At 39.9% G+C, this 72,089-nt stretch overlaps 1 protein-coding gene and 1 pseudogene across 2 annotated transcripts; one reads left to right on the top strand and one right to left on the bottom strand.

The window, feature by feature from the left end:
• Positions 1–948: 948 nt before the first annotated feature.
• Positions 949–8,293, top strand: LOC101112627 (olfactory receptor 2K2). 2 transcript variants are annotated; one of them, XM_042242725.1, is made up of 2 exons: positions 955–1,862; positions 8,001–8,293. In XM_042242725.1, the coding sequence occupies exons 1-2, from the start codon at positions 955–957 to the stop codon at positions 8,029–8,031; spliced, it is 939 nt and encodes a 312-aa protein (XP_042098659.1). In that variant the 3' UTR covers positions 8,032–8,293. The 2 variants fall into 2 exon arrangements, with proteins under 2 accessions (XP_004004065.3, XP_042098659.1); XM_004004016.5 differs by lacking the exon at positions 8,001–8,293 and having other exon boundaries at positions 949–1,887.
• A 16,159-nt stretch (positions 8,294–24,452) lies between these two features.
• LOC114113456 (U2 spliceosomal RNA) lies at positions 24,453–24,556 on the bottom strand (annotated as a pseudogene).
• Positions 24,557–72,089: the final 47,533 nt, after the last annotated feature.

A 72,089-nucleotide genomic window follows, 5' to 3' on the forward strand; every position in this document is an offset into this window, starting at 1 on the left:
GATATCATACAGTATTTGTCTTTGACTGATTTTGCCAAGCACAATATCCTCCCAAGTTTATCTGTCTTGTTGCAAAGAGATTTTAAGATAAGTTTTAAAGGGAGTTTCATTTCTACATTTCCTGAATCTTCATGAGTTTTAGTGTATAACAGGGTATAGTGTATTGCCTGGGTATAATTTTTAGAACTATTTACATACTCACAAAGATATGGGTCCCTATAATGAATAAAACTTTATAGTGGGTGTAACAATTTTTAAATGAGGTGAGTTATTTTGCATGACTTATAAACTGGGTCTTGCGTAGAACCAGAATGGGTATCTGCAACACTACAAACAATGTCACCATTTTTGAAACAGGTGTATGGACCTCCAAGCTGTTAGCTGGAAGATCATTTTGACCCAGAACTTCATAGGTGTTAGTTTAAAATTCAAAAAAAAAAAATTTTTTTTCACTTGCTTGTTCCTTCCAAGAATTCTCCTTTTCTTCCAGTGAAGATCATTACTGGTTTTTATTTTTACAGATGTGCTTTCTTTTCCTCATTTATTTGACTGACTTTTCTAATTAGTGCTCAATAATATATACATTATTCTTTCATATTTTTCATTACTGAGTACTTTCAACTGTTTACTGAAAGCCTGCTGTGTGCCAAGCAAAGGATTACAAGCTGAGACTCACATATTACATTTGTTTATTCTTGTTTTCAGATTCACTCTTCTCTAAATTTTGTTTTGAAAGAATCAACTTTTTATGTAGATCTAACCTGTTTCCCCTCCTCTTTGATCAATAGATACATTGTCCTGTGACTTCTTGTGGTAAAATTGTGTTTTTAATAGTGAAAATAAGTGCAAAAGTGTTTTCGTAAGTCAATGAACATTATACTTGATCCATCCATTTTTGTCCTCAGATAAAGTGAATAGAATCATATTAGAATAACTACAGGTAAAAGGAAGCAAATGCAAGGCGAAAATCTCACCAGCTGGAGTTTCTTTTTCCTGGAAGGTTTTTCTAGATACCCAAAGTTAGAGATTGTTCTCTTCATCTTCAGCCTTTTAATGTATCTGATAACCCTCTTGGGCAACAGCACTCTTATTTTAATCACTGTCGTAGACGCACGCCTTCAGACTCCCATGTACTTGTTCCTTGGAAATCTCTCTTTCATGGATATTTGTTACACATCTGCTTCGATTCCTACTTTGCTGGTGAACTTGCTGTCATCCAAGAAAACCATCATCTTTTCTGGGTGTGCTGTACAGATGTATCTGTCCCTTTCCATGGGCTCCACGGAGTGTGTGCTCCTGGCTGTGATGGCATATGACCGTTATGTGGCCATTTGCAGGCCGCTGAGATACCCCATCATCATGAACAGACAGGTCTGTGTGCAGATGGCCACCATCTCCTGGGTGACGGGCTCTCTGACAGCCCTGCTGGAAACCAGCTTCGCTCTACGGATACCCCGCTGTGGGAATCTCATTGACCACTTCACTTGTGAAATTCTGGCAGTGCTGAAGCTAGCTTGCACACGATCTCTGCTCATGGACACAGTCATGCTGGTCATCAGTGTGCTCCTCCTGCCTGTTCCAATGCTCTTAATTTGCATCTCTTATGTCTTCATCCTTTCCACTATTCTGAGAATCAGCTCAGCAGAGGGCAGAAACAAAGCCTTTTCTACTTGTGGTGCCCACTTGACTGTGGTGATCTTGTATTACGGGGCTGCCCTCTCCATGTACCTAAAGCCTTCTTCATCAGGCTCACAAGAAATAGATAAAATCATCTCGTTGCTTTATGGAGTGCTTACCCCTATGCTGAATCCCATAATTTACAGTTTAAGAAACAAAGAAGTCAAAGATGCGGTGAAAAAAGTGCTGGGCAAAATGTACTTGCAATAAACACAGGAACATCTCTGACTGTGTGTCCGTGATTTTTTCCAGGGGTGTGTCCTTGGCAGAACTCACCAGAAAAATTCAAGACAGTATACTCACGCTCAGTAAACTAACTTGTGCTTGACCTTTGTAATTTTACAGTTGTGAAATAGGTCTATATAGACTGATTGCCTATGGACGATAGTAGGTTCCAATTTGCACTTAGTTGTAATTTCTGTCTTTTCTGTCTTATGGTGGTGAGAAGTTTGGGGCTATAGAGTCATCACACGTTTGTTCCAAAAGGAAACTTGGATGAATTTAGCCTGTAAACTCTGGTGCCAGAAGAAACTTGTCTATCATCTCTGCCCTAAATCCTTTCCAGAGTGAAGTGGGAGCATAAAGAAAGACACAATGGCCTTGGTTACTTAAGCAATAAAACAGAATCTTTGGAAAATTAAAATACTTGGCTCATCATCACACAGTTGTAAAATTGGAACTGTAACCCTCATCCTTTGGGTTTCTTTGCCAGAGCTTGTTCTACATGCTGAGTGGCTTACTACCCTTCCTCATTGAAAACTCCTCATTAAAACTCTTGACTTCTTGAGTAAGGTTGTAATGCCTGCTTGATTTGCTCACTTGCTAACTTTGCTTTTTCAAGCACCTAGATACTTGGATAACTTGTATGTGTTTCTATGTCAATATACCACCAGTACTACTAATTAGACCTTTTTTGTATGTCTTTGTCTTTCTTTCTTCATTGGATGATTGACTTCACAAAGTCATGGATTCCTATTATTTTGTATCTTTTATGTTTACATAAGTCAGTAAACTAATAAATTTATCATCTTTGAATTAGTCACTGTATTTGAGAAGTAAATACCACTTGTGAAAATTATGAAGAAGAAACAGCATGGGCAGTGAGGTCTGTTGCTTTATAAACCATCTTAAAGTGATATTTGATAGTAGAATTTTATTAAAGTAGCAGAGCTGGATTTTAGAATGAATTTTCTGTCTCCTGGAGTTAGCTGTAATATGTGTGATACCAAATATAAACAGGAAGAACTGGAGTTATAGAAGAAGCTTTAAATCTTTACTGCAGAGAGTGAACTATGAGAATTTGAAGACATAGACACTGAATACCCTTAGTAATTAGTATATCAGCTTTGACAAAGGGAACTGAGCTAGTTGGCATGAGTCACTGAAGCAGGTTATAAATGACCCTTATGTCAGAAGAGGACTCAGGATGGAACCTAGGCGGATATCTCCCTAGTAGCTCTTGGCTAAGAGATTAGGAGTTACAGTATTACAGCCATATGTTACCTAAAGTTGCTGTGAAAAACAGGAAGTCAATATAAATATAAATGTGTTTCATGTATTACAGGCGGTACTAAAGGAAATTATTGGCAATTGGTACATTCTGTCATTTGGATTAGATTCCATGAGACATTAAACTCTGTTTCAATTACAATCCTTAATTTTATGGAGTCTCGGGTGAGGGATTCTTGTCAGGTATTAAAAAGAGGAATATATTTGACAAGAAGGTAAAACCACCTCTGACAGTCAGTTCCTGAAAGATTGGTAAGATGACCAGATTTATGCTTAAAAAAAAAATATTGAATCATGTCACTTCCCATTTAAACCCCTTATTGGCTTTTTATTACCCTAAAGCTTGAAGTCCTTAAGATGACATGCATGAGCTTTCAAAATCTGATTACCTACCATTTATATTCTTTGCTTTGGGAAACTCAGATTCCCTTTCATTCTACAGAAGTGTTGTGCTGTGTCTTTTTATTGAAAGCATTCATCAAAATTTGTAATCTGATAATAATTTGTGGGTTTGCTTGTTTAATATTTCTCTCACTAGTCTGTAGGTTCTTTGAGGCAGGGACCGTATCAATTTCATTTACCACTGGAGACCCAGAGCTTAGTGCAAAGTCTGGCACAGGAAAGGCATTCGGTGCATACTTTTGTGAAGCATCAAGTGCTCAGAGAACATCTGTTGAATATAAATATGCATATAATAAACTTTTGATGGCTATTCAATTAAGTACTTGACCATTCCTGTAGTGAGAGAGATGAGGATGTCAAAGGTGGCTTCTGGGTGTCAAAGAAGCCTGATATGTCATTAACTGACATGGGGAATACTTGACCAAGTTTAGGGGTTGAAGGGAAACCATGAGTTATAATTTAGACATGTGGAATCTGTCATGATTTTGAAATGTGTAAGAGATGTCAGTTGGATATGCTGGTTTGGAATTAATGAGAAAGATCAGCCTGGAGATACAAACTTGTGACATATTTGCATATATATATTTAATAATTTAAGTATTGAAAATGGTTAACATTAACTAGGGAGAGAGTATACACAGTGCGCGAAACACTGAATATTCATTGGGAGGACTGATGCTGAAGCTCCGGTACTTTAGCCACCTGATGTGAAGTGCCGACTGATTGGAAGAGACCCTGATGCTGGGAAAGGTTGAGGGCAAGAGGGGAAGGGGGCAACAGAGGATGAGATGATTGACACATCATTGACGCAGTGGACATGAGTTTGAGCAAACTCTGGGAGATAATGCAGGACAGGGAAGCCTGGTGTGCTGCAGTCCACGGGGTCACAAAGAGTCAGACACAACTTAGCGACTGAACAACAACAAACAGTGTGAAAACTGCCTAAGTGAAACTAGGAGAACACTAGTATTTAAAGCCCATCAAATAGGAAAAGCCAACAAAGCGGCATTGAAAAAGAGCAACTTCTAAAGCAGGGAGAGAGCAAAAGCCAGAAGACACATTCTAGTTTTGATCAAGATTAAGTAAGCCCTCTCCACCCTGCTTTCCTGCCAAATGTAATTAAAAACTTCAGATAGAAATGCATGGGGCAGTCATCTGAGGGCTCTGAAAAATAAATGGTATCATGCATACCTGAGAAGGAAACTGGAATGCAAGGTACCAACAAACTCACAGTGAATTTTTTTTTTTCCTTTTTTTCTCCACCGTTCAGCATCTCTTGGTCTAGACTCAAGGGCAGCCTGAAGCCCAAACCTACACACTGGGTTCAGAGAGAAAGATAGCATGAGCTCCAAGGGAAGCTCCCTTTTGGTGGTCTGAAATGAGAAATGGGGAGCAAAGGAAATTTACTAATTAAAAAAAAACTTATCTCTTGCCCAAACTCCCAGGCAATCCTGTGGTGATAGCGGCAGCACCAACAGTGGTGGCTGGGCAGGGTCCCAAAACCCTTAGGGAAGAGACCCTTCTTCTTGGTTTAGAGGAACCGTGGTCCCATGAGCTTGGGAATAGTCCCCATTGCCTTTTTCTCTATCGTGTCCTGTTTGGTACTTGAGGCAGAGACTTCCGGCCTACAACACTGTGGGAAAATACATTTCTGTTATTTCAGCCATCCAGTTCAGTTCAGTTCAGTTCAGTCACTCAGTTCGTGTCCGACTCTTTGCGACCCCATGAATCGCAGCACGCCAGGCCTCCCTGTCCATCACCATCTCCCAGAGTTCACTCAGACTCACGTCCATTGAGTCCATGATGCCATCCAGCCATCTCATCCTCGGTCGTCCCCTTCTCCTGCCCCCAATCCCTCCCAGCATCAGGGTCTTTTCCAATGAGTCAACTCTTCGCATCAGGTGGCCAGAGTACTGGAGTTTCAGCTTTAGCATCATTCCTTCCAAAGAAATCCCAGGGTTGATCTCCTTCAGAATGGACTGGTCGGATCTCCTTGCAGTCCAAGGGACTCTCAAGAGTCTTCTCCAACACCACAGTTCAAAAGCATCAGTTCTTCAGCCATCCGGTCTGTGGTTTCTGTTATGGCCGCCTGAGCACTCTAATGCATGGGCCTTGCTTCCATCTCCAAAGCCAGCAAGATGAGTCGAGTCTCTCTAATACTGCATCATTCCGACCCTGCTTGTGTCATCTCATCTCTCTTCATTTCCTCCTTCCACTTTTAAGGACCTGTGTGATTTCAGTTGGGCCTAGACAGATAATCTCTTTAGGGTAAGCTGATTACAACCTAATTCCGTCTGCAACCTTAATCTCCTTTGCCATCTAATCTAACATATGCTCTGTTTCTGCATCCTAATCGGATATAGACCTCTTTGGGACCATTATTTTTCCTACTACATCGTGATTTCAAAATGGCTGTACCAAGAAATGGAAACACTTTCAGATTCTTGGACATTCATGCAGAACTTCCCCCAATTGCTAAAGACCTAGAACAACACTGCAATATAGATGTCAGTGAGTCTGCATATGAGTCTCAGGTGATTGAGATTCACTTCAAAGTTCACATTTGGAGACTCTGAAAGCACCCCATGGTTTTTTCCTCGGTTTGCATGTAGTATTTGGAATAGATACTATCAGCAAGTGGCACATCCCCACACTGGCCCTGTGGGTTATGGAATAAGGAGCATTGTAGCAGGAAAATATAAACTGAGGCCCCGGAACTTCTCTTTTTCCCACCAAATAAATACACTAAAGACCATATTGCGTTCTTGGTGAAATCATAGAAACTAAAGGCATAGCATAAAAGAGAAGAAAATAGTACTATTTGCATGGCTGCATCTGGAGATATCATGCTAATTGAAGTCAGAAAGAGAAAGACGAATACCATATGATCTCACTTATATGTGGAATTGAAAATATGACACAAATGAACATATCTATGAAACCCAGACAGAATCCTGGACACAGAGAATAGACTTCTGTTTGCCACGGGTGAGGGGTGGGAAAAGGATGGATTGGGAGCGTGGGGTTAGCAGATGCAAGATAGTATAGATAGAATGGATAAGCAACAAGGTCCTACTGTATAGCATAAGGAACTATGTTCAAAATCCTGTGTTAGACATAATGGAAAAGAATATAATTATAATTGAGCCACTTTTCTGTACAGCAGTAACATTGTAAATCAACTATACTTCAATTTAAGGATAAAGAAATAAAAAGAAATCTTGGAAGATTCAAGGAACAGTGATTTGATTGTTAAAATATGCTTACATAGAATTTATCATCTTAACCATTTTTGAGCATACAGTACCATAGTGTTAAGTATATTCATGCTGTTGTATAGCACATCTCCAGAGTTTTTCATTTGCAAAACTGAAACTCCGCACACATTGAAAAACAACTCTCTGTTCCTCCTCCTCATGGCAACCATGATTCTACTTTCTGTTTCTATGAATTTGACTAGATGCTTCATAAAAGTGGAATCAGACAGCATTTGTAATGTTGTGACTGGCTTATTTCACATAGTACAATGTCCTGAAGTTTCATTCATGTTGTAGCATGTGACAGAATTTCTTTTTTTAATGAGGTTGACTATTCCAGGATATGCATATACCACATATATATGATGGTATATGCATATATCCATCCTTCCACTGGTGGACATTTGTGTTGCTTCCACCTCTCGGCTATTGTGAATAATGGGGCAGTGAACATGGGTGTGCAGATATCTCTCTGAGATCCTGCTTTCAATTATTCTGTATGTATATGCACAAGTGAGATTGCGGGGTCATACAGTAGTTCTGTGCTGTGCTTATTTGCTCAGTCATGGCTGACTCTTCGTGACCCCATGGACTGTAGCCTGCCAGGTTCCTCCATCCATTGGGATTCTCCAGGCAAGAATGCTGGACTGGGTGGCCATGCCCTCCTCCAGGGGACCTTCCCAACCCAGGGACTGAACCCAGGTCTCCTGCATTGCAGGCAGATTCTTTACCATCTGAGCCAGCAGGAAAGCCTAAGAATACTGGAGTGGTAGCCTATCCCTTTTCCAGGGGACCTTCCTGACCCAGGAATTGAACCTAGGTGTCCTGCATTGCAGGCAACATTTTTTCCAGCTGAGCCACCAGGGAAGCCGCTTACAGTAGTTCTAATTTTCGTTTTTTGAGGAACTTCCATAGTAGTTGTTATGTTTCCTGTAACAGCTGCACCATTTGATATTCCCACCAACCGAGCACAGGGATCAATTTCCCACATCCTCGCCAACACTATGTATTTTTTGTTTTGGTTTTTCTTGTATTGGCCATCCTGATAGGGGTGAAGTGATATCTCATTGTGGCTTTGACTTGCGCTGATCTAATGATTAGTAACGTTGATCATTTTCCACAAACTTTTTGGACATTTGTGTATATTTTTTACAGAAATGTCTATTCAAGTCTTTGCTCATTTTAATTATTTTATTGTCTCAATTATGTCCTCAATTAACTGATAAATTCTTCAGTATGGGTTACTTTGCTCTTTTTTTTTTTTTCATTAAGTGTTTTTGTAGAGTAGTTTTAGGTTCGTAGCAAAATTTAGAAGTTACAGAGATTTCCCATATAATCCCTGCTCTTGCCCCCTTAGCCTGCACCATTATCAACATTCCCATCAGAGTGGTGCGTTTATTGATGAACCTACACTGACACATCATAGTCACCTCAAATCCATAGTTTAAATTAAGGTTCACTCTTGGTGGTGGGTGTTCTGTGGGTTTGTACAAATGTATAGTGATCTGTATCCATCATTATGGCATCAAACTGAAACTTTATGGGATTTGTAATTTATAAAATGGAGTAAATTTCTTAAACTTGAGTAATACTTTCCTTAGACATTTTATGAGTACTTTGAATCACCCCCTCCTCTCTACTCATAAGTAAGATCATTTCACTTTGAAGACACTTCAGATCCCCCTTAGGAAACTTTCTGAGAAAAGTAAAGTTCTCTTCCTAATAAGTCTCAGTTGAATTTTCCCAAGTACGCTGCAAACCTATTGCCCACTCGTGGGACTAAGTCCCACACTGTCTTATTTAACCTGTATGCACCTCCAGGGAAGCAGGGCCGCAAGGGTTCTAAACTGTAATGAAGCTAGTGAAACACTGGGCAGTGAGAACTGGTCTGTGACTTGTACTTGTCTAGTGGGAATAGTGTCATAATGAAGAAGTGTTGCAGAAAAAGAGAAGCATTATAACTGTCTTGATTGGAAAATGCTCTAGAGCTATTTGGAGAGCTAAGTAGTTGTTCCTCCCAAGGGGCCATGGGCAGATCTTCTCAGAGGGGTAGTGGAGCATCTGGAAATGAGAGAAGGACTAGGCAGAGTGGTGTGCATGCATTTTCCTGTTTCCTGAGCAAAGAAGTACCTCCCCAGGATGATTCTTCCCTCCTCATGTTTCCTTTCTGCAAATGGGCCTTCAGATTAACCTATGCAGCATTTCCCCCCACAGACATATTTTGCTTTACTGTGCTTCACTTTATTGCATGTTGCAGGTAGTGGGTTTTGTTTTAAAACCGAAGGTTTGTGGAAAGCCTGTGTTGAGCAAGTCTATGGATGTCATTTTTTTCCAGCAGTGTTTGCTCACTTCATGTCTCTGTGTCACAATTTGGTAATTCATGTAACGAACTTTTGCATTACCATTAGATTACTATGGCGATGTCTGATCTTTGATATTACTATTGTACATTGTTTGGGGCACCATGAACTAGTGCCCATATGAAATGATGGGCTGAATCCATAAATGTTGTGTGTGGTTTGACTGCTCCACCAACCACTGTTACCCCATCTTTCCCCTTCTTCTTGGATCTCCCTAGTCCCTGAGACGTAACAATATTGAAATTAGGCCAATTAAAACTCTACAGTGACTTCTAAGTGTTCAAGTGAAAGGAATATTCAAGCATTTCTCACTGTAAGTCAAAAGCTAGAAATGATCAAACTTACTGAGAAAGGCATGCCAAAAGCTGAGGCAGGCTGAAAGCTACGTCTCGTGCTAGTTAGCCAAGTTGTGAATGCAAAGGATAAGTCCTTGGAGGATGTGAAACGTGCTACCATAGCGAGCACATGAATCATAAGAAAGGGAAACAGTCTTGTTGCTGAAATGGAGAAAGTTTTAGCAGTCTAGATAGAAGATCAAACCAGCGACAATACTCCCTTACCTAAGCGAGAGAAAGGCCCTAACTTTCTTCAATTCTGTGAAGGCTGAGAGAGGTGGGGAAGCTGCGGAAGAAAAGTTAGGAAAGCTAGCAGAAAAGAAGCTAGCAGAGGTTGGTTCCTGAGGTTTAAGGAAAGAACTTGTCTTCATAGCATGAAAGTACACGGTGAAGCAGCAAGTGCTGACGTAGAATTTGCAGTAAGTTATCCAGAAGATCTAGCTAAGATAATTAACGAAGATGGATCAACAACAGCTTTTCAGTGTAGGTGAAATAGCCTCCTATTGGAAGAAGATAGCATCTAGGATTTACATAGCTAGAGAGGAGAAGTCAATGCCTGTTTTCAAAACTTCAGTACACAGACTGGCTGTCTTGTTAGGGTCTAATGTAGCTGGTGGCTTAAGGCTGAAGCCAATGCTCATTGACCCTTCTAAAAATCCTAAGGACCTGAAGAATCGTACTGCTTCTAGTCTGCCTGTGCTCTAGAAGTGGAACAACATAGCCTGGATGATAGTACATCTGTTTACTACGTGGTACTGAATATTTGAAGCCCACTGTTGAGACCTACTGCTTAGGAAAAAAGATGACTTTCAAAATACTAATGCTCATTTGACAGTGCACCCAGTCACCTAAGAGTTCTGATGGAGATGTACAATACAATTCATGTTGTTTTCATGCCTGCTAACACAACATCCTTTCTGCAGCCCATGGATCAAGGAGTAATTTTGACTTTCAAGTCTTATTATGTGAGAAATACAACGCATAAGGCTATAACTGCTGTACACAGTGATTCCTCTGATGGATCTGGGCAAAGTCAATTGAAAACCTTCTGCAAAGGATTCACTATTTTAGATGCCATTAAGAAAACTTGCGATTCACAGAGAGAGGTCAAAATGTCAACATGAACAGGACTTTAGAAAAAGTTGATCCGGCCCTCAAGGATGACTTTGAGGGGTTCAAGACTTTAGTAGAAGTAACTGCAGATGGGTGTAAATAGTAAAGAAAGAACTAGAAGGAGAGGTGGACCCTGAAGATGTGGCTGAATTGCTGTAGCAGCATGATGAAACTTTAATGGATGAGGACTTTCTTCTTCTGGATGAGCAAAGAAAGAGATTTTTTGAGATGGAATCTATTTCTGGTAAAGATGCTGCGAAGGTTATTGGAATTATCACAAAGGATTTAGACTGTTAAATAAACAGTTGATAAAGCAGGGTTGAAAGGGAATTGACTCTAATTTTGAAAAATGTTCTACTTTGTGTAAAATGTTATCTAACAGCATTGCATGCTACAGAGAAATCGTTTGTCAAAAAGTTAGTTGATGCAGCAAACTTTATTGTTTTATTTTAAGAAATTGCCAAAGCCCACCCAACATTCAGGAACCACCACCCTGATTAGTCAGCAACCATTAACATTTGAGGCAAGATCCTTCACCAGAAAAGAGATTATAACTTGCTGAGGCTCAGATGATGGTTAGTTTTTTTTTTTTTTTTTTTAGCAATTATGTATTTTTAAATTAAGGTATGTCAACTAAAGAAAAATGAGCATCCTTAAAGTTGTGAGTTAAGATTTATTAGGAAGCCTTACTTAGGATTTACTGAGCCTTACTGAGGATTGGGTTTCCCTGATAGTTCAGTTGGTAAAGAATCCACCTGCAATGCAGGAAACCCCAGTTCAATTCCTGGGTTGGGAAGATCCAGTGGAGAAGGAATAGGCTACCCACTCCAGTGTTCTTGGGCTGCCCTTATGGTTCAGCTGGTAAAGAATCCACCTGCAGTGTGGGAGACCTGGGTTCAATCCCTGGGTTGGGAAGATTCCCTGGAGAAGGGAAAGGCTACTCACTCCAGTATTCTGGCCTGGAGAATTCCATGGACTGTATAATCCATGGAGTCGCAAAGAGTCAGACATGACTGAATGACTTTCACTTCACTTCACTTCACTGAGGACTACTAGCCCCGGAGAAAGCCTGTCAGCTCTGAGGAGCTACTCGGTAAGGAAGGAGCCAGGACATACAGGAGAAAATGCTGAAAAACCAACAAAACCTGAACAAACCCATGTAGCTGAACATCAAAAGATTACTGCTAATAAAAAACAGACCTCTCAAGTTAATGATTTTAATGCTTTTCTGTGTGTGGAAGATGGAAGAGTCTGGATTACGGAGATGATTCCTTAGATAGGCATCTTCTCTATCTTGGGCTAGGATCCAGAGCACAGAAAATGTTTCCTGTTCTTCTCCATCTTGAATTCCCCTCAGAGTTCTCTGTGGTGGGGGGTGTGTATGTGAAGGGATGTCTTCAGTGGCTGATGGCTTGATGGTGGGCTGCATTTATTGTTTACTGGAATGTCAGGTCCATTTGGTTTCCCCTGGTATGTACATGTTTTATTAGCCATTATATTGCACACTTAATAGACTATATAGTAGAGCATAAACATAACTTTTATATTCACCTTGAAACAAAAAAAATCACGTGACTACCTTCATGTCAAGGTTGGCTTTATTGTGTTGGCCTGGAACCTAAGCCACAATATCTTGGAGGTTTGCCTGCATCTTTATCATCTTAACCCATTATAGGAAGAAGGTCCTTTAATATTGTATTAATAGTGGCATACAGCCCAGAACAGATCAAGGGCTAGTCCTCTCCTACTGCATATGGGTCAGAGCTATGTCCACAATGCCTGTTAATTTTAGATGGAATGTACCACCTACTTTAGCAATTATTCTGAGCAACCGTGGTCCAGGGATGGCTACTTCCAGTATCAGGTTGCCTACCAGCTGTGCTTCAACAAGAAGTTTAGTAGCTCATCAAAATTCTTCAAAAATTTCCTTCTAGCATTTGTTGTTTTTCAGCCACAGGCAAAAGTTAGCACCGGATGGATGGAATTTACATCTGGAAAATGGCATTCCAACTCTAAAGAGACATTGATAAACAAGGGCTGGCTCATATTTATGCAAATATTTCTTAAGCGTATCCTCAAAAAATTATTTTACTTTCTGTTGTATTGCACAGTGAATAAATATATTCTTGTAAAAACCATTAAAAGTGAAATGCTTTAGCAGAATTCCCCTTTAAGTACTTTCACACTGGTCCTAGTCACCCACCTGACTTAATTCCTCTAATCAGACCTTTATGCAGTACTTAGTTCTTGAACTTTCTGCTGCTTGAGAATCACCTGGAGGGCAAGTAGCTTGATTCTACAGCCCCTACCCAGAAATTCTGGTTCAGTAAGTTTAGGGTGGAAAGTGAGGATGTGCTTTTCTAATGAGATCTCAGATAATCAGTTCAGTTCAGTTCAGTTCAGTTACGCAGTCGTGTCTGACTCTTTGCTCTTTGTGCCTGACCTGTGGACTGCAGCATGCCGTGCTTCCCTGCCCATCACCAACTCCTGGAACTTGCTCAAATTTATGTCCATCAAGTCGGTGATGCCATCCAACCATCTCATCTTATCCTCCCCTTCTCCTCCTGCTTTCAACATTTCCCAGCATCAGGGTCTTTTCCAATGAGTCAATATCTCAGATAATGCTGATTCACAAACCAAATTTTGGATAATGTTACTATTGGCATATGGTATATGGCTCAGATGGTAAAGAATCTGCCTGCAATGCAGAAGACCTGGGTTCTATCCCTGGGTTGGGAAGATCCCCTGGAGGAGGGCATGGCAACCCACTCCAGTATTCTTGCCTGGAAAATCCCCATGGATAGATGAGCCTGGGGGGCTACATTCCATGGGGTCGCAAAGAGTTGGGCATGACTGAGCAACTAAGCACATACAGAAATATTTAGTACAACTTTGTATATACAGTTTTGTGCAAATGTTTTACTGTTTGCATTATTGTATAATTTGCTTTTAAAATTAATAATGTGTATTGGAAATAGCATCATGGAAGTGCATAAAGATTTGCTGTATTTTTTCAAGTTTTTGCAGAATATTGCATATTTTCTTCTAATTTAATGGCTACTTATAGTTTATTTGAATTACTTTTCTTGCACAATAATTTGTGTTCCTTGAAGCTAATACTTGCCTTTTTTAATGCTTATTTTTAATGTTATTTTTAATTAACTCAAACCCAAACACCAGAGAGTGTATATTTTCTCTCAATATGTTCACATACATGGTTGTATTAATTTTGAAGAAATCTTTCCTCAGATATACTTCTAACTTGCTAAGTCTTTACTGACTACTCTTTAGACTTGGTGTAGAACTGTGATTTGAGGGGTCTCTTCTGTTAGCCCAAGGTTTGCTTTTGCCTCTGACTTGGGTTGCATTCCCTGGTTCCTGACTTGACATCTTCCTCCTTCCCTGGTGGTTCAGAGGTTAAAGCGTCTGCCTGCAATGCGGGAGACCTGGGTTCAATCCCTGGGTCAGGAAGATCCCCTGGAGAAGGAAATGGCAACCCACTCCAGTATTCTTGCCTGGAGAATCCCATGGACGGAGGAGCCTGGTGGGCTATACAGTCCACGGGGTCGCAAAGACACGACTGAGCGACTTCACTTTCTTTCTTTTTCTTTCCTTCTTGGCTTACTGCCTTTCTTGTTTAAAAATTTACTTATTTATTTTAAATGGGGGACAGTCACTCCACAACACTGTGGTGGCCCCTGCCACACGTCAACACGGATCAGCCACAGGCGCACACGCAGCCCACCCCCAATCCTGAACTGCCCTCCCACCTCCCCTCCCCACCCCATCCCTCTGGGTTGTCCCTGACCACTGGCTTTGAGTGCCCTGCTTCATGCATTGAACTTGCACTGGTCATCTATCTTACATACGGTAACGGGCATGTTTCAGTGCTTTTCTCTCATATCATCCCACCCTTGCCTTCTCCCACAGAGCCCAGGAGTCTGTTCTTGACATCTGTGTCTCTTCTGCTGCCTTGCATATAGGATTGTTTTTACCATCTTTATAAATTCCATATATATATATGCATTAATATACTGTATTGGTGTTTCTCTTTCTGACTCACTTTACTCTGTATAATAGGCTCCACCATGCTTCAGTAGCTTTCCAGGAAAAGGTGCATGAGTGCTATTCTTTTTTTTTTTTTTTTTGAGACTTTGAATGTCTGGACATATCTCTTCCTTTGAAGATTTGTCTTGTTATAGAATTCTAGATGTTTTGAAATTTCTTGATGATATGCCTTGTGATGGACTGTCTTCACCCATTGTGCTAGGTACTATTTGGAAAATTTTAATATTAGAACTCACATTCTGGGACAGTAAACAAAATGCTTTGATGATTTACTTCCCTTTACTTTCTCTGTCTTTTTTTTTGGGGAACTTTTATCATTATATTGGAACTTCTGGATTGTTGCTCTTAATTTTCTAATCTTTTATCTCTTTTTGTGTTTTTGGTTTATCCTCTGGGAGATCTTTTAAATTCTATCTTCCAACTTTTCTGTGTAATTTTTCCTGGCTTTGGTCATATTTTAAATTTTCAAGAACTGTTTTTATTCTTTGCATGTTCTTTATATGCCACAACTTCTTTCTCTATTCATCGGTCAGTGGACACTCAGGTTGCTTCCATCTCTTGGTTATTATAAACACTGCCATGAACTAGGGCTGCAGATGTCTCTTTGACATAATGTTTTTGTTTCTTCTGGAATATTCCCAGAATTGGAATTGCTGGACCATATGGTAGTTAAATTTTTATTAAGAAACCTCTAAACTGTTTTCCATAATGACGGCACCAATTTACATCCTACCAACAGTACGCAAGGGTTCCCTTTTCTATACAACCTCACCAGCACTTATCTCTTGTCATTTTGATGATAGCTGCTGTTAACAGATGTGAGGTGATATCTCAGTGTGGCTTTGATTTGCATTTCCCTGATGATTAGTGATGAGCACTTTTCGTCTACCATTAGGCCATTAGTATGCTTTCTTTGGAAGAATGTCTATTCAGATATTCTGGCCCATTTTAAAAATTGATTTTAGTTCTTTTTTTCTTTTGCTATTGAGTTGTGTGAATACCTTATGTATTTTGGAAATAAACGTCTTATCAGATGATTTTCAGACATTTTTCTCCCATTCTATATGTTGCCTTTTCATTTTGTTAGTGATTTCCTTTGTTGTGCAAAAGTTCTTTATATTAGATTTTAACTTCTATGTTTCAAACCTATTCAGTTAAATCCACAAAAAATCATGACTATTGTGTCTTCCTGATGTATAACAATGTGCTCACATAGTTACTAACATATAATAATCCTCTTGGTTCTCTTGGTAAGTTTCATCTTGTATTCAATTTGATATTAATATTGTGGTGTTGGAGAAGACTCTTGAGTCCCTTGGACTGCAAGGAGATACAACCAGTCCATCCTAAAGGAGATCAGTCCTGGGTGTTCATTGGAAGGACTGATGCTAAAGCTGAAATTCCAATACTTTGGCCACTTCATGCGAAGAGTTGACTCATTGGAAAAGACCCTGATGCTGGGAGGGATTGGGGGCAGGAGGAGAAGGGGATGACAGAAGATGAGATGGCTGGATGGCATCACCAACTGAATGGACATAAGTTTGAGTGAACACCAGGAGTTGGTGATGGAGAGGGAGGCCTGGTGTGCTGCAGTTCATGGGGTCGCAAAGAGTTGGACACGACTGAGCGACTGAACTGAACTGAACTGAATATTGTTACAGCTTATTTTCCTTTGGCTATTTTTGATATATTTTTTAAAAAATTGAAGTGTAGTTGATTTATAACACTGTTAGTTTCAGTTCTACACCAAAGTGAGATGTATCTTTTCTCATACCTTTATTTCAACATTGTCTTGTTATTTTAAGCCTGTCTTTTAAAAATAGCAAGAGTTTATTTTTACACCCCCTCAGTCAGTGAGTCTGTCTTCTAATATAAATTTTACCTATTCATGTTGATGTTTTTAGGCTTGTTTCTATGCCTGGTGGGCTGCCGTCTATGGGTCGCACAGAGTCAGCCACGACTGAAGTGACTTAGCAGCGTAGCAGTTACTCTTATTTATTTGCTCAGTCTTTCTTCTCCCCTTTTTTCATTTATCTCCCCACACCCCTCTATTCATTTTTAAGTTTTCTCTTTTTCCTGCTAATATATTAATATTAGAAGAAATAATGCCATACACATAATTAAACTTACATTTTCTAGCTATCAATTAATATGTATATCATTTGGCCATTGCTATAATGATGTTTTGTAATGAACTATCTCACAAATAAACCCAAATAATAGCAATTATTTTTAACCATATATGCAGCTGTGCAACTGAACTGAGACTCAGTTGATGTAGACTGGGTTTGGTGATACAGCTCTGCTACACATTGTAGCTCTGTGATATTGTTATACAACTCTGTAACTATGAGAGCTTTCCTTATTCTATCAGGCCTAGATTTCTCAAATAATTTAGGTTCCATTAGTGTTTTTCCAGATAGTGGACATGATGAAGCTTTATTTGCATAACATTTTTGAGGACATTGAGATAGAGTACCAGCTTTGGAAGATTTCTTCAAAATTGTAAAGGGAGTGTTGATGGCCGTAGAATTTGAACCAAGAGGAGATAAGAACTCTATAGAAGTTCTTGGTGAGACAAAGAGAGAATGAAGTTCTGAGAGTAGAAATGCCTGATGTATGCTCCATCTTGGGATGACACTTGGGTCCAGCAAGAGGAATTCTTTTGAACATGACTTTCTAGAGTTCTTAGGTGCCTTTGGCTCAGCTGAATATCTGTTTTCTCAGTTATCATAGCATTACTTCTCTTCATGACTCCAGAATGTTGTAAAGCCACAGATATCAGAAACTTTTGGAAAGAGCTATATGATCATTTAAGCAGAGAAAACTAATTTCCAACTTCAGGGACATTGGTGGAAGGTACCAATAATTTCATAGATGTATGAAGAGCACCGGTGGTCAGAGATTACCGATGATAGTAGGTGGGCAAGAACATTGATAATATGAACTCTTGTGAGAAACTAACAAAGCTGAGTAAAATAAATAAGTTGCAAAAGTAAAAACTGACAAAGCTGGGAAAAAATGTATGCCCAAGACAAATTCCTTTATTGTTTAAAAGAATACATTTATTAGTGTCTTTTGGGGATGCCCAGATGTCTCATGGGTAAAGAATCTGCTTTCAGTGCAGGAGACGAGGTTTTGATCCCTGGGTTGGGAAGATCTCCTGGAGAAAGAAATGGCAACCCACTCCTGTATTCTTGCCTGGGAAATCTGATGGACAGAGGAGCCTGGCGGGCTACAGTCCATGGGGTCACTAAAGAGTTGGACACAACTTAGCGTCTTTTAATTGACCTTTTCCCAATCAGATTCATTTTGAATCTTGGACTCATGAAATTCTTTAGAGGCACACTAGAGGACACTGTTGAGTTATAAATATCCCAGTGCTGTTTGCCTGGTTCCTATTAATGCTGAACTTGCAACTACTTTCATTGATGTCAGTATTTCACCTTCTGAGCTAGCAGTAGGATTTGAAAAAGACATGGAGATTTGTTTCCAGTGCAGAAAGAAAAAATGACTTAAAACAGTGCTTGTTGAAAAATAGGGAAGAAAAATGCATATTTGTGAAGGAGTACTGATTTTTTTTTCTTTTGGCATTTTTTGGTTATAAATTCACATTACTGATACAGCCAATATACAAAACACAGTTGTAGCAACCAGAGAAAGAAACAGGATATGACCCCCTTTATGAGATGCTCATAATATTCCCAAGGAGGCAGGGGAAAAGTCCATTCATCTGCATTTTATTCAGAAGGCTCTTTTCTTTTGCTTGTCATTTTGGAATGGGCTTAACTGTTGCTAAAAAGTTACAGGAACAACAGAGCTAGAAATCATCTGTTTCTTCACAAAACAAATTCACTCCAGATCAGCCATGTGATCTGCCCCTGCAGTGCCCAGCCCTCTGACCTGAGTCTTGCTGGAACAGCATCTCTTTGGGGACTGACAAAGAATTCCTGTTCTAAGTTCTTCATGTTATTTCTTTCAAGTTTGGTGCCTGCTGTAATACTGAGTCCTCTTAAACCAGATACTGAGAAGTAAAACTAAAAGCCCAAATCCATTCAACAGAGAACTCACTGTGCAGATCTGAGATAAAATAAGCCACAAATATTTGAGCAGTATCAGGATATACATTGCACAATTTAAAAAAATTTGGTCGGGATGATTTGAGTTTTCTCACTGGCAGAACTGGGGTAGTTATGTGACCATTTAAATTGCTTCCAACATTTTATTCACACCAATCTCAGAAGATTCTTAATTTCAAAAAATATTTTGTATTAATAGAATCAGCTCTAAGTCTGTTTTTTTTTTCTATCAACAATACAGTTATATCAGTTTAGAAATATTTTAGGAATGATGTGCTCTTATTAATTTCCACTAAAAAGCATTTATTAAAAACATGCATTTGTTGATGCAGTTACCATACACAGCTAGTTTTGTGTGACTCCTAGTCACCTGATGTCTGCCCTCCTCTGAGGCACCAGATAGACCTGGAATTGCATCCCAGCCCAGCGAGTTGTTCATCCCAGGGCTCTCTTGGGCAACTTGGTTGATTCTATGAGTCTCTAATTGATGAAGATAATTTTTTTTATCATAATGGCTTTGTAAGGGTGAAATGATACATTGCTATGAAGTGGACAAGTTGGCAAAGTATTCAGTGGAATCTAGCGGGTTCCCTTTTGCAGCCTCTTGAAGCCAGCAATGACGCAGTAGGAACAGAGTCCAAACTGCCGCGTCATTGTGTGTCCCCACATCAGCCTGCAAAGATCTCACAAGGGAAGAGAAAATACTACAGATGGGGAGACACATCTCATGCACTATCATGTCAAAGGAAAAGCATAGTTCCTGTCCAAAACCTGGAATACATTTGAGCTATTAATAATACATGCTGCACTCCAGAGTATTTTAATCAAGTCTTGTGAACGACTTTGGATCAAAGAAGCGAATCAATCAACAGACGTAGAGCTTCTAGGGGACTTACCTGGCAGTTCAGTGTCTAAGACTGCCTTCTGAGCTTCTCTGGTGACTCAGTGGTAAAGAATCTACCTGCCAACGCAGGAGACTTGAGTTCGATCCCTGGTCCGGGAAGCTCCCACGTAACGTGGGGCAACTAAGCCCCAGGCCCCGTGCTCTGCACCAACAGAAGCCACCTCGATGAGAAGGCTGCACAACTCAGCTAGAGAGGGACCGCCACTCGCTGCAACTAGAGAAGAGCCCCCACAACAACAAAGACCCAGCACAGCCAAAAATAAGTAAATAATTAAATTTAAAAAAAGACTTTGCCTTCCAGCGCAGGGGATGTGGGTTCAATCCTTGCTCAGGGAGCTGGGATCCCATATGCCTTGTGGCCAAAACCCCAAAACATAAACAGAAGCAGTATTGTAACAAATTCAGTGTGTGTGTGTGTGTGTGTTAGTTGCTCAGTCATGTCTGACTCTTTGCGACCCCATTCGATAAAAGACTTTAAAAACGGTCCATATTTTAAAAAGAAAACAACTTTAAAAAAGAAGTAAGGCTTCTGTTTCCTTAGTGGCTTATATTCATGCTGAGAATATGGTGCTTTAAAAAATTTTTATTTGAAACAAATTTTGCAAAGATGATAGGGCTCAAAGTCCAAGAAGTGCAAATGATGAAGATACATGGTATAAAGGAAACAGTCTCCCTTGTACTCTACTGATCATTGCCCTTCCTGAAGGCAGCCTCTGCCGCATTCTTGAGTATCTTTCTATTAAAAGCTATATAGTAGATAGCTTTTATATCTACTATATATATTACAAGCTATATAGTAGCTAGATGGATGGATGGATATGAATATGGGCATATTATAGATAGAATATTTTCAAACATGTGAATGTATCTTTAGGCTGAAGTGCCGGAAAAAATATATTATCAGCAGTGTCTGTATTCTTTAGTAACATCATTTGTTACTATTTTGGTCATAATTTGATGGTGAAAATATTTCAGTGCAAGGTCAAAGAATACTTTTATTATGAATGATATTAGTCACCTTTTAGGAGACATTTTCTTTTTTCCTGTGAACTTTTTGTACTCTTTACCCATTTTAGATTGAACTCAGTCTTACTGAGGTGTTTAAAAATGTATTAGGGGAATAGGAACTTTGTAATCTGGGCTACGAATGTTTTCCTCAGTTTTCTATTTATCTTTTGGCTTTTCTTGTGTGAGTCTTAATATGCAGACATTTTACATTTTTCTGTGAACAAGTCACTCTAAGATTATAAAAACATAGAATTTGCCACATGCTGAATTTCTAAGTGTATTTTGCTGTTTTTAGTGTTCAGAACATTGCATTTTAAGACAGTTTTTTTCTTTTTTTCCCCTGGAATTATCATCTCTCACTCTAAAGAAAGATAATAAATATACTTCTAAAAGAACTGGCGGAGACCAATCTGGATTATAGAAATGGATTGCATTAAAGACTGCACAGTCTCTAAGACTAGATTAAGGCATCATAACTCACTTGATACCCTTAGAGGCCTTGCTTGGCAAACATAGGCAAGTGATTTTAATTAGCACATTGTGTGCCTGTAAATGGATGCTTCTAAAGGGCCTGCAATGAGTCCTTTCCTTAACCGATTCTTTGAAGATGCCTTTAGTTTAGAGAGAAGCTCTGTGAGGTACTCTGACACCAGGAATATCTTGTTGGTGTGGCCAACTACTTTTACCATTTCTGGGCATGTCTGTCATAGATGGCAGGCATATCTTGCCCTGTTCAACAGCAAAAAAGTTGTACTCTTAATATAAATTGAGAAAAATGTTTTATTAATGGCCTTGTTTATATTATTGATATATGTAGATATGTGTTTGTGTACATATAGTTCTCTAAAAGACGACGATGAACCTCAGCAGACAGTTTCCAAGATATTTCTCACCAGCCAGTGGAGCCCAATCTGATGAAGTTTCTCTGTATTACTTGCAGAGAATCAGATCATCATGTATTATATTGGTGAATATTTAAACAGTGTCATTGGGAGAAATTTTGTTTCATAAAATTGTTTTAGAATTGAAGTTATCTTAGACTTAGAATTTAGGTAGAAGAAACCTACATGAAAGCCATTTGTATAGTCATTAAAAAGGTCCTCAGTGATTAAAAGTCATTAAAGAGAGGTGAGGGGTGGGTTCTCTTCACTCTCAACCCCCAGAGGTCTCTGGCTTGTGTTGCTGCATGTCTACCTATTTCTTTATTCAACTGTTGTAACTTAAGACTCACAGGGCTGGTTTCTTTGAGTGAAGGCTGCTGGATTTCTCTTTTCCCAATAAATACAGAGTCTGATTTTTTTTTTCATGGTAAGCAGACAAAGATTCCCTTTGAAACATGTAGTCTGAGCGCCAAACACTGGATCCATTGTCTCAGACACAATGAGTGCCACATTCAGTCTTTAGAAATGGTGAGCAGTTTGCTTGTATTCGAGAACCAAAGACGTTTTCCACATCCAGAAAAGTGATGCACAGCTGAGTTTTCAATAATGCTAGCACTGTGTGTGAGTGTGATTTCACACGGCGATGTGTACCGTGTTGACTGGTATATGCCTCTCATGGATCAGCTTTGGGCTGCTCACGATGAGTTATTCACTGTGTTATACCAATAGAACTCAACCACTTCAAATGAAAATAGAAAGGATTTCTGCTCATGTTTCATACTGCGTGAAAGTGTATAGCTTTAGATTACATTTGTCCTACATATTTTGGGTGTAATGTGGATTCAAAATTAGGGATTGCCTTGTGTCAGGTTCTCCAGAAGCTGACTCTGAGTTGAGGATTTATGTGCAAATGATTTATTAGCAAATTGCTCCCAGGAGAAACAGGTAAGGGAGTAGGAGAAACAGATCAGTGAAAGGAAGGAATCCAAGCAGGGCACAATTTCTGACAAAGTTCTAGCCTCAGCTGGATCATACAGGAGAGCTTTACAGATCAAGTTATAGCTCCGATTTTGTCCCAAATTGAGGCAAGGGACCTGGGCTTTCATAAGTCACTCACAGTAAGAGCCACCCAATTCTAAGGGGGGACCCAAACTCTCAGATACACTCATGTACTTCCAGTTCTTGGCACAGGCAGGCAAAGTGGCATCTGTGGTTGAGGGCAGTCTTCTGAAGACAGTCAGAAATGTGGGTCCACAGAAGCAAAAGCACAAAGAAGCTAGGGGTGGGGAGGGTGCAAAGAAATGGCCAGAGTGCTTCAAGGGGGTATGATACCAAAAGTTGTTTGCTAGAGGGATTACTTCTAAATTCTGATTAAAAGATTCTCAGTCACTGAAAAGAGATCCTTTAGTGATTCTGATACATTTTAAAAGAATTGTTACTAAACTGATAAATAATTCTGGTTGGATATTGGCTTAGTCAAAGACTACTCCAGGCAAGAGTACTGGAGTGGGTTGCCATTTCCTTCTCCAGGGGATCTTCCCGACCCAGTGATCAAACCCAGGTCTCCCGCATTCCAGGCAGATGCTTTAACCTCTGAGCCACCAGGGAAGCCCATAGGATATCTTACTCTTTAGTATTTCTCAGGCACACCAGGCACACTTCTGCCTCAGGGGCTTTGTACTTATTTTTTCTGCCAAGGTCTTACTCCACAGATTTATATTTTGATAAAAAGTGGGAGAAAGTATGATAGAAGGATTTGGCTGTTTCACCCTGTTCTAACCTTGCCATCATTGACTAGATGTTCTATGCTGCTTAATGTGATGCAATTTGAAATACACAACATCTTCATGAATATTCTTGCCCCAAACTATTTAAGCAGAATCTGATCAGGCCTCCTGTTAACTTCCCTGGTGGCTCAGACGGTAAAGCGTCTGCTTACAATACGGGAGACCCGGGCTCAATCCCTAGCTTGGGAAGATCTCCTGGAGAAGGAAATGGCAACCCACTCCAGTATTCTTGCCTGGAAAATCCCATGGGAGGAACTTGGTAGGCTATAGTCCATGGGGTCACAAAGAGTCAGACACAACTGAGCAACTTCACTTTAACTTCCAGTTTACAACAGGATTATGGTAGTTTTATACATCCAATATCTTTTGGATATGGGGTTTGCCGACATGCTCACTGCTGGAGGAGGAAATGGCAACCAACTCCAGTATTCTTGTCAGAAAAATCCTATGGACAGAGGAACCTGGTGGGCTGTAGTACATGTTGCATACAGCTGGGCTATAGTCCAGGCTGCAAAGAATTGGACACAAATGAATGTGCAGACATGAATCAAGGACTGAGCACACACAAATGTGTTTCCTGCTTATCTTGTCATCCTCCTTTCTTGCATCTCAGTTCCTTTTACCTGGAATCATTTCCCTTGTATCTGGAGCATATCTTTCAGTGTTCCACTGACCAGTGTGGTAACCACTAGTCATGTGGATATTAAGCACTTGATTTATAACTACTCTGAATTGAGATTTGCTGTTAGTGTAAAGCTCATCCTGGATTTCAGAGACCTAGTACAAAAGTGTAAGAGATCTCATTAATGATTTTTGTATTAATTACATGTTGAAATGATACAATTTTGATATATTGGCTTAAATAGATCATTATTCAGATGGATTATCCTTTTATTTTATTTTATTTTTTGCTTTTGAAATTGTGGCTATTAGGGGATTTAAATTTGTGTCCCTCATATTGCCTTTCTATTGGACAACTCTGTTTTAGAAGTTTCTTTAACAATGGTCTATTGGTGGCAAATTCTTTTTTTCATATTTATTTATTAAAAAAGTTAACCAGGACAATTTTATTATTGGGTGATTATTTTTTAAACTATTATGTGACGTGAGTGTGGACAATTAGATATTAAGCTGATGAGAACAGATACTACACTTGATCTTAGACTGAGAAGCACTGTGGCAAATTCTTAATTTTTTTTTGTCTAAAAATGTCTTTATTTTACATTTGCTCTTGCAGTATTTTCTTTTTTCACATGTACTAGGCTAAATTGAGTTATTTTTTCTTCTCTTGAGGATATTATTTCACTGTTTCTGGTTTCCATTTTTGGTGATAGGACCATGTTAGTCAACATGATCACTCCTTTCGCTCTAATTTGTGTTTTCTCTGACTGCAGTGTGAAAAATCTGGTTTTTACTATTCTGGTGTATCATTATGATGAATCTAGGTATGGGTTTCTTGTTATTTATCCTGCTTGGGATTCACGAGGTTTTCTGAAACTATGTATTGGTTTCTTCCGTCAGTCTGGGAAATTACTAGTTGTTATCTCTCAAATATCACCTGGCCCCCATTCTGTTTTACCTCTTCTTCTGAAATGCCAGTTAGACCTATGTTAGACTTTTACTTTATCTTATATTTTCGCCTACATTTTATGTTTTCCTTATTTTTGTCTCTGTAAGGTGTGTATTGAATTAACAGTGGCTTAGACGGTGTATGGATGTGAGAGTTGGACTGTGAAGAAAGCTGAGTGCCGAAGAATTGATGCTTTTGAACTATGGTGTTGGAGAAGACTCCTGAGAGTCCCTTGGACTGCAAGGAGATCCAAACAGTCCATTCTAAAGGAGATCAGCCCTGGGTATTCTTTGGAAGGAATGATGCTAAAGCTGAAACTCCAGTACTTTGGCCACCTGATGCGAAGAGTTGACTCATTGGAAAAGACTCTGATGCTGGGAGGGGTTGGGGGCAGGAGGAAAAGGGGATGACAGAGGAATGAGATGGCTGGATGGCATCACCGAGTCTATGGATGTGAGTCTGAGTGAATTCTGGGAGTTGGTGATGGACAGGGAGGCCTGGTGTGCTGCAATTCACGGGGTTGCAAAGAGTCGGACACGACTGAGCGACTGAACTGAACTGAACTAGACGGTTAAGAATCTGCCTGCAGTGCAGGAGACCTGAGTTCAAGCCCCGAGTTAGGAAGATCCCCTGAAGAAGTGAATGGCAGCCACTCCAGTATTCTTTCCTGGAAAATCCCATGAACGGAGGAGCCTGGAAGACTGCAGTCCATGGGGTCGCTGAGGGTCGGACACGACTGAGCGACTTCACTTTCACTTTTCACTTTGATGCATTGGAGGAGGAGATGGCAATCCGCCCCAGTGTTCTTGCCTGGAGAATCCCAGGGACGGGGGGAGCCTGGTGGGCTGCCGTCTATGGGGTTGCACAAAGTTGGGCACGACTGAAGTGACTTAGCAGTAGCAGTAGACTCCTACAAGAAGCAAATATAAATCCTTTTGAAATGACCCAATCCTCAACACAAGTCTCAAAGAATTTTCAAAATAAAAGAAAATCCCAAAGAATATAGACAGTGAATAGTCAAAATCACAAAGTATATAAGGAAAGAAGATACTACCAGAGAAAGTCTTCATTAATAGCAGAGAGCAAAATCAGTACAAAGAGTACAGATATTGGGGATTATGAGACACAGAATATGGAAAAGTATATTGTATCAGAATCTTTAAACGAAAAGAAGTGTTTAAAATATGATTAAATAACAAGAAATAGAAACAAAGTGTGTCATTCCCGAAATTCGTATGTTAAAACCTAGTTCCCGGTGCGATCTTATTGGGAAGTGGGGCCCTCGGGAGGTAATTAGCCCATGAGGTGACCATCCTCATGAACAGGATGTGTGTCCTTATTGAAGACACTCCAGAGAGCTCCCACACCTCCTCCTCCACGCAAGGACAGTTTATTGACTATTTAAAAATAAATTGTAAAAAGTTATATTTTATCCAATATTTTTAGTCATTTTTACCAGGAAGATCAGTCATGAATTTTAGCTCATCAAAAATGCTACTAATGACAGTCTTATGATTTTATAAAAATAAAAATAAGGCTCAAGAAGTAATTTTTAACTCTTATTAATTTGTGGTGTGGAATTTACCTAACGTTTGCATCCTCTGTCCTTTCTGTGATTTATTCTCATAGAGTTATTTCTAAATAGTTAGCATTGTATTTTAACCAATGAATGTTTCCTTATAAGCTTTTTTCCTTTGAGTTAAATTAAAAAAACTATGTTTGCAGTAAGTTTCGTACCCATTTTCCATGTTGAATTGGTTTTTATACTGACATCAGTGCCTTTATATTTTGATTTTTTACTCCTTATTTAAAAACTGGTGTATAGTTGCTTTATAATGCTGTTAGTTTTTGCTGTACAGCAAAGTGAGTCAGCTCTGTGTATCGAGTCTCTTTTTGGATTTCCTTCCTATTTAGGTCACAGCAGAGCGTTAAGTAGAGTTCCCTGTGCTATATAGTCGGTTCTCATTAGTTATCTATTTTATACATAGTAGGGTATATATGTCAATCCTAATCTTCCTCATGCACTCCCGCCTTTCTTACCCCTTTGGTTTCCACATGTTTGTTCTCTATGTCTGTCTTTATTTTTGCTTGGCAAATCAGTTCATCTATACCGTTTTTCTAGAGTCCACATAAATGCATTAATATATTGTGTTTGTTTTTCTCTTTCTGACTTACTTCACTCTGCGTGACAGTCTCTAGGTGCATTCACGTTTCTGCAAATGGCACAGTTTTATTCCTTTTTATGGCTGAGTAATAGTCCATTCTATATCTTTACCACATCTTCTTTATCCATCCCTCTGTTGATGGGGGCTTCCCTGGTGGCTCAGAGGGTAAAAGTGTCTGTCTGCAATGCGGGAGACCCAGGTTCCATCCCTGGGTCGGGAAGATCCCCTGGAGAAGGAAATGACAACCCACTCCAGTACTCTTGCCTGGAAAATCTTATGAACTGAGAAGCCTGGTAGGCTACAGCCCATGGGGTTGCAGAGTCGGACAAGACTGAGCGACTTCACTTTCTTTCACTTTCACTTTCTGTTGATGGACATTTAGGTTGCTTCCCTGTCCTGGCTATTGTAACTAGTGCTACAGTGAACACTGGGTTCGTGTGTATTTTTGATTTATGGTTTTCTCTGGATTTATGCCCAGGAGTGGGATTGCTGGGTCCTGTGGTAGTTTTTTTAAGAACCTCTATACTGTTCTCATAGTGGCTGTATCAGTTTACATTTCCACCGACAGGGAAAAAAGGGTTCCCTTTTCTCCACACTCTCTCCAGCACTTATTGTTTGTAGATTTTCTTTTCTTTCTTTTTTTTTTTTTTTTGATTATGACCATTCTGATCAGTGTGAGATGATACCTCACTGTAGGTTTGATTTGCATTTCTCTAATAATGAGTGATGTTGAGCATCTTTTCATGTGTTTGTTAGCCATCTGTATGTCTTCTTTGGAGAAATGTCTGTTTAGGTGTTCTGCCTATTTTTTAATGCGGTTGTTTGTTTTTTTAATATTGAGCTGCATGAGCTGTTTGTATATTTTGGAGATTAATCTCTTGTCAGTTGCTTTGTTGCAAATATTTTCTCCCATTCTGAGGACTTTTTGTCTTGTTCATGGTTTCTTTTGCTGTGCAAAAGTTTTTAAGTTTAAATAGGCCCCATTTGTTTATTTTTGTTTTTATTTTCATTACTCTAAGAAGTGGGTCAAAAAATATCTTGCTGCACTTTATGGACTTTTGATTTCTTTAGTCCTCTTTCAACTTCTTCAGTTGTACAATGCACTGCAGTTTATTTCTATGAAGGGTATATTTGTAACAATCTTGCTGAAGCCTTGCATTAGAAATTCTTCTGTTGGCTTTTGTTTGTGAAAGAAAAGTCAGTTAAGTTTAGGATTTTGGTTCAGGATGTTTTTTTCCCCTGAAAATATTGCAGACACTCCTCCATTTTCTTCTGGTTTTATACATGTAATGAAGACTGAGGCAAGCTTGAATTGTTTCCTTTTCAGGTTATCTTTTATATCTTATAGTACTTTTCTTTATCTATATAATTAAAATAATTTGTCCTTTTGTGTCTAGAAATGGTTTCTATTTCAATAATTTTTCATAGAACAGGATACTGTGGTTATTTATAGACTCAGGACTCATTTTTTTTTAAATTCTGAAACATTTTCTTCATCTTCCTTCTTTCTTATTTATTATTTATTTGGGGGTTCTAATATTTCTGTTTTCTTTCTTTAAAACATTATTATTTGCAGATTGAATACTTATTCCTAGTTTTTAATTATTTAAAGTCAGTACTCCATATCTGAAGGGCATCGGTTCCAGGACCCCTCTGGGAACCAAAATCCCCCATGCTCAAGCCTCTTACATAAAATGGCATAGTACATTAGCCCTCCATATCCAGGCACTGGGCATCCGCAGATGCAACATCTGCATACATGAAGGAACATTAAATGTTTGAATCCACAGATGCAGCACTGCAGGCATAGAGGACCGACAGTGTATCTGTTAAGTCCATCTGATCTAATGTGTCTTTTAAGGCCACATTTCCTTATTGGTTTCTCCCTGGATGGTCTCTCTTGTTCCCTATTAAAAAAAAATTTTTTTTTCATTGTCATAATTATAATTTTTTATTTTCATCACATTTCTGTGCAGGAAATCTTGCCATGTTTGTCTTCAATATTATTGTTGTAGTTTTATTCAGAGTCATATCTGCTGTTTACTTCCTGCAATGGAGATTTTAACTTTGTTATGCTATAATGGACTTGTGCTTTTTTCTAGTTTCTTTGGAATCTCTTTTGTCATTTAACTCTATTCTTCATTAAGGCTTGCTATTTTATAAAAGTCATGTCTTCTTGTATCTTTGGGAACATCATGCAACTAGTTGCCAGGATTTTCCTCTCATTTTTCTAGAAATTGTTTGATTATTTTTAAGAGTCTACTTTTTCTCTTGAGTTTTCACACCTTGTAGTTCGCTTCTTTATTTGCTGCAATGTTATTTTCATTGATTCTATGTCAATTTATTTGTTGTTCATTTGATTTTAATATTTGGTCTGTGCATGCATGGCGTGGTCTCCAAATCAGAGTAGAAATCATCAACATATTTAAGATGTGTAAAGAATTCAGATTCCTTTAGCACAAGTATTTTCGAAATGTGGTCTGTATATTTCTAGATTTCTGGAAAGGTTCTTCTGGGCAGCCCAAGGGTCAAGAGTAAGCACAAGCCCATCTATCCTGATTCTCTCATCTCTGAAAACAGAGCCACTCCACTTTTACCCATTTTGTATATCAAGTTTCTGTGGTAGATATCATTTGAAGGAAGGCATGAACTGTTTAAGACAGTTCTGAAAACTGCTCTTTTCTTGTGTGACATCTTAAGTTAGTCACTTTTGGAAGCTTTACTTACTATTTCAGTATACCAGAAAGTATGAAAGCTGAAGGAAATAGGTCCCAAGAGAAAACAATGGGGATTAAAATTGCCTAAAAGGACTTATGGGAGGGGCAGATGATCTTATAAGAGGAAATAGATATAAATCACTTTAGCAAAAAATTAGCCAGTTACCATGAAGATGGGCTGAACTAAAATGAGCTATCACTTACATATGAACTCAGATCACAAGTGGGTTAGTTTAGGGGTTGATAAAATGTTAGCTTCTTTTGTTTCCACTCATTCCTTTGTGACAGTGTCTAAAATACAGTTCTTTCTACATTGAATACACCAGGATAGGATGCTGATAATTTCTGTTAAGGGCATACACAGGCACTGATTGACTGAGATGGGCAGATAACTTAAGAATGTCCATGTTAGGGACCTCAGTGGGCATCAGTGGGATTGAAATCTCAGGGTGGAATACTAAACTTAACATCTAGACCACCAAGAGAAGAAGTTTTATAGCAGTGTGCTTATTATAGGATGATAATTGAGTGGTTTAAAATACAAGGCTAAAATTTGAGGAGGACCTAGAATGAACTGTAGGGTTTAGAAACACGGTTGAAAATGCAGATGGGAGTGTAGTTTTGGTAGCTTGATCATTTCCTGTTTGGCACTTGACACTGACTTTCACAGGGGTCAGTTTTATTGTGGGAGTAAAAAGCACATATTGATTCTCTTCTCCTTTCTTTGTTTTCTTCTTCCTAATCATATCATATTTTATCTGATAGGTGTAAAAACGTTTTCATTTAAAAGCCTTCTCTTTCTATGCAAAAGATTGATTTTTTTTAAAAGGTATGAATAATTTAGCATATACACGCATGCATGCTAAGTCGCTTCAGTCGTGTCCGACTCTGTGCGACCCTATGGACAGCAGCCCAGCAGGCTCTTCTGTCCACGGAATTCTCTAGGCAAGAATACTGGAATGGATTGCCATTTTTTTCTCCAAATTTAACATAAGTTATATATGTGTGTGTATATATGTATAGTGCTCCCATATATATATGTGAACACTGTTTTATCTGTAAAGAGTTATGAACTCTAAGATAAATTGAGGCCAAGTGGCAGAAAATGATTGCGCTACTGAAGGAGTGGGATTTAGCATGACTCAGGGTTGCCTTTGACAAAGGTGGAACTTTGAGAAAGGTCCTCTTAGAAGAGAACCCTGGCTGATGTGTTAATGTATTCCAGTACTTCCAGCCTGAAACACTTGACTTGGGAGGGTATCAGCTAAATGCCTGGAGGTGTGGGCTTCCCTCTTTGCGGTATCTGACTTCTCTACTGAATGAGTACTGGGAAAGCTCTGAGTCCAGCCGGCGCTCCGGCTCTAAGGCTGCAGCATTAGGAGGAGAGTGAGGATTTCCCATCTCAAGAAGCTGCCTTTCTTGCAGGTAAGAATGCTACCTCTGTCTCTAAAGCTGGCCCAGGGGGTCCAGAGGGACCTGTTCAGCTGGAGTGATTTTCACCTTCAGCAAACCCTCATCGCAGGCTGTGATGGCTTTTAGTGGCCTTTCCTGATATGGCATCACCTAGAACACACTACTGAAACTGTAGCTATGTGGCAAGATCTAGGAGTTTGTACTTTTAATAAGTATTCTGGTGATTCTGATACAGAGAGACCAGTACTCTTTGAAAAGATGTAGCTTGGAACCACTGATTAATGCACAGACAAGTGTGATATTACATCTTCAGAAAGCATAGGCCTGGAGGTTTATGAAGTAGTCCTACCCACTCCTGAAACATGCACCTTTAGCCCTGTTCACATTTTCTGATTTTCCTATTCCAGGTATTGGCTCTAGTTGTTGGCTTCTGGCCATCTCCTATTTTGCAGATCCGTTCAGACTCCCTTGCTCTGGTCTCCTGCTCATCCCTGCATCTGGATGCTTGATTGTGATTCTGGGTAAGAGATGTGTTGGTGCAGATTTTGCACCTAAGCATCTATGCTGCTCGGCCTCCCTATCATCAGATGGCACTTGGCCATTGAAACTGCTTGGGGAGGAGATGCATCCTCCCTATTACCAGTTTTTATAAGGAAGATTTTTTTTTTCCCCTAAATACTCCTCTTAGATTCTTTCCTTAGACCCAACTCACATAGCCATGAGAGGAGTAAATTACTTGATTTAGATTTTGAGAAAGGAACTGGGCATGCTCAGCCCAGCCCCCATGCCCTCCTTTTTCTTAGGAGCAAACTGCCTGAAGGAAGCCCACACAGTATTCGGCTCCTCTGTTTTGTATACTCCACAGGTACAAGCCCCAAAATAGAAAAGTCTGAGTTTGTCCAGTTGGCCTGTGGTGGGTAGACAAGTCCTGCTTAATTCTGGGCATACACACTATGTTAGTGAGCCTACCCATCTGGCTAATAGCTGGAGAGCCTTGTCCTTCCATCTCGCCTGTATAGAAATACAGGAAATGTTTTGGCCCTCAACTATTGTTTTTTTGGCTCACTCAATGGGTTCAGAATTCAAGTAGGAAAAGAGGAGAGCCATTCATTTGGGTTTCCTTGTGTGTGGTTGCATGCTAAGTCACTTCAGTCACGTCCGACTCTTTGTGACCCTATGGACTGTACCTGCCAGGCTCCTCTGTCCATGGGATTCTCCAGGCAACAGGACTGGAGTGTGTTGCTATGCCCTCTTCCAGGGAATCATAAGAATGAAGCTTTCTTAATAGCTTAAGGTAATTTGAAATCCTAATGTATTATGCAGGTGAAGTGCAAATGCACATCTTCCTCCCTACACCTACTGAGTGTTTTCTTATGCAGAAGAATATGAGCCAAACATAAGACATAGACTATGTACATATTTGTACCTTGTGGAACATACGACTCGTCTTGCTAATGACTTGTAATGGGAGAGTGGAAAGGTGGTATAGTAGGCATTATGGTCCAATGAAAAAGCACAGGAGATGAATAATTAGAGAAGTCTAAGTATAAACCACACTCCATCACTTAATACTGGGTTGGTGAAAAAGTTCGTTTGGGTTTCTCCATCACATCTTACAGAAAAACCTGAATGAGCTTTTTGGTCACCCCAATAGTTGAGTGATCTTGGATACTTTACTTAAGCTTTAGAACTTTACTTATTTTTTCTTAAAATGAGACTAGTGACACCTAGCTCTTAAGATTGTAGTGATAAAATTAAATAGTATACCTGAAGGACTTGCTGTATATTATAGAGGGAACTCAGAAAGGATAAATTTCCACTTCCTGTGTGGGTCCATAGAAACTAATCTCTTGGTTTTCACTATAACAACATTGTGCTGAATTTGAATTCTTTCTAAATAACATTCTACCCTGTCTAGTAAGAAGCTTGGGATATTCTGTTTTATTCTTATTATCTTACGGAACTTACTCCTTTGAATATGATTAAAAAAAAAAAAAGATTTTCCCAGGTGAAGGAGTGAAATACACTCATCTGCCAAACAAATTAGCTAAATACTATTGTTTTCCTTTGTGCAATGAATATTTTATGAATGGATTTTGGAGATAGGTTAAAATTAAGAAATGCAAAAATGTCCCTTTAAATTGATCTGGAATTAAACTGGATTTTGCTGTGTTTCATCTTATATCAGTAGTTTACAAAGTTTTCAAGTCACAAGTGTCATTTTTTCCCCACCTTAGTTGATTTTAGGTTATCTGTCTGCTGAATAAAAGGCGTTTGTCAAATCGGATTGCAGACTCCTTGATCCAGTTTGCAGCCCTCACAGTTTCAGATCTTCCAGATTGGTCAGTATTGCTTTTGAGGAGACAGTTTGGGGTTGACAGGGTTTCTTTTTAGATCAGGGAACTCGAGTGCTTCCCTTGACCTGATGCCAGCTTTTTTTCCAGGGCACTGTGCTTTCTCGTGCTCAGATGGATTGTCAGCATTCAGATGATGCCTCCAGTCCTGGCACCCTGCAGGGCCAGCATTCAGGTGGGGTCAGACGGAGGGGCATTTCACACCCTCCTGTTTTATCTGTCACCGGCTGTGGCAAACAACTTCTCCAGGATGTTAATAGGCTCACAGTTTGTTATTTCCTTCAGTTAAAAGGTAAATGGAGGATTACATATTGTCAGGCCAAAGTAATGAGATTACATTCTGTGTCAGTGTGTGAGAGAGAGAGAGGGAAGGGGGGAACTTACTGTTGTTTTCTTGTAGCTATGAGAGAAAGGGTTTCAGTGTGTGCCTTAGAACAAAACTTCTTAAAAGTCCTCTCTAAACATCTTTTGTCCCTAAAATTTCACCCCTTTTACTAAGTCCTGCATGTCTTTTCTTTTTCTCATTCTCACCCTTTGCCTGAAGCCCTTCATCCCTTTTTTCACCCCTTATCAAAAATCTACCACCATATCTCTTTCAGGTATTACTCAAGAAAACAGGCAGCTGAGGGCAGTGAATCAGATGAAAACCCAGGTCTGATCATCCATGTCCCCTAAGCATGCCTACTGGGAGTCCCCCTTCATCTTACCAGTCTATCATGGACTAGCACTGTGGAATGGTGAAAACACTGAATTAGGACTCAGAAGCTTCTGCCACCAATTGGTGTAGCTTCAGTGAACTTATTTAATGCTGAGCACCATCATCTCCATTCTAAAATGGGACTAATAATACTTACCTTCCTTACCTCATAGGACTGCATCTTCATGAATCTGATCTTCATCAGATTCAGTGCTGAAAGTCCTCTGAGAACTGGGAACCACTTTGATGCTGCTATCATAACTCACTCAAGGCTATAAAGACAGTTAAAAGCAAAATCAAGTTAGAGCCAGTACTCAAAATATTACGTACTAGAGCGTGAAAGGGTTTTCAACTGTTCATTAATCAATCAACCACAAATTGATCTTGGCTGTCACTTCCAGAAGTGACTTCCCTGGTGGATCAGACAATAAAGCTTTTGCCTACAATGTGGGAGAGCTGGGTTCAATACCTGGGTCAGGAAGATCTCCTGGAGAAGGAAAAGGCAACCCACTCCAATATTCTTGCCTGGAAAATCCCATGGACGGTGGAGCCAGGTAGGCCACAGTCTATGGGGTTACAAAGAGTCGGACATGACTGAGTGACTTCATTTCCAAAAGTGATGCTTTCAGATCAAGGCTGTAATGGAGAAACAGAGACATAGACATTGCTGATAGTGGACAAGGAAAACAACATGAAATGGTATAGGAAAGAGGGATGAGTTGTCACGAGAGGGTGGCTGGGGACTTTAATGAGGTGGTAGCATTTATTATTCCACCTGTTCTGAAGTGCTACACAAAGATTTCTTTTGAATATTTATTTATTTTGAATGATTAATGATAGATGGGGAAACAGTGGAAACAGTAGCTGACTTTATTTTTCTGGGCTCCAAAATCACTGCAGCTGGTGATTGCAGCCATGAAATTAAAAGATGCTTACTCCTTGGAAGGAAGGTTATGACCAACCTAGACACATATTAAAAAGCAGAGACATTACTTTGTCAACAAAGGTCTGTCTAGTCAAGGCTATGGTTTTTCCAGTGGTCATGTATGGATGTAAGAGTTGGACTATAAAGAAAGCTGAGCACCAGAGAATTGATGCTTTTGAACTGTGGTGTTGGAGAAGACTCTTGAGAGTCCCTTGGACCGCAAGGAAATCCAACCAGTCCCTCCTAAAGGAGATCAGTCTTAGGTGTTCATTGGAAGGGCTGATGTTGAAGCTGAAACTCCAATACTTTGGCCACCTGATGTGCAGAGCTGACTCATTTGAAAAGACCCTGATGCTGTGAAAGATTGAGGAGGAGAAGGGGACAACAGAGGATGAGATGGTTGGATGGCACCATCGACTCGATGGACATGGGTTTGGGTGGACTCCGGGAGTTGGTGATGGACAGGGAGGCCTGGCATGCTGCGGTTCATGGGGCCGCAAAAAGTCGGACATGAGTGAGAGACTGAACTGAACTGAACTGAATAATAGATTAGTCACTCAGTGTGGGAGATCTGGGTTTGATCCCTGCATTGGGAAGATCCCGTGGAGAAGGGAATAACAACCCACTTCAGTATTCTTGCCTGAAGAATACCATGGACAGAGGAGCCCAGCAGGCTACAGTCCATGGGGTCACAGAGTTGGACATGACTGAGTGACTAACACTTTCACTTCATAGCCCCTCAGACTAAACTAATTTCGAGTCTTAATTATGGCTATGCAACATCTGTGGATATGTGTCAGAAATTTATTTACTGGAATGAGAAAATTCCCCTTACTCATGAGTCATGAGAATATTCTTGCCTCTGGAGTTTTATTTTAATGAAGCAATTGGTAAGTTACTTGGTTCACGGTGAGCAGATTCTCACAATCTGCGTACATGCGTTACTTATCTTTTAGTCTTTGGTTTTCTCCCCCTTGGATGGATACTCCTCAGATGAGGCAGATGACCAGAATATTCTCTCCTTGTAATAGGCAGTGTCAACCGGGAGACCAAATGATTACTAGGTAAGGAGCTGGGGCTCTCTAGACATCGTATTGACATGTGTTAGGAATGGCGACTGCTGGTTTTCCTCTTGTTTTCTTTCGTGCTTTTTCCATTTAAATGGCACATGTATGTATTCTTAAAGCTTATTCTATTATTAAGTGTAGTATTTTCCTTCAGCAGTTTCTTCAAGGGAAGATTCATTACGTCTTTCTTTGAAATGATACTCTCCATCTGTTTTTCTTGGCAACATAAGGAATAATTTCCAGTACCCAATTAAAATTATGTGGGCTGACTTTCATTAACATGCCACTAAACATTTCTGACTATTGTGCATTGTTTACTTAGAGAATTAAAAATCAAGGTCCCTTGATAGTCATTTTCTGAAATTTCTAGAATTTACATGTGTTCTGAGGCCCTTCTTTGAGGTACTAATGCTTTTTTTGTTGTTGTACAGATAGCAGTGCTTAATATGAGAAAGTTCCTTGGAGAGCTCTGTTTTTAATAGGTGAGAATAATAAGCTTATTCAGGTTCTTACTGTGAGTATAAATAGATAGCTCTGGTTCAAGTGTGGAACTTTAATACATATTGATGGTTTAGATACTTCTTGTACAATTTGGGAATTCTTATGTTTCATAGCGTATTTTATCTCATCACTTTCCAAACTACTGAACCTATTCTCAAGATGGACTTAGGTACAAATGAATTCATCTGCTTCTTGCTAGATTCCCAGTTCAACACAATAAACTTTGTTTGAAACATAGCAGACTCTGAAAATAACCTTTCCAATGATAATATGGTTAGATTTTCCTTAAAAAATTGCCCCTGACAAAAGAGAAAAGGGGGACAGATCTTGTGAGAAATATCCATCCTAATAATCTCTAGTTAGTATTCTTTATCTGAAAAGGAATTTCTACTTATTTTGAATGTAACAAATATATCTAGGATGTATGTTGGTAGGTAGAAACAAAGTTTACAATTCTAGGGCTTTAGTATTTACAAGATATTTGCCTAATTAGAATCTCACATGACTGCATGTACTCTCAACATACATTTAAAAAATTTTTATTTTGTTTTAATTGAAGTGTAGCTGATTTATAATGCTTCAGGTGTACAGCAAAGTGATTCAGTTGTACGTATTATTCATTTCAGATTCTTTTCTATTATAGGTTATGACAAGGTACTGACTATAGTTCCCTGTGCAACACAGTAGGTCCTTGTTTATCTATTTCAAAGATACTAGTGTATATCTATTAATCCCAAATTTCAGATTTATTCCTCCCCCTCCCTTTCCTCTTAAATGAAAGTCGCTTAGTTGTATCTGACTCTTTGTGACCTGATGGACTGTGAATTCATGGAATTTACCAGGCCAGAATTCCACCACAAGGAATTACCTGTGGAATTCTCCAGGCCAGAATACTGGAGTGGGTAGTCTTTCCCTTCTCCAGAGGATCTTCCCAACACAGGGATCAAACCCAGGTCTTCCACATTGCCGGCAGATTCTTTACCAGCTGAGCCACAAGGGAAGCCCAAGAATACTGGAGTGGGTAGCCTATCCCTTCTCCAGAGGATCTTCCCAACCCAGGAATCGAACTGGAGTCTCCTGCATTGCAGGTGGATTCTTTAACAATTGAGCTAGTAGCAACCATAGATTTGTTCTCCATGTCTGTGAATTTGTTCCTGTTTTGTAACATAGGCTTTTTAAGAAGCCGTAAACCTATTGGCTGATGAACCTTTTTGAGGGCAGGAATAGAGAGGCATATGTATAGAGCAGACTTGTGGACGTAGCCGGGGAAGGAGAGGGTGGGGCAAATTGAGAGAGTAGCATGGACAAATGTACATACACTACCAGTGTAAAATAGACAGCTAGTGGTAATCTGGAGAAGGCAGTGGCAGCCCACTCCCGTACTCTTGCCTGGAAAATCCCATGGATGGAGGAGCCTGGTGGGCTGCAGTCCATGGGGTCACTGAGAGTTGGACACGACTGAGCGACTTCCCTTTCACTTTTCACTTTCATGCATTGGAGAAGGAAATGGCAACCCACTCCAGTGTTCTTACCTGGAGAATCCCAGGGACGGGGGAGCCTGGTGGGCTGCCATCTCTGGGGTCACACAGAGTCAGACACAACTGAAGTGACTTAGCAGCAGCAGCAGCAGTGATAATCTGCTGTATAACAGGGAGCCCAGCCTGGTGCTCTGTGATGACCTAGAGAGGGGTGGGGGATGGGCTGGGGAGGGTGTGGGAGGGAAGCTCAAGAGGGAGTGGATGTATATACACACACGCACACACACACACACACACACACACGCATGCATATACATTTATGGCTGTTTCGCGTTTTTGTATAGCAGAAACCAACACATTGTAAAGCAGTTATCTTCCAATTAAAAAGAAAACACCTATATGATGTCTTGAAAAATAGCCATAAAGTTATACATTAGAGAATGTAAATTATGAATTTCCTTGAGGAGGAAATAAGAATTTTATGACCTTGTAACTCATCTGACTTACCCTACAACCCCATGGTAAAGGAGAGCATCTTGGAAAGACTATGACTTTGAAATCATACTGACCAAGATTTGAATTGTTTTTCAGTGTGACCTTGGGATAGTCTTTTAAATAAAATTCCTGGCAGTTAGTCGTCACTCATTTAAGGGTAGCTTTTATTAACATCCATGTTTGTTTTCATGAATTGTACCTTATGTGTATACATTAAGGTTATTACATTTTTTTAAAAGAATCTTACATATTTTGCCATCTTTTTCAGAAACAGCAGGCATCATATTAGTATACCTTTGTAGTTTATGTCAGTAACAGAAACCTCCTTGTCCAATTAAATTATATAAGATTATAAAACTGTAATATATATATTATTTATTTTTTATTTTATATATATTATTTATATGAATATCATTTACAGTCATTTATAATCTGTACCTATGATTCCTTTCCTACTTGAGCACAAGGTCTAAATATTGGATTCATAGTTATCTAAAACCTTAAAAAATTACTAGAGAGGGAAGTTAAATGGAATTTTAATGGGCAAAGGAAATGAAAAAAAAATGTAGAAAGTTGATAAAGTAAATGTGAAAACTATCTTCCTTGGAAATGAAAGAAAACAGTGAGATATCACTTCCCATTTAATGACATAATAAGGAAAAGAAGGAAAACGGTCAACTAGAACTTGAAATTTTAAAAATTATATTAAAAAAAGTTTGAAGAGATAATAATGCAAATAATACTTTTTTTGTTTTTACTTTTGCTGAGACTATGTATCTTCAGGGAAAAGGTCAAATGGAAAAGCTGATTTGGCTACACTTATCAAGATTGTTTATTCACTTTGATTCACTATCCTATCTCCTGAGAAGTTAGTGTGCTTTGAGTCAGGGAAAAAGTATTTACTAGACATGTTCCTTACAATATTAGAAAAGGTGAAGTGTTTAAATCTTGGGGACAGTGCTATACATTTTAGGTTCAACAAATATAAATTAGGAATTTAGGGTTAACACATACATACTACTGTATATGAAATAGGTAAAGAATGACCAACTTTATAGCATAGGGAACTGTACTCTGTATTTTATAATAACCTATAAGGGAAAAGAATCTGAAAGAGAATAGATGTAAATATATGTGTGATTGATTCTTTGCTGTACACCCGAGACTAGAACATTGTGAATCAACTATAATAATAATAATAAAAAAAAAGATGACCAAGTTTCAGAGTCAGCTGTTTAGAAGGGAGCCTGAGATACCACTATTGCCAGGTCCGGTGAAATTTTCAATCTGTTTTCCAACCTTTTTTCATTAAAATTTTTTTATTATTATTATCCATCCATTGATCTGTTGGATCTATCCATTTATTTATGTATTTACTTATTTAACTTTTTGGAGAAGATGATATCTGAGCTTAAGTTTAAAGAAATAAAACATTTTTCCCCAGGAAGACCAGGGAGCACAGAGAAATTCTAGGCAGAGGAAACAGTCTATACAGATGCACAGGGATATAAAAGAGTGGTATGGTGGGAGGTAGGAGTCATGTCAGAAATAGCCTTAAACGTCTTGGGAAGAGCTTGGATTTGATATGTTTGAAAATGGGGAGCAACTGAAGGCTTCAAGGAAAGGGAGATGCGATTCTCTTTGTTTCTTTAGAAGGACGGATTGACAGTAGACAAGGCTAGAGGCACAGGAGCAGCGGTGCAGATGTCTAAGCAAGGGACAGTGAATACGGGCATTAATCAGTTGGCACGGAGGGCAAATACAAATTTTAAAATATATAGGAGAGAAACGATAGAAATTGGTATTGTTGGTATCGGAGATGAGGAAGGCAAAGGAATCGAGGATTACTTTCTGCTTCTGCCTTGGGAAACTTGGTGACTTTTGTGGTCACGTACATAGGGGCACTGGAGAGGTGAGGATCTTACATCAGGAGTCTAGGTAATAAAGACCTCAAAACACAGTTACTGAAAAAAGGATAAGGTTTACTTTTCTCTCCTCTAAATGTCAGGACAGGTGGTCCAGTGCACTCAAAACTTTCCTTCTTTTTCTGTCATTCTCAACATGAGGTTTCCACGTCAAGATCTAAGATGACTGGGCCATCCCTGGCCATTGTAGACATATACTGTGCACGTATCTTCCCTTTGAGGGAAGCACAGCAGTGTTTGCCATTTGCATGTCGAGTTTCAAATGGAAATGTCCAGTATGTATTTGGAATATATAGACCTAGATCAGAAATGAGGTCCGAGTTGATGGGAAGGAATTTGCATTTAAGGAGCGTTAGCTCTTTTCATTTTTCCGTGGGGCAGATACTGTCCGTTCTTCCAAATATCCATCCTCCTCATCTTCCTGTCAGCAACAGGAGTCTCAGAAGGGCAAGCGGCCGCTCAGCTAGATTGTCTACTTACCAGCCTGTCTTTCAGATAGATTTTTACCATGTGATAAAAGAATAGACTTTTAAATGGAAACTTTTTTTTTTTTGTAAGTTAGACATGCTGGAGCAGTAGAGGAAGAAGAGAGAACTTTGGCAACTCAAAGCCTTACACAGTTTTGGCCAGATGCCTCCAACTTTCACATTTAAGTTACTTTTCATCAACTTTCTTAGGTTTTTTTCCCCCAAATAGCAGATTGTGAAGGCCTTAAATTCACAAGGTTACATCATCTCCATTTGACCAAGAGCAGTGCCCTTTTATATGAAAATAATTTTTTAAAATATAACTGTCACTTACATTTCATTGTTTAAGAAAAAGAAATCCAGCATTCATTGCCTTCTGCCTTGTTCTGTATGTATGTATGTTGAATGTGAAAATTCCCACCGCCAAACTGTGAATCCTTAGACCCGCATATAATTCAGTCATCTTTGTCCCTTTATGCCTGTGATACTGTTGGCTCGGTATAAATAAACTTGAAGTGGATGAAACCAATTAGAGCAACTCTCCTAGCCCATCTTTTCCCTTTCCATCTCTGCTGCTATCACATGTTCATTTTTGGAAAAAAGGTAAAGTGGAGATATTTAAAAGACTGAGAGAGCAGAAAGTTGCTTAAGAAACTGCTTTGAGTCCTCAGGAGGGAAGCATAACAGGAGGGGGGATAATGGGTTTCATTCATTGCATAGTAAGTGTGATAAACTCCAAGCTGGGAGGACAGCAAGGGTGCTCTGTGTGGGTTAATTGGTGCCCTGCCCACACTCGAGAGGAAAATAAATTTCCAACCACATCAAAGTCTCCTGCAGAAGGAAAAAAATGCTCATTAAAAATGCCATTTCCAGGAACCCTGGCAGCCAGACAATAAGAAGGCTGAAAAATCACCTCTGTTGAGCTTGTTACTCCTTCAAACTTTGAACTGTTTGCCTTGAGAAGAACAAAGAAAGTATGTAGATAATGCATTTAAATTCAACTTCTTAGAAAGTGGGATGATTTAGCTAGAGTTGGTGTTCATCAATTTGAGGCCTCCTAAAGCCTCAAAATTTATTACTAGAAATGTGTAAAAATTCACTGTTCGATACCCCTCTCTCCCCATCTCATAAACTGCTTCCGGCATAGTACATGGGATACATCCAGACTCATACTACTCATGATGGGGGAAAATGCTGAGGAAACGCAGATTGGGTTCTTTAATCCTGATGGAAGATTTTACAGTTCATAGAGTTTTCTACCATTTACCTCATTTATCCTAAGACTGAATCATTGTTAAATTGCTGAGGACAGAGAATGTATTTTATTCTCTTTTAAAAACTTTCACTTCAGAATAGGTTTAGATTTATGGAAAACTTGCAAAGCTGTTATAGAGAATTCCCATATATTCTTAACCCAGCTTTCCCAATGTTCTAATTCTGCCTAACTTTGGTGCATTTTTCAAAACTAAGAAAATAACATTAGCACAATACTTGAAGCTACTTTAAATACTACTTTATTCAGATTTTGTCAAATTTTCCACTAACATCCTTAATTCCACAATTACTCCATAATTCCATTCCAGGATACTATGCTGCATTTAGATCTTATTTACTTTTATTTTCTCATACTCGGACAGTGCTGGATAGATGCTCAATGTGTGTTTGCTGAGAAAACAAACTAGAGAGAACCACCAGAACTTGACAGATTTTTAGGAGGGGATTCAGGTATCTGATTTAGGAGGTGTCTCCTGCACAGATTTCAAGTGGGAGGATGATTACACAGCAGACCCTGGATCTGGCAGCTGGCAGCTCATTGCAGACTTGTCTCTGTAGTGGCTATAGAAGGTGGGGGCAGTGGATGGCTTCAGTGGCTGAAGAATGAGTGGGAAGGGAGGACAAGGGGTGCAATGCAGAGAACTTTCAGTTTGTCAATGAAAGCAAAGGAAAGTGTAGAGGCCGAAGGAGATAAAGGTTCTGAGAACAGTTTTAGGAAAAGGAATGGTGAACTTGATTTGTAATCAGAAAAGGAAAATTTAAAGGTGGGGAGGATTAAGATCCAATAAAGATGAGATGATTGCTGAAGTCACAGCTGGGAGAAATCAGGGGGAATAGAGTGTAGAGGGAAAAACTAGCCTTTGAAAAGGAGGAGAAAAATCATCTTTCCACTGAAACAGGAAGAAAGGGGGGAACATGTGAATGAATGTCTTGGATCTATTATCCAATTTCCCTCTTTTCTTTCTCATCTAGTTTTAACGGCTTCTAATTTTTAAAGAGAAGTAGAAAGACCAGCCTTTGAGAGCGAGGGAAGTAGGAATCAGTTGTAATCAAGGCTGTCAGAATCTGATAGATACTGTTGGAGTCAGAGGATGAGAAGGCTGGATGGCATCACCAGTGCAATGGGAATGAACTTGGACAAACTCCAGGAGATGGTGAAGGACAGGGAGGCCTCACGTGCTGCAGACCATGGGGTCATAAAGAGTTGGACACGACTGGGCAACTGGACAACAACAGAAACAAAGGAAAAGCAAAATCAACTGAGAATGAAAGAAAAGTGAGAGAGCATCACTGAGGGCCCGGAGATCTGTTACATTCTGGGGCCAGTGTTGCCCTGGTGCCACTCTTAGGTTGCCAGACTCCCCCGAGGACATGCTAGCTTTAAAAATTCATTTCCCCATTTCCTTTCCTATTATTACATCACTCGTCAAATTATTGACTTTGTTCTGGAATTCAGTTAACTGCCTTCATTGAACTCAGAATGGCTAATTTTTATTATGGAGCAGCTGCCATATTGACAATGGAATTTTCCGACTTTATTTGTAGTAGATGATCCTAGCAGTGTTTATCCTAATAAAAATAATAACCAAATCAGAATTTCTTGAGTACCTATTATGTTGTAGCGCTGTGGTGGACATTTTAACATATAATACACATATGTGTACAAGGTATCTGAGTTTCGAATGTGGAAACTGAGTCTTGGAGAGTCATTCTTTCAAAAAAATTGTTTTTTAATTTTTAATTAGAAGATAATTGTTTTACAAGATTGCGTTAGTTTCTGCCATACCAAAAAATATTTATTAAGTGTCCTCCATGTGTCAGGGTTTCATCTGAGGTAATTGGTATACATCAGTGAGAAACTCAGTAAAGATCCTTGACCTGTGAAGTCACATTTTAACAGAAGATCTAAGTGGGTGACTATCTTAGTTAGGGTTGCATGATAGCATACCACGGACTTCCCTAGTGTCTCAGGGGTAAAGAATCTGCCTGCAGTGCTGGAGATGCAGGTTCAATCTCTGGGGTGGAAGATTCCCTGGAGAAGCAAGTGGCAACCCACTCCAGTATTTTTGCCAAGGAAATCCCATGGACAGAAGAGCCTGGTGGGCTACAGTCCATGGGTCGCAAAAGAGTTGGACACGACTCAGAGACTAAAACAAACAACAAATAGCATACCATAGGCTGTGTGGCTTATAAACAATAGAAGTTTATTCCCCATAGTTCCAGAAGCTGGAAGTCCAAGGTCAAGGCAGTGGCTGATTTAACATCTGCTGAGGGCCGGTTTCATGGTTCACAGATAGCTCCCTCCTTGCTGTGTCCTCACATGGCATAGGGGACGAGGGTTTCCTCTTTGGGTTTTCTTTATAAAGGTACTAATACTACTCATGAGGTCTCCACCCTCATGACCTAAAGGCCCTATCTCCAAATATCATCACATTGGGCATTAGGTTTAAACCCATGAATTTTGGAGGGAACACAAATGTCAGTAAATAGCAGTAAGTGATTTGCCAATATTCACATACGTAAGTAGCACCACTGATTTACCAGTATTTGCTTTCCCTGCGTCCATCTCACTTTCTTTTGGTAATCTTCTGGGGACAATTTCCCACTTTCTCTATTTGATACAGTTTTGTGGAACTGTTAATCTGGGTATCTTGTTTCCAAGAGTAGGCATATGACTATTTTTTACTAGGTTACTTGGGTCAATTGAATAATTTTTTTTCTTATGAAGTTTGAATCCTGTATAAAGAAAAACAGGACTGAGAATCATTGAAAGTCATCCCACCTTCTGTTTACTGAAGATTTTTTTGAAATGAGATTCCCCAGATGTACCAGTGGATTTTGTCTCTTCCAAGACTGATCCCCAGCCTTGCCTTGAATTCTGAGAGCTCTCCCATAATGTTGCATCATGATCATCATTTTTGCTTAAGACAGCCTTAATTTTGGTTGCTTACCATCAAGGAATTAGACTTGTCAAATCCCAGAATCAGTCCCTAAACTGTATGAAGCTTCACTGGTGCATACTCCGCAACACACAAGAGTTCCTGAAACATTGTTTCAGGGACTTTATGTTAGGCTTCCCTAGTGGCTCAGAAGGTAAAGAATCTGCCTGCAATGCAGGAAACCTGACAACACAGAAGAGTTCCTGAAAGCTTGTTTCAGGGACTTTGTTACTATACATATTATGATTTGAAAAATTCCTGGATCTAGACAAAGTAGTTATCAAATCATTTGTATCTGTTGACACATGACTTAGAAAGATGAACACTGCTTCATTTCTCTTGGGATATGGAACAGGCTAGACTGAGTGAGTATCAAATTAGCTTTTACTTGGTTGGCCCTTCTATCACAGTGAAGTATTTTGAAGATTGAGAATTTTATTTGCTTCAGTTCAGTTCAGTCGCTCAGTTGTGTCCCACTCTTTGCAACCCCATGGACTACAGCACACCAGGCTTCCCTGTCCATCACCAACTCCCGGAGTCTACACAAACTCATGTCCATTGACTCGGTGATGCCATCCAACCATCTCATCCTCTGTCGTCCCCTTCTCCTGCCCTCAAACTTTCCCAGCATCAGGGTATTTTCAAATGAGTCAGCTCTTTGCATCAGGTGGCCAAAGTATTGGAGTTTCAGCTTCAGCATCAATCCTTCTAATGAACACCCAGGACTGATCTCCTTTAGGACGAACTGGTTGGATCTCCTTGCAGTCCAAGGAACTCTCAAGAGTCTTCTCCAACACCATAATTCAAAGGCATCAATTCTTTGGTGCTCAGCTTTCTTTCCAGTCCAACTCTCAAATCCATACATGCTACTGGAAAAACCATAGCCTTGACTAGACGGACATTTGCTGACAAAGTAATCTCTCTGCTTTTTAATATGTTGTCTAGGTTGGTCATAACTTTCCTTCTGAGAATTAAGCATCTTTTAATTTCATGGCTGCAGTCACCATCTGTGGTGATTTTGGAACTCCCCAAAATAAATTCAGCTACTGTTTGTTCTGTTTCCCCATCGATTTGCCATGAAGTGACGGGACTGGATGCCATGAGCTTAGTTTTCTGAATGTTGAGCTTTAAGCCAACTGTTTCACTCTCCTCTTGCACTTTCATCAAGAGGCTCTTTAGTTCTTCTTCACTTTCTGCCATGAGGGTGGTGTCATCTGCATATCTGAGGTTACTGATATTTCTCTTAAGAATCTTGATTCCAGCTTGTGCTTCATCCAGCTATGTATTACATGTAATGTACCCTGTATTTTACACATGCACATCACCAGATGGTCAACACCGAAATCAGACTGATTATATTCTTTGCAGCCAAAGACGGAGAATCTCTATACAGTCAACAAAAACAAGACCAGGAGCTGACTGTGGCTCAGATCATGAACTCCTTATTACCAAATTCAGACTTAAATTGAAGAAAGTAGGAAAACCACTAGACCATTCAAGTATGACCGAAATCAGATCCCTTATGATGATACAGTGGAAGTGAGAAATAGATTTAAGGGCCTAGATCTGATAGATAGAGTGCCTGATGAACTATGGAATGAGGTTTGTGACATTGGACAGGAGACAGGGATCAAGACCATCCCCATGGAAAAGAAATGCGAAAAAGCAAAATGGCTGTCTGGGGAGGCCTTACAAATAGCTGTGAAAAGAAGAGAGGCGAAAAGCAAAGGAGAAAAGGAAAGATATAAGCATCTGAACGCAGAGTTCCAGAGAATAGCAAGAAGAGATAAGAAAGCCTTCTTTAGTGATCAATGCAAAGAAATAGAGGAAAAGAACAGAATGGGAAAGACTAGAGATCTCTGCAAGAAAATTAGAGATACCAAGGGACATTTCATGCAAAGATGGGCTCGATAAAGGACATAAATGGTCTGGACCTAACAGAAGCAGAAGATATTAAGAAGAGGTGGCAAGAATACACAGAAGGACTGTACAAAAAAGATCTTCATGACCCAGATAATCACGATGGTGTGATCACTCATCTAGAGCCACACATCCTGGAATGTGAAGTCAAGTGGGCCTTGAAAAGCATCACTATGAACAAAGCTAGTGGAGGTGATGGAATTCCAGTAGAGCTATTTCAAATCCTGAAAGATGATGCTGTGAAAGTGCTACACTCAATATGCAGTAAATTTGGGCAACTCAGCAGTGGCCACAGGACTGGAAAAGGTCAGTTTTCATTCCAGTTCCAAAGAAAGGCAATGCCAAAGAATGCTCAAACTACCACAGTATTGCACTCATCTCACACGCTAGTAAAGTAATGCTCAAAATTCTCCAAGCCAGGCTTCAGCAATACATGAACCGTGAACTCCCTGATGTTCAAGCTGGATTTAGGAAAGGCAGAGGAACAAGAGATCAAATTGCCAACATCCGCTGGATCATGGAAAAGCAAGAGAGTTCCAGAAAAACATCTATTTCTGCTTTATTGACTATGCCAAAGCCTTTCACTGTGTGGATCACAATAAACTGTGGAAAATTCTGAAAGAGATGGGAATACCAGACTACCTAACCTGCCTCTTGAGAAATCTGTATGCAGGTCAGGAAGCAACAGTTCAAACTGGACATGGAACAACAGACTGGTTCCAAATAGGAAAAGGTGTACGTCAAGGCTGTATATTGTCACCCTGCTTATTTAACTTCTATGCAGAGTACATCATGAGCAACGCTGGACTGGAAGAAACACAAGCTGGAATCAAGATTGCCGGGAGAAATATCAATAATCTCAGATATGCAGATGACACCACCCTTATGGCAGAAAGTGAAGAGGAACTAAAAAGCCTCTTGATGAAAGTAAAAGAGGAGAGTGAAAAAGTTGGCTTAAAACTCAACATTCAGAAAATGAAGATCATGGTATCTGGTCCCATCACTTCATAGGAAATAGATGGGGAAACAATGGAAACAGTGTCAGACTTCAGTTTTTGGGGCTCCAAAATCACTGCAGATGGTAACTGCAGCCATGAAATTAAAAGACGCTTACTCCTTGGAAGAAAAGTTGTGACCAACCTAGATAGCATATTCAAAAGCAGAGATATTACTTTGCCGACTAAGGTCCATCTAGTCAAGGCTATGGTTTTCCTGTGGTCATGTATGGATGTGAGAGTTGGACTGTGAAGAAGGCTGAGCGCCGAAGAATTGATGCATTTGAACTGTGGTGTTGGAGAAGACTCTTGAGAGTCCCTTGGACTGCAAGAAGATCCAACCAGTCCATTCTGAAGGAGATCAACCCTGGAATTTCTTTGGAAGGAATGATTCTAAAGCTGAAACTCCAGTATTTTGGCCACCTCATGAGAAGAGTTGATGCATTGGAAAAGACTTTGATGCTGGGAGGGATTGGCGGCAGGAGGAGAAGGAGACGATAGAGGATGAGATGGTTGGATGGCATCACTGACTCAATGGACATGAACTCCGGGAGTTGGTGATTGACAGGGAGGCCTGGCATGCTGCGATTCATGGGGTCGCAAAGAGTCGTACACGACTGAGCGACTGAACTGAATTGAACCCTGTATATATAAATTAAATAAGTAGGGTGACAATATACAGCCTTGATGTACTCCTTTTCCTATTTGGAACCAGTCTGTTGTTTCAGGTCCAGTTCTAATTGCTATTTCCTGACATGCATACAGATTTCTCAAGAGGCAGGTAACGTGGTCTGGTATTCCCATCTCTTTCAGAATTTTCCACAGTTTATTGTGATCCACAGAGTCAAAGGCTTTGGCATAGTCATAAAGCAGAAATAGATGTTTTTCTGGAACTCTCTTGCTCTTTCCATGATCCAGCGGATGTTGGCAATTTGATCTCTTGTTCCTCTGCCTTTCCTAAATCCAGCTTGAACATCTGGAAGTTCACAGTTCACGTACTGTTGAAGCCTGGCTTGGAGAATTTTGAGCCTTACTTTGCTAGTGTGTGAGATGAGTGCAATTGTGCAGTAGTTAGGGCATTCTTTGGTATTGCCTTTCTTTGGGACTGGAATGAAAACTGACATTTTCCAGTCCTGTGGCCACTGCTGAGTTGTCCAAAATTGTTGACATATTGAGTGTAGCACTTTCACAGCATCATCTTTCAGGATTTGAAAGAGCTCTACTGGATTTCCATTACCTCCACTAGCTTTGTTCGTAGTGATGCTTCCTAAGGCCTACTTGACTTCACATTCCAGGATGTGTGGCTCTAGATGAGTGATCACACCATTGTGATTATCTGGGTCATGAAGATCTTTTTTTTACAGTCCTTCTGTGTATTCTTGCCACCTCTTCTTAATATCTTCTGCTTCTGTTAGGTCCATACCATTTCTGTCCTTTATCGAGCCCATCTTTGCATGAAATGTTCCCTTGGTATCTCTAATTTTCTTGCAGAGATCTCTAGTCTTTCCCATTCTGTTCTTTTCTTCTATTTCTTTGCAGTGATCACTGAGAAAGGCTTTCTTATCTCTTCTTGCTATTCTTTGGAACTCTGAATTCAAATGGGCATATCTTTCCTTTTCTCCTTTGCTTTTTGCTTCTCTTTTCACAGCTATTGTACGGCCTCCTCAAACAGCCATTTTGCCTTTTTGAATTTCTTTTTCTTGGGTATGGTCTTGATCCCTGTCTCCTGTACAATGTCATGAACCTCCATCCATAGTTCATCAGGCACTCTGTCTATCAGATCTAGGCCCTTAAATCTATTTCTCACTTCTACTGTGTAATCATAAGGAATTTAATCTAGGTCATACCTGAATGGTCTAGTGGCTTTCCTCACTTTCTTCAGTTTAAGTCTGAATTTGGCAAATTAGGAGTTCATGATCTGAGCCACAGTCATTTGCTTGCTGTGGCATTATTCCAGCCTCATGGGCCTGGTCCACAGCTCCTGCCACCTCTGGGCACTTACATTGCTAGACCTGGCTGTGACTGTTCAGTTGACATTGTGAGCACAGGCAGAACATCAGTACTGCTGTCACTCACAAGGATCATCTGTGTTTGTGGCATCATGACAGTGCTGTTCCTGGCCTCCTTGCAGAAATGTGGCATTGCACACACTGGGGTACCATTCAGATAGGAAGCATCACAAATGGCAGTCTGAGAGTTAGACAGTGAAGTGGCCCTGCCTCCTGGTGTGGCTTTGGCGTCTTGGCTATTTCTTCCTGCTTGGTGTGACACCTCTGGATGCTGGCCCAGAGTTTTTTCTTGGGCCCCTCTTCATGGTTGTTTCCTCATGCTTTCTGTAGGAGTTTGAGACCCAGAACTTAGATTTATTTTGAGAATTTCTTTTCTGATCTGTTTTTTATACAAGAGCTAATTCCAGGATATGTTTTGTATGTGCAGAGACTCTCACTACTCTTCACCCCTTGCCTGTCTGACTCCTGATCCTGCCCTTTCTCAATTTTTCTATTGAATGCTGCTAAAGAACCAGCTCTAGCAATTAACAGCTCTCTCTTGGAGAAGGATATGGCAACCCACTCCAGTATTCTTGCCTGGAGAATCCCGCGGACCGAGGAGCCCGGTGTGCTTCTGTCCATAGGGTCTCACAGAGTCGGACACGACTAAAGCGACTTAGCATGCGTGCATGCATTGGAGAAGGAAATGGCAACCCACTCCAGTATTCTTGCCTGGAGAATCCCAGGGACAGAGGAGCCTGGTGGGCTGCCGTCTACAGGGTCACACAGAGTCAGACACGATTGAAGCAACAGCAGCAGCAGCAGCTAGTGTAAGGGCATTCCCCAGGCCCATTCCTCAAACTGACAGAGCTCAGTGCAAGATCCAAATGAGTGTCCAAATATCATGATATCTCAATATTTATGTTATGCTTCAAGTTAACACATTATTACATAAAATACCTTCTGTCCACCTCTTTGACTAATATAGTTTCATAATTACTTAGAAGGTCAATATTCATGGGTTTCTAAGTGTTCCACTCCTGAACATGGCAGCTTGGAGGAACCTGACCCCCAGCTCATACCTGAGCTCTCTCTTTTCTTCTCACTTCTCACTCTGACTCTGTCCAGTACCATGAGGGCACTCGTGTTTGTATGTGGATACCCTCACTTGTGGGTACAAGTGCCACCCATGTCCGTATACACAGGCCTCTCCTGGCCATTCCTTGGCCTTAGGAGTAACCAGTTTTTCGGTATGATCTGACCTGCTCTCATAAGGAAGAGCCCAGGGAAGTAGTCTTCTCTGACTTTGGAAGTGGGCTGTTGGCAGGAAATTCTTGAGTCCAGGTATAAGAAGAATGTTTTTGAGAGAGAAATACAAGCTGTTGGTAACCATGTACCCTCAGCTCCATTAAAGCCTTGTTCCATGAGAAGGGATATGGTCAGAAAGGTCCAGGGATCTTCTTGCTCAGGTTTAAAGGTGTAAGGAAATGCTCAGTCTCATGCTCCTAATGATGCTGGCATCGTATGCCAGTTTAGCCGTGCTCTTCATCTTCACAAGGAACATTCGGGGCAATGGGAAGATAACGGTTATCCAGAGGTTGAAGATGGGGAAAATGTTTCTGACTTACTTCCCAGAAGGCAGTGAACATGAAGAGAGTCTCATTGTCTCTGGCTTTTCAGGTACTTGCATAGATGATTTAAGTTGTTTCCAAATAGCACTGTGACTAAAGTGGAAGGGACAAATAAGAAACAACTCAAATATCACATAAGAGAAAGCTCCACACAGTCACAAACATCAATGAATATTTCATTCTTAATTCTGTGCAAGAATTAATGACAGATTACCTTCTAGTTATTCTGTCTTTATTCTATAGTTAAGTGAAATTCACTCAGTCGTGTCTGACTCTTTGTGACCCCATCGACTGTACAGTACATGGAATACTCCTGGCCAGAACACTAGAGTGGGTACGTTTCCCTTCTCCAGGGGATCTTCCCAACCCAGGGATCAAACCCAGGTGTCCCGCATTGTGGGTGGATTCTTTACCAACTGAGCCACAAGGGAAGCCCAAGAATACTGGAGTGGGTAGCCTATTCCTTCTCCAGCGGATCTTCCAGACCCGGGAATTGAACCAGGGTCTCCTGCATTGCAAGTAGATTCTTTACCATTTATTGAATATCTATCATGTTTTGAATTCTGACTGCAAGGCTAGGGAGGAAGGAGGTAGCATTTGAGCCTCATCTGGAGGAAAAAGTAGATTATTGGTGGGTGATTAAATTGAGAGATGTTCTTAACAGGCAAGTTTCCTTGTCTGTACATGGGGATGATGATAGAGTTTATCTTATAGAGATTTTATGAAGATAAAAAGAGTAACAAAGGATAGACACATAGATCATAGCTCATACTCAATAAATATTAGCTATTGCTATTATTATTTTTTCTGGGAAGAGCAACAAGACAAAGATGTATAATATGAACATGGTAACTTATTTGAGGAATAGAGGGAAAATTTTTGCACAAAAACAGTTTGCATAAGGGAATTGACTGGAGATTAGTTTAAAGAACTAATTTAAACCAGATTGTACTATCTGAAAGAATTTAAATATTGTTCCATGGGAAAGGAGACTCATTGATGAGATGAAGGGGAAACTTGAGAGGACAAATATAATGAGATTTATCATTCTAGAAAATTGACACTTTTACGGTGTTATAGAGGATGATTTAGAGATGGAAGAGACTAGAAACAAGGTCAGTTCAGTTCAGTTCAGTCACTCAGTCGTGTCCGACTCTTTGTGAGCCCATGGACTGCAGCACGCCAGGCTTCCCTGTCCATCACCAACTCCCAGAGTTTACTCAAACTCATGTCTATCGAGTCGGTGATGCCATCCAACCATCTCATCCTCTGTCATCCCCTTGTTCTCCTGCCTTCAATCTTTCCCAGCATCAGGGTCTTTTCAAATGAGTCAGTTCTTCACAGCAGGTGACCAAAGTATACAAGATAATCTGCAATAAATAAGAATAACTGAGAAAGAATTAAACTAGGCTAAGGAATACATAACATAATAGAGGATGAATGTTGGAAGTAAATTTAGTGGTACTTAGTTTAAAGGGTTAGGAAAGTCAAGTGACAAAGATACATGCAGATTTCTGGTTGTTGCAGTAGCTGACATCAGGGGCAATGGACAGATATTCCAGTGAGGTTATAGAGTGAGAGAGGAGAGGCCTAAACATTCAATAGACAGGATGTGTAAAGGAAGGAGCACAAAGGAGACATTGAGAGAGAGCGAGAATGTGAAGAGTTTATGCCAGGAGAGAGTTAAAGGAGCTATTGGAAAAAGGTGGGGATGAGGTTGGAAGGTGCCAAAGATCAGTTGCTAGAATGAGAAAAAGATTGAAAACTGGCCATTGGATTTGCCATTTGGGAGGTCATTGGTTGTCTTTGTGAGGATGAGAATTGGTTAAGTGACAAGAGGAAACAACTTGTTAGATCTTGTGATTGTGAATTTGGGGGGCACTTTTTCTTTTGCTGTGTTTGAGCATGTATGATACTTTATAAAAACAAAAGTAAAAGCATTATTTATATTTGTGCATGAATGTATTTGTATACGTGTTTCTCAGAGTTATGGAAAAATAATACTTTGTGGTTAATAGGGTCTACTTCAAGATAATGGGAATTAGAGAGTGGTGGAAAGATATTAGTAATATTTTCATTGTAAACTTTGTATGGTTTCACTGTTTGTGAGCATGTCTTTTATAATAAAAATATTCAAAATAATGACATTTACTAACAGTTGGTAACTTAAAAAATTAGATTGGTGGCTACCAAAAATTAGATGAATCTTAGTATCAATAATAACAATAAAATTGAATATAAATAAGCCACAGAAGAAAATAGGATAATAATATGTATCAAAGCTGTGAAGTATAGATGACTTCCTAAGCTCAGAAAAAATAAAGATACCGCAAAGGAAGATACTTATTTTCCAGTAAATATTATAAAAATTTTAAAGTTAATTATAAAAACCTCATAACTAAACATGGATGGACCAAACAAGAGATTGGGGAAAGCTGCAACAAATGTTGCAGAAAGTCTAGTATATTTTCAGCACAGAGAATCAGGAACATATAAACTGTTAGCAGATAGGTGAGAGCTTCCAGCAAATTCTGATTCATAATTTCTACAAGCTCTCCATTTTCTCTCTCTATTTTGAAAACAGTAGGAGAAATGACCTCTGAGTGTGCTCCCTATGGGGCAGGTTTTAGTACAAGAGAGCAATTGTCTTTTCTTACTAGACTCACCATCCTTCAAGAGTTTTTATTTTTTGACTTGCAGAATGCCAGGTTGGTCTTGCTTCCTCTCTGAATCTTGACACATTTAAAAATAAAACGACTCTACTCAGAATCTTCTCAACTTTCCAAACCCTCTTGACTGGAAAATACTAAAACAAAAGCCTTGTTGCCCTGAAGTACTTTTAAGCCACTTTTGAGGAATTCTTATTTATTTATTTAAAATTTTAAACTGGAGGTGAGGATATTCTTGACCCAGAGGTTATGCTGTCCTTTGGCTTAGGATGAGCTTTTCTAGCCATTTAAGATAAAACTAGTATTTTATCCTGGTCTCTGAAATCATAAGAAAGAACTTCTAAAACATTTTAAAAAGCAGAAAAACCAGAGACTCGATTTCAAGGCTCAAAGTCTTCAGCATTCAGGGGCAGAACAAGACTCAAGGGGACCTTCCAAGACACCTTCTCTGTAATTTAACAGAAAGACATAGAATAAAGCTTTACTAATGCATTATATAGAAACATTATCAAGTGGGATTCATATTGTCAGTTCAAGCTCTCACTTGCTCGGTATGTAGTGATACCTTTTAGAAGCTGAATGACTTTGGTTCTGACCCAGCCTCACTTTTCCCTTGTGTTTTTGCGTATCTACTTTACAGTGTCACTTGCCTGTAACACATGTTCACCAGGATTTGTACATTCCTTAGGTTTATGCATCTACAAATGTCTCAAGTTCACTTTCTGTACAGAATTTTGATTCTCTATGATTTGTCTAGTACAGTGCGCACCAGATTGGTGAGGATAACTTTGGGAGTCGGTGTTAGTCTGTTTGCTGGGTCTAAAAGTCTAACGTTATGGGGCTCTGTCCTGTTTTTAAATCTCTCTGCCGGCTTCTTGCTCTCCAACACTCTTTAACAGTATTTAGGAATCCTTGGCTACCCATTAGAATCCCTGGTGAGGGGGATAGATTTTAAAATGTATAAATGCTCAGGTCCCACCCCAGACTCATCAGAATCTTTTGGGCTGAGACTTGAGCATCATTATTTTTTAAGTTCTCCCCAGTAATTCTAATGTGGAGGTTGGTTTGAGAAACATTACTCTAGGGTTAACAAGGGGAAATATTTATGCTATTTCTTTTGGTGGGAATTCATTTTATTGCTGGGTGTCAAAAGTAAATTAACCATCTGGTTCTATAGTGTGGTAATATTTATACTACCTGTGCAACTCTATTAAACATCTCCTTAGCAGAAGTAGCTTTTAAAGATAAAACCCGTTATCCCATGCTGGTCTCTGAATCATGCATAAGAACTTCAGAAACATTTGAAAAAGCGGGGAAACCAAAAACGTGATGATTTCAGGGCTCAAAGTCTAAAGCATTCATGGCCAGAAAGAGACTCAGAGATCTTCGATGATGGTTTCTCTGCATGTAATTTAACAGAGACATAGGATGAACAAAGCTTTACTAAAATAAAGTTCTTAGCTCATGAATATGTATGTTTAAGAATTTCACATTCAGTTTTATGTAGGCTGGTAGCATTAAAATTGGGCTTCTAATTACAGTTACTGGTAAGCTGATTCTCATGGGGTGGATAGCTATCTGTCATCAATATTAAGTTGATGGAGAAGGAGTGAGAGCCTTTTTATTCTAGATCTGGGATGTTTATGGTGGATTTTGACCTACAGAATTTCTGAGAGATTGCAGTTTCTCTGTTTCGTATTTCTCCAATCCCCACATGGAGGGGTTTCAAGGTGATGCATCACCTCCTATCTTCAGGCAGAGTGACAGGTTAAAGCTTTCTAAGTGACGCTCGATTCACACCCCTTATAGAGGAGGCTAGTGTGCCTGTAACATCTCTTTTTCCAAGCTGTTGTGTATAGAGCCAGAGGCTGGATTCTGAGCGACAGTGCCTCATTGGAAACAGAATCAGGTCCAAGATTGGCCATAAAAGCAAGAAACTGGGATGAGGATCGATTTAGAAGCCTCAAGTGCAATTTTGGGTCCAGCTGTAAGACCAGCAAAGTTCATTGAACTGGGAAAAATGAGAGGTGCACAATGAGTGACTGTAAAGTAGTTTTGAAATTTTTGATGATGAAGATCAGTGATTCTAATTTTTGACATCATGCCAGGTATCTCTATAGTGAATATTATTTACTGCTGGCTCAGATGGGATGGATACTGAAATAACCCTAGAACTGTTGTGTTTGAATGGTTTGGTACATTCCGGAAGTATTGGTATTGTTTATGCAATAAACAGTTTGGCTCGTTTCTACTTTTTGGCTATTGTGAATAATGCTTCTATGTACAAGTTTTTTTGGGTATATACCTAGGAATGGAATTGCTGGGTTATACAGTAACTAAGTTTAATCCTATGTTGGGAAACTACCAAACTATTTTCCAAAGTGACTTTTACGTTTCCAACAGTACTGTATCAGGATTCTAATTTTTCTACATCCTTGCTAGCACTTGTTATTGTCTATCTTTTTGATTGTAGACATCTTGATTTTGCTACTTTTAAAGACAAGTATATGGTGTTTACAACCTTGACTTGTTTGTGACCCCATGGGCTGTAGTCTGCCAAGCTCTTCTGTCCATGGGATTTCCAAGGCAAGAATACTGGAATAGGTTGCAATTTCCTTCTCCAGGGGATCTTCCTGACCCAGAGGTTGAACCCATATGTCCTGCATTTGCAGGATTCTTTACTACTGAGTCATCAGGGAAGCCCCTTACAACCCTTGTGTGGGTGTGTTGCTCAGTCATGTCTGATTCTTTGCGACCCCATGGAGTATAGACCGCCAGGCTCCTCTGTCTGTAGAATTCTCCAGGCAAGAGTACTCGAATGGGTTGTCATTCCCTTCTCCAGCGGATCTTCCCAACTCAGGAATTGAACTTGGATCTCCTGCATTGTGGGCAGATTCTTTACCATCTGAGCCACTAAGGAAGCATGACCCTTTAGGTTTTCACAGTTGGGTTTTACAAAGAACAGGCCAGAAAATTGTCTACTTTGAAATTTGCTGTTGCAATGGAAAGTTTTAGCGTATGCTGTTTTAGTCTTTATAAAATAAGATGAGAATCTTCTTATTCTTCGCAACATGAGAATCTTTATAGCAAAACAAGGTAGACTGTATGAGATATATCAACTCTGAATGAACTCCATGAATGAAAATTAATTCATCCAAGAATGAGAAACTGCTGGCACAGTGAGCTCTCAGCATTCTGAGAACCCAGGCTGTTTGGTAAAGCATGGGCCAAATCCTTGCGGTTGTTTGCCTGAGGATACAAGAGGTCAACTCAGCTCTCAAAGGGCTTCCTCTTGAAAGATGAAAAATATGATTGGCAGGAGTATGGAAAAGTGCCAAGACTGAGAGCAGGACTGGCTCCTGATTCTAAGGCCAAATCCTGACCTCTGGATCAGGACACGAGAACAAGAGGCCTCTGTGTTGCTAGTGTTGGATATAAGGGCCTGCTCTGTCCCAGGCTGACGATTCTTGTGCTGCAGGTAACATCTGGCAGCAGGAATGGGAGGCAAGCCTGCAGCTGCTGAGCGTCAGCTTTCCCAGAATCACATGGACAGTGGAGTCCTAACCGTACCAGTGCTCACATCCTTACCCACTGAGGCCACCCTTCAAACGTAACCCTTCTTGTCTTAGTTGTTCCCATGCTTGCTTGCTTGCTGTCAGTATAGTGTAGCTCTCTCGCATGATCCAAGTTCATTCTACTCTTCTCTCCTTCCCAAACCTTTCCTGGGTGCCCTCTGAAACATTCGTTACTTTCTTGACAAACTCTATTCTTTTAAATCTCTCTCTCTCTTTTTGGCTGCATCCCATGGCAGGAGCAACCAAGGAATGAATCCTTAGTTCCCTAACCAAGGACTGAACCCACTCCCTTGGCAGTGAAAACACAGAGTCCTAACCGCTAGACCACCAGGGAATTCCCTCCCTGACATTTTAAACTCTAATAACTCAGATACCCATTCCAGGACCACACCTTAGCCTCATCATCACACCTAATATACCCGTCTCTTTAGCTTATATTCTAACTCACAGTTTGCTATAAGCCTTCAGCCTTTTCTCTCTCTTATTTAGGATTTGTGCCTGTTCTTTGGCCTCATTTTGGACCTACTTTCTCTAAACCAAAAATATTTAATAGTGGGAAAAGAGCAAGGCTTTGTTTAAATCTTGTGGGGTTTCAACCTATGTTTATTATTCACTGGCTGTCTTTATTTCTCAGCTGTTAGTTGTTCTCCCATCTATATTTCCCATCTGTTAGAGTTCTCCTTTGAGTAATTTATTTCAAGCAGGGTCAATCTGGGGCCTTTGCATACCTGAGAATGCATTTCTGTTACTTTCACACAAGCCATGTTGTCTATATGCGGATTTCTTTTTATTGTGTTTTCCCCAAAACCTGAAAAAAAAAAAAATTGCCTAGTGCTTATTGCTATAGCAGTCTGGGGCCAGAGTGAGTATTCTTTCTTGCTGTCTAGTAAATGGTAGTAGTTAGTGTTTTTCTCATTTAGTTTTTCTGTTTACTTTGGGAAAATTCACGTGGTTCTGTTGAGCCTCATTCTGTGCCAGCTTTGACCTTTCCCCACGCCCGCCAGTCACTGAAGATAGTGACTGCTTCTCACATGGCATCCTGACTCAACCAGGGCCAGTTGGAACTCCCTTGAGATTGATATAATGAGTTGGAAGACAGCATTTTTTCTGCTCGGGTTGGTTAGTAAGCATTGTGAGTCTGGGGTTACTGAGGGTACTGGCAGCTATCTCTCTAGATCAGCTGTTTCTCTCTGTTTATCTGTTTGTCTGTCTTTCAATCAGTCAATCATGTCTACATTACCTGTCTACCTATCTAGCTAGCTTTTAGTCACCAGTGTATCTACCCATCCATCTGCCTACCTACTTGTAGATATATCTAGATAGATAGGTAGATAGATGTAGATAGAGAGAGAGATTGAAAAAGGATGAGTATGAATATGAAGGCAAGCAGAGGCACACAGAATTGAGAAATGGAAAGAGGAAGATGGCTCTGAAGATACCACGTGGAACCTAATTCAGCTGACTGTAAAACCAAATTCATCTTGGACTTCCCAGGACTTCCCAGATTACATGAATCAAAACTTTTATTTTTTGCTTAAGTTAAAATTTTTCTTAAGATAATCTGGCTTTCTTTTGCCTATAGTCAAGGGACTTCGGACCAGTAGGAATGAATCCATCTTTTCCCCTTGGAATATTTGTGGGGTTCTTTTTCCTATTCATGAAATTTAAAAATGTCTGCAGAATATGATTGAGGTATCTCTTTAGTAGGTTTGCTTGAATCCGTAAAATCAATCACAACACTTTTTTCTGTGATATTGCTTAATACCGCTTTTGTTCTGTTTGTTCTTTTCTCCATATGTTGAATATATCAGACTGGTGATTTACATCTGTCATTTCTTGCTTGATATTTTGACTTGTTAATCTTTTTCTCTGAAGTCTGAGGAAATGTCCATTGTTTTCTTCCATGTCACTAATTTGATTTTTTATATATATATATCGATATATTGATATATATATCAATATATCGATATATATATATATATCGATATATATATATCGATATATATATATCAATCAGAGAAGGCAATGGCACCCCACTCCAGTACTCTTGCCTGCAAAACCCCATGAACGGAGGAGCCTGGTAGGCTGCAGTCCATGGGGTCGCTAAGAGTTGGACATGACTGAGTGACTTCACTTTCATTTTTCACTTTCATGCATTGGAGAAGGAAATGGCAACCCACTCCAGTGTTCTTGCCTGGAAAATCCCAGGGACGGGGGAGCCTGGTGGGCTGCCGTGTATGGGATCGCACAGAGTTGGACACGGCTAAAGTGACTTAGCATGATAGCATGATTAGCATGATAAAAATATATATTGTTTAAGTATATACATATATTTTAAAATTTTAGTATCATTGATTCGCGACGTTGTATTAGTTTCTGATGTACAACAAAGTGATTCATATATGTACATATATATATATACTCTTTTTCATATTCTTTCCCATTATGGTTTATTACCAAATACTGAATATAACTCCCTGTGCTTTGTAGTCGGAGAAGGCAATGGCAACCCACTCCAGTACTCTTGCCTGGAAAATCCCATGGATGGAGGAGCCTGGTAGGCTGCAGTCCATGGGGTCACTAAGAGTTAGACACAACTGAGCAACTTCACTTTCTATTTTCACTTTCATGCATTGGAGAAGGAAATGGCACCCCACTCCAGTGTTCTTGCCTGGAGAATCCCAGGGACGGGGGAGCCTGGTAGGTCTATGGGGTCGCACAGAGTTGGACATGACTGAAGCGACTTAGCAGCAGTAGCAGCAGCTATGTAGTAAGATCTAGTTTATTTGTAGAAGTTTGTGTCTGCTAATCCAAAACTCCTAATTTATCCCTCCCACACCCCTTTCCCCTCTGGTAACCATAAATTTGTTTTCTTTGTCTATGAGTCTTTCTGTTTTGTGAATAAGTTCATTTTAGGTTCTACATAAAAGTAATATCATATGGTGTTTGTCTTTCTATTTCTGACTTCCTTCACTTAGTGTGATAATCTCTAGGTCCATCCATGTTGCTGCAGATGGCATTACTTCATTCTTTTTTATGGCTGAGTAGTATTCCATTTGTGTGTGTGTATGTGTGTGTGTGTGTGTGTGTGTGTGCACACACCACATCTTCTGTATCAGTTCATCTGTTGATGGATATTTAGGCTGCATCTGTGTCTTGGCTATTGTAAATAATGTTGCTGTGAACATTGGGATGCATCTACTTTGTATTTGTTGGTCTTAATCACTTCCAAAGAAAGTTTATCTTATATTATTTTCCCCCTACATTATGGCTGTATTAAATTCAGATTTTTAAAACATTTTCTGCCAATTCCTCAGCCTCTGCTTTTGAGGCTGTAAGCATTAATTAGTCTATATTTTCTTAAATTTGTAGAAAGCACCAGGAAATTCATCTGAAGTTTTTCTTCCTGTTATAAATCTGTTTCAAATGCGTATGCTTCCTCTGCAGAATATTTTCATATTCATAGACTCATATATTTTATAGGCTCCTTTTTTTCTTCTGTTTATCTTCTCAAATAAAGAGAGGTCTGTTTACTTTTGGTGTTTACCTGTTTAACCAAAAACAGGGTGACTGAATTATCCTTTTGATCTCTTCTCTATATATCTGTTGATGATGATGATAATTTTAAGCTGGAGGACTGATGGCATATATTTACATCGCGTGCTGACTCACTTCCGTCATGCCTGACTCTGTGCAACCCCATGGATTGTAGCCCTCCAGACTCTTCTGTCTGTGGGATTCTCCAGGCAAGAATACTGGAGTGGGTTGCCATTTCCTATACCAGGGGATCTTCCCAAACCAGGGATCAAACCCACATCTCTTGTGTCTCCTGCATTGACAGGTGGGTTCTTTACCACTCTCACTACCTGGGAAGCCCTGTATTTACGTTACCAGCCAATTAAGATGAGAAGAAAAGGAGCAGGGTCCTGGACTATCACATGGGTAAGAATTTAGTGTTTATCCATCACCTTCTTTCTCGGAAGCTGACTCTTTGTACACAGCTCTCTGCAGGCATGGCTCTCTCTGTCCTGCATTCTTGCTCTGCTACCCAGAGCCTCAAAAAGAAAGCATGCCTCCCTGGCGAGAAGTCTTGCCACACTGCCTGCTCCTGCTTGGTGGAATATGAGCATGGTGCCCGGGATCTCCTTGAGTAGCTTTTGAATGGCGCTGGCCCACAGCTACAGCTGTGATTCTAACGAGTGCTCCCTTCTGTTCCCTGCTGTCCTCCTCCCAGCCCTTTCTCTTACACACTTGTGAGGGTTAGTAGGGCTCTGCTAGAATGTTGTTTACTTCCTTTTTTTTTTTCTCATTAGAGGACTGTCAGTGTTATCTCTAGATTTTGTTGTCTTTCTGTCTGGTTTTATCAGAATCATTTGGAAGCCATACAAAAGCATCCTTCTTAATTTTTAGCACAAATGCAGGGTTTCTTCCATACTTATGTTCCTTTTCTCATTTTGCTTGGGTTGGGAGTAAATGAGGAAACTTGGGTGTGGTTTTTCTGAGGATCTCTTACATCTGAGCCCCCTTTATTCCCTTTCCACTTCTCCTGCCTCATCTCATATTTGATCATGTACCTTTCTTGCTAGAATCCCCCTGATGTGTCTTCCTGCCTCTTTTCTGGCACTGTTCTCCTGGTGTTGGCACTCGGTAAGAACGGGGCTCGGCTCTAGGAGATATTTAGTTGTATTAAAATTGTGTTCAATTTCAAGTACTCATAAGCAACTCTACTGTAGCTTAAGCAGAAAACAGAAGGTCCAGGGGCGGTCCGTCCAGGTCTGGCAGGGTGACTCAGTGATGCCCTGGTGCAGCTCCTGCTGTCTTTCCGCCTTGCTGCTTTCTGTGAGGTCTGCTGCCCCTCTCGGCGGTGCCTGTCTCCCAGGAGGGAGCAGGGGGAGAGGAAGAGGCAGCACAAGAGACTTCCGCCTTCTTTTCTTTGGTTGGAGTGTGTCTCCTGCCACACTCCTGATTGCTGGGAGGCAGAGGAAGGGAGTCATTATCTTTCTCAGACTCTGCAGCAGAGGCAGGCCAAGAGAAAAGGGCTGGGAAAAGGAGGTGGGTGAGCTCAATTCTGGTGTTGGCCACCTTCCTTGTTCCCGACACCTGTTGGTCAGAAGAAACTCTCCTGCCCGTTCACACCTACGGCCTCAGAATGTTGTTTTTATAGAAGGGAAAAATATCGATTGCAGGGGGAGTGGCTGTAACTGGGCATTTATTCTTATCCCCATCTCCCACACCCAGACATCTGTTTCTCCAAACTAGAGAGTATTGGGTTTTTCCCTCAATTTTCTTCCATTTTTTTTTCCATTCCACTGCACAATTCTTTCAACAGTGACATGTGGATGCAGTAGTTGTGGAAGTGTACTGTGAGGCTGGGAATTTTCCACGGACTACTTTTGTTCAATAATTGTGCTTCCTTTTTTAAAAAAAGTATATAGTCTGTTTTATGGAGGGGAGATTTGTAAAGATGTATGATGTCACCAGCTCTCCCAGAAGTGTCCTTGGTGTTTTGTTTGTTTGGTGGGGGGTGGGGTAGGGTTTGCAGGATGAAGGTGATGGTATGGGTTCAGATACGAACCTGAACCAGGTCTTCAGGTTCCTTGAGTCTCTCATTTCTGGTCATCCAGCAGGCCCTACTTATTTATATTTCATCTTTTACCCCGCCTACTTTGGCTGTTCCTTGGCATTTTGGACCACTCCAGACATTAAGTGGCTTTTTCCATTTCTTTTGTGTGTCTCAGTGGCCACAGCAGGTTCGCAGTTGCAGGCCAACTGTGGAGAAGGTCAGGAAATGCTAATGGGACATTTAGCAGCAAGTGTTCCTGCTTAACTTTCCGTGGAAAACAAAATCAAACTGACAGAAGGAAAAAATTCAGTTCTATCTTAATGTTGAAACGGTCCCAAGTTAGGACTGTGTGATATATTAGTCAGTTACAGATATAATTTCACAAGTGACAGAGAGTAATAGATCATTTTGGTCTGTGTCACCAGACACATTCCCCAATGAGTACTTCTTTTGTAACACATAAGATGGAATTTGAATGTGCTTAAATGCAGTAAAAAGTGTACATTAGAATTATGGTGAAAATTTGAACTTGAATTTTGAGAATTAATGTATAATTTCATGATGTGTGCTACTACAAGTGTAATTCAAAAGACTTAATCCACATACTTATGAAGAAATATCACTGCCTATAAATACTGCTAGGTATTCTTGTTATTCTGCATCTGTATGATAAGGTGAAAAGGGTTAGAAAAACTCAAAGTGTGAGTCCTGGATCTCACATTTACTGACTCTGAATTCAGAGAAATTCCTTGGCTTCTGATTCTCACTTTTACTGTCTACAGAATGGTGAAAGTGACACATTTCAGATTTGGAAGTCTCACATGGCAGGATGTAGTCTGTAAATTGCAAAGCATTATGTATATGTAAGTACATACTAGTTTGTAAACTGCTTTTACTTGTAACAAACTACAATACACTTTCTAAGTGGATATGTGATATTTCATTATATAGGTGGACAAAACATTTAGGTTGTTATATATCTGTATCTGTTTTACATATATGTATGTATCTAATTCTATATGTCTGTCTGTCTACACACACACACACACACACACACACACACACACACACACACAAAGAAGCTTTCCAATATACAATATAGTATTGTTAACTGTGGCTTCCCTGCTTTGCTGGTGGTTCAGATGGTAAAGAATCTGCTTAAAATGTTGGAGATGTGTGTTCAATTCATAAGTTGGGAAGATCCTGTGGGGCAGGGAATGGCTACCTACTCCAGTATTCTTGCTGGAGAATTCCTTGGACGGGGAGCCTTGTGGGCCACAGTCCATGGGGTTGGAAAGAGTCAGACACGACTGAGCAACTAACACACACACACACACACACACACACATACACATACACATTGTTAACTGTAGTCACCATGCTATACACTTTATCCTCAGACTTTATCTTGTAACTGAAAGTTTTTACCTTTTGACCACTTTCACCCAATTCCCTCACTCACTGCCTGCCTCTGGCACTATTAATCTTTTCTCTGTATCCTTGAATTCAGTTTTTGTTTGTATTTAGATTTCATATGTAACAGAGAAGGCAATGGCACCCCACTCCAGTACTCTTGCCTGAAAAATCCCATGGATGGAGGAGCCTGGTAGGCTGCAGTCCATGGGGTTGCTAAGAGTCGGGCACGACTGAGCGACTTCACTTTCACTTTTCACTTTCATGCATTGGAGAAGGAAATGGCAACCCACTCCAGTGTTCTTGCCTGGAGAATCCCAGGGACAGAGGAGCCTAGTGGGCTGCCGTCTATGGGGTCGCACAGAATCGGACACGACTGAAGCAACTTAGCAGCAGCAGATTTCATATGTAAATGTATATAGTATTTTATGTGTTGTTCCAATTCATTGTGATGATCACTTATTGTTTGAATGATCATAAGAAACTTTTTGTGGTAAAAGCTCACTCCTAACTTCTGCAATGAAAATAAGTACTACAAATAAGATAAAAAGGCCAAGACTGACTGGCAGTATCTTTTTATGGCATACATGGCAAAATACACTAAGAGCTTTTAAATAAATCAACAAGAAAAGCTGAAAACCGTAATATAATTTAGGTAAAGAACATGAGTCAGCAATGTACGGAAAAAAACCCCAAACAGATGGCGGACATGTGAAAAGATACTCAGTTTTTTTACTTTTAAAGAAATGAAATTAAAATCAGAGTTCTTTTTTCCTTTATTATATTAGTAAAGATTAAAAAGTTGGAAAATATATTTGAGAATATATGAAAATAGACACTCCATAGATATTTAAATTGGTGTGACTTTTTAGGAGTCAATTTTGTAATACCTTAAAACATTTCAGTGTAAACCTGGACCTGTTATTCTCCTTTCCAGGATTTTATCCTACAGAAGTACCTGATGAATATAAAAAGATAGCGGTAGATATGTCACTGTGACATGTGTGCATATGTGTGTGTCAATGAAACAAATAACTGTGCAAACAAAATATAATCTGTAAACTACCTGTATAGCCTGTATATGTCTCAGTGTGGTACTGCTCAAATTTATGTATATTCAAGAAAAGGAATTTTATATAGCAACTAAAAAGTGGACTGATCTCTGATATGCTGATAACTAAAAAAGCAAGTTCAGACTTGTTTTTATGCTTTTATGTATTTATGTCACATGATATATACCATCAAGTAGAAAAATGTTCTTTATATTCATGGACAACTTCTGGTAGAATGAATAAGAACTTATTAACAGTGATTACCTTCTGGGAGTTAGATTGATGCAAGTGAAGGAAGAGAGGAAGAATTTTACTTTTTATTCTGTTAGCTTCTGTACCTTTGGAATTCACTCCCCTCCCAATAATATTTTTTTATGAAAAACTTCAGACATACAAGATGTTTAAAAAAGACTGAACAGTGAAAATGAATAAATTCACCACCTAGATGCTGTACTGAATATTTGCTGTAATTGTGTTATCACTAAATTAAAAACAAAGATGATTATTTTTATAAATTTAATAATTAGAGCTTAGCAGGAAGAGTATATTAGAGTAATTAGCAAAATCCAAAAAATGCATAAATCTGCTAGAACAGAAAACTAAATGGGATAATGTGATAAATATAGGAGTTTTTAGGAGCACAAACTTCGAGGTAACAATTCTGTGCAAGAGGAGAGGCAGAGGCTCTGGACCTTAGGAGGGGTTTCCTGCCTGCAGTTCTTCAGACCTGAGATCAAGGGAGGATGGTCTCAGAGAAGAGAACCTACACGCAGGTAGCTTTTTGGCTCACCTCTAAGCCTCTTCTCAGACTTGAGCCAGGTGGTAGTCACCAGGGAAACTTGCTAAAAAGCATCTGGCCCTCAAAAACCATATCTTTGTGTGTGGAAATGAAAGCGCTTAACAAAAGCGTAAACCAGTGGATCTGATTTGGATCTGAATGAGACCTGGAGAGGAGAGTTTTGTTTTGTTTTGTCTTGTTTTTTAAACAATCTAGTAATTCAACACTGAGCTACTGTTCTGTGGGTAAACCTTGATTCAGTGAAAAAGAGTTGAAGTCCAGAAATCTGAATTTTTAACAAGCACCCGGTGACTTCATTGCAGGTAAGTATTGCAAAATATTGTCCTTTTCTAAGGAGAGGGTTTCTTTAGCCCCCATGAAGATCTAGCTACTCCAAGAGTCTGTACATTGCTTTGCCAGGAATGTCTATCCTCTCCAAAGCCTCTCAGTCATTTTCATTTTTTTAAGTACAAATTTATTTATTTTAATTGGAGGCTAATTACTTTACAATATTGTATTGGGTTTGCCATACATCAACATGAATCCGCCACGGGTATAAACGTGTTCCCCATCCTGAACTCCCCTCCCACTTCCCTCCCCATACCATCCTGTAACATGCATCGAGCCTGGACTGGCGATTCATTTCACATATGATATTATACATGTTTCAGTGCCATTCTCCCAAATCATCCCACCCTCGCCCTCTCCCACAGAGTCCAAAAGACCGTTCTTTACATCTGTGTCTCTTTTTCTGTCTCTCATACGGGGTATCGTTACCATCTTTCTAAATTCCATATATATGCGTTAGTATACTGTATTGGTGTTTTTCTTTCTGGCTTACTTCACTCTGTATGCTGCTGCTGCTGCTGCTGCTGCTAAGTCTCTTCAGTCGTGTCCGACTCCTTGCGACCCCATAGACGGAAGCCCACCAGGCTCCCCCGTCCCTGGGATTCTCCAGGCAAGAACTCTGTATAATCGGCTCCAGTTTCATCCACCTCATTATAACTGATTCAAATGTATTCTTTTTAATGGCTGAGTGATACTCCATTGTGTATATGTACCACAGCTTTCTTATCCATTCATGTTCTGATGGACATCTAGGTTGCTTCCATGTCCTGGCTATTATAAACAGTGCTGTGATGAACATTGGGGTATACATGTCTCTTTCAATTCTGGTTTCCTTGGCGTATATGCCCAGCAGTGGGATTGCTGGGTCATATGGCAGTTCTAGTTCCAGTTTTTTAAGGCATCTCCACACTGTTCTCCATAGCGGCTGTACTAGTTTGCATTCCCACCAACAGTGTAAGAGGGTTCCCTTTTCTCCACACCCTCTCCAGCATTTATTGCCTGTAGACTTTTGGATCGCAGCCATTCTGACTGGTGTGAAATGGTATCTCATTGTGGTTTTGATTTGCATTTCTCTGATAATGTCACTCATTTTCTAAATGAACTTAATCACTTAACTCCTAAGGAGTAAACACAAAGGGCTTTATCTCTTGGTGAATGATCTCATCCAAGGTGTTGGAAATCAACGTAGGTGGGGATCTAGAAAGAGGAGATTATTATATTTTAACTTCTTAATTGTTCAGCGTTTACACTCTGCATAAACATTACAGGGGCATCTGATGCCGTCTTCTCTAACTTCTGTTTGCTGGGTCATCCTGATGCATGTGGTTTAGTTCTTTAGTTTTCTAAGAGAAAAGTCTCCAACTCCCTTCTCCTGGTGTTTTTCGTTGGCAGTTTCTTCCTACTGTTATCAGAGTATTTGAATTCTCATCAATTTTCTTGTGACTTTTGTGGAATGCACTTGGTAGAGCAGCAGCTGTTCCATCTTCTACTTAGAACAGGTTTTCTTCCCCTGAAGGATTAATAGGGAAGCAAACTATTTGCAGTTGCTTCACTCCACCTCTGACAGTTCTTTAACCCCATGAGAAAGAAGAATCTAAGAGTTTCTCATTCTTTCTCAGCATGACAATTGTCATGAGTTCTTCCTTGTCAGTCTTCATATCTTCTCTTTTCTTGGCCAGTCAGTGTAAGCCGAGGAATTTATTTCTGTGGTGACCGTCAGCCTAAAGAAAACATGCTGTACCAAGGATTGAGTAATTTATTTTTATTATTATTTTTTAATACAACAAACATTTCTTGAGCTCTTTCTGTGCACTGTGCTAAATGCTGGAGACACGGGTATAAAAGCAGATAGCAGCAGCCAAGTATCCAAAAAGCCTTCACAACTCCAGGTTGAGAGCATCCCATATAACGAGGAAACAACATAATTAAAGGTCTGGGAGTGAATCTGTACAATGGAGACTATTCAGATATGACTGGGATACATGGTTCTTGATGAGACATAAGAGATTCTTTGAAGACTTGGTGCTGCTGTCAAAAACCTGAATATCACGAAATAGGAAATTATTTCTTAATTTAAAAAATTAAGATATGGAGAACACAGCATTCTAGTGTAAAAACACAATAAATAAAATAATATTGCTGTTTTCTTTTTAAATCATTTAGGTGAGGACATAGAATTGTAAACATGGCCACAGATTGGATATGGGAGTCAAATGCGAAGAGGAGGTCATGTTCACTCCAAGGTTGGTGTCTAGATGACTTAGGGGGTGATCTAAGGTGATGCCTAATGAAGTGAGGTTTGGAAAGAAAGCTAACAATTTCATTTGTTAATAATTTGGGGGGAATGGTCAAGGAATTGTTTGTAGACCAAAGGAAATTCCTTATAGAAACGGGAGTTTCTCAAGGCACAGTGGAGAGCCTCACAGATGGGAGGCATGGAGGAGGGAAGAAGAGCAGAGACTGATTGGGGAAGGATGAGAAGACAGACTGGGTTGTTTCAGTATAATTTTCAGTAGTGAAGAAGGAGGGGCTTGGCTGCAAGCCTGGATGGAGGGTGTGGAAGGATCACAGCTGAATTTGTTGAACTCTAGCCACAGTGTTCCTGGTGGAATGTTGACTTGCTGGCCTCTGCAGAGTTCTTTGCCTCCCAGGTGCTGGGCACAGTTGCTCAAAGAAGCTCCTGCAGGGAGGGTCAAGGGGTCAGGAAGGAGGGTGTTCAGAGGAGAGAGCTGGAGATACCGGCCTCTGCAGAATGCTCTTATTTTTCTTGGCATTTGACAGGTGGTCTAGATGGAATCTAGCTGGGAGCCAAGCCAGTGAACAGATTCCCTTAATGGTTCTCACCACCCCCACAAGGTCCTCCCTTGTTTAAAGCATCTCTTCTTCACATTATTTTAGTGGTCATTCTACTTCAGTGTTTATTTGCTAAGTGACATTTTAAGGAAATAAATATAATAGCTATTTCAATAAAAGTAGCTTCTGAAAATGCCAGATCGGTTTACCTAAAGAAAATTTAATGTTACTATGAATTATAGATATTTCACACTATTTGTTTTTAGGACTTGGGGGTACCTAACTCATTACATGATTTAGAGAATTTTTTTTTCTGATGTCTGAGTTTAAGAAGTAAATTTTCAAAAATCTTGTTTGCATGAAGGTAAATGTCTAATGCAAGATTATTGATTGGCTTAGAAAATCATACAACATGAATATAATATGCTCATGATAATAAACAAATACTTTATCACCATGGATTCCAAGCAAAATTATTATCATATCCCAAATAAGTACCAGCTGTTCAGAACATCATAGAGGGGGATGGGAGAATTCATGCTTAATTAATCATTTCCTTGGTTAGAAAACAAAATCTTCAAACAAAGAGCACATTATATCTACAAGACACCAGCATTGCTAAGATTCCACCCACAGTAAGGCCAGTCAACATAAAGCCAAGCCTTTCACTGGATTTTAAATTGCTTGTATAAACTTGGAAAATTACAACAGAGAGTAAATGAGATTGTGTCCAGATAACTGAAGTCAAAAGACTGGTCTGCTTCCTTTTCTATGTCCTGTCCTCTCTCTGCCCTGCTGCCCCCTCCCGGTGCCTCCTCCCCTGCCCCTCCCCCTACCTGCCTACCCTGAGCATGCCAACTGGGGTTCTCGTCTTTAATTCCTTTGCATACAGATTGTCATCAAATCCTATTTCTTAAAAATATCATCCATGTGAGTCTCCAGTATACGTTTCAATCAAACTTCAAAACCTAATAGAGTGAGCAGTTTAATAAGAGTTTAAAGTTATTGAATCCCAGGCACTGTCGTATTTTTTTAGTATGAATTTATTTTATTTATTTATTTATTTATTTTACTTTACAGTACTGTACTGGTTTTGCCATACATTGACATGAATCCACCACGGGTGTACATTCGTTCCCAAACTTGAACCCCCCTCCCACCTCCCTCCCCATAACATCTCTCTGGGTCATTACCGTGCACCAGCCCCAAGCATGCTGTATCCTGCGTCGGACATAGACTGGCGATTCGATTCTTACATGATAGTATACCTCTTACAATGCCATTCTCGAATTTATTTATTTTAATTGGAGGTTAATTACTTTACAATATTGTATTGGTTTTGCCATACATCAACATGAATCCGCCACAGGTATACATGTGTTCGCCATCCTGAACCCCCTCCCTCCTCCCTCCCCGTACCATTTTTATCTTTATAACAACCTTCTAATAAGCTATAATTATTAGCGTTGTCATCGCCGTTTCACAGATAAGGAAACTAGGCCTTACAGCAGTAGCTCTCAGCCCATCACCTGGGAACTTTTACAACTATCAGCACTCAGGCTACCATCCATCTGGACCAGTTAAATCAGAAACCCTGAAGGTGGAACCTGGGCGTCTGTGTTTTTTAAAAGTTCTCCAGGTGAATACAAAGTGTGGTGAAGTTTAGAACTACTGACTTTTAGAACAGTTAACTAACCAGCACAGGGGCTGATTGATGGAGCTGGATTTAGAACTAGGTTTGTTAGATTTCAGAGTCTCATCTTCTTTTCTAAAAAATGATTTTCTTTCTTTCTTTATGGCTGTGCTGGGTCTCTGTTGCTGTGGGGGCTTGTTTTCTAGCTGTGTTGAGCAGTGGCTGCTGTCTAGTTGTGCTGCACAGACCTCTCATTGCGATGGCTTCTCTTGTTGCAGAGGATGGGCTTGCAGAGTAAAAGGCTCAGTAGTTGTGGGGTAGGGGCTCATTGCTCTGAGGTATACGGGATCTCCCCGCATCAGT

This window comes from Ovis aries, chromosome 2 (genome assembly GCF_016772045.2).
Source record: "Ovis aries strain OAR_USU_Benz2616 breed Rambouillet chromosome 2, ARS-UI_Ramb_v3.0, whole genome shotgun sequence".
NCBI classification, from domain to species: Eukaryota; Metazoa; Chordata; class Mammalia; order Artiodactyla; family Bovidae; genus Ovis; species Ovis aries.

What these genes read in the sequence shown, in the direction of transcription:
- LOC101112627 (XM_042242725.1), top strand. Translation starts at nt 955, where the DNA reads ATGCAAGGCGAAAATCTCACCAGCTGGAGTTTCTTTTTCCTGGAAGGT. An exon ending in AAAGATGCGGTGAAAAAAGT is followed by an intron (nt 1,863 to 8,000) that starts GCTGGGCAAAAT and finishes TATTTTTTACAG; the next exon opens with AAATGTCTATTCAAGTCTTT.